At 33.0% G+C, this 55,147-nt stretch overlaps 4 protein-coding genes, 1 long non-coding RNA gene and 1 pseudogene across 6 annotated transcripts; 2 read left to right on the plus strand and 4 right to left on the minus strand.

Moving 5' to 3' along the window:
• Positions 1-4,719: 4,719 nt before the first annotated feature.
• LOC120191627 (patatin-like protein 7) lies at positions 4,720-6,125 on the minus strand. Its single transcript, XM_039194541.1, has 2 exons — positions 5,186-6,125; positions 4,720-5,091 (listed from the first exon to the last, which is right to left on the minus strand). The coding sequence occupies exons 1-2, from the start codon at positions 6,056-6,058 to the stop codon at positions 4,720-4,722; spliced, it is 1,245 nt and encodes a 414-aa protein (XP_039050472.1). The 5' UTR covers positions 6,059-6,125.
• A 7,967-nt stretch (positions 6,126-14,092) lies between these two features.
• On the plus strand, positions 14,093-35,881 carry LOC120191626 (probable pre-mRNA-splicing factor ATP-dependent RNA helicase DEAH5). 2 transcript variants are annotated; one of them, XM_039194540.1, is made up of 4 exons: positions 14,093-17,450; positions 18,029-18,429; positions 27,505-27,508; positions 35,870-35,881. In XM_039194540.1, exons 1-2 carry the CDS (start codon positions 14,263-14,265, stop codon positions 18,420-18,422), a joined length of 3,582 nt encoding a protein of 1,193 aa, XP_039050471.1. In that variant the 5' UTR covers positions 14,093-14,262; the 3' UTR covers positions 18,423-18,429; positions 27,505-27,508; positions 35,870-35,881. The 2 variants fall into 2 exon arrangements, with proteins under 2 accessions (XP_039050471.1, XP_039050470.1); XM_039194539.1 differs by lacking the exon at positions 35,870-35,881 and adding an exon at positions 29,251-29,261.
• LOC120191593 lies at positions 19,469-22,438 on the minus strand (annotated as a pseudogene).
• Positions 24,887-26,351, minus strand: LOC120191628. The gene is made up of 3 exons (XR_005522709.1): positions 26,177-26,351; positions 25,258-25,341; positions 24,887-24,925 (listed from the first exon to the last, which is right to left on the minus strand). It is a non-coding gene; the product is annotated as an uncharacterized LOC120191628 (long non-coding RNA).
• Positions 35,882-39,035: 3,154 nt separating the features above from the next.
• On the plus strand, positions 39,036-41,745 carry LOC120191508 (probable WRKY transcription factor 14). Its single transcript, XM_039194445.1, has 3 exons — positions 39,036-39,702; positions 40,213-40,353; positions 40,841-41,745. The coding sequence occupies exons 1-3, from the start codon at positions 39,074-39,076 to the stop codon at positions 41,403-41,405; spliced, it is 1,335 nt and encodes a 444-aa protein (XP_039050376.1). The 5' UTR covers positions 39,036-39,073; the 3' UTR covers positions 41,406-41,745.
• An 8,966-nt stretch (positions 41,746-50,711) lies between these two features.
• On the minus strand, positions 50,712-51,420 carry LOC120191465 (protein G1-like6). Its single transcript, XM_039194409.1, has one exon. The coding sequence runs from the start codon at positions 51,269-51,271 to the stop codon at positions 50,735-50,737; it is 537 nt and encodes a 178-aa protein (XP_039050340.1). The 5' UTR covers positions 51,272-51,420; the 3' UTR covers positions 50,712-50,734.
• Between the last annotated feature and the right edge of the window lie 3,727 nt (positions 51,421-55,147).

Raw genomic sequence — 55,147 nt, forward strand, 5'->3', positions numbered from 1 at the left:
AAAAACCACAGACAACTAAGAATCTCGACAATTAACATCGAAAAGAGGCAAAATCTTCCGCATTAACCGTAAAGAAAGAAGAGTCAAACGGCGGGTCAAACCTGTTGAGTCAGTTGGTTTAAAGTGCTACATTAACATTCCGTTACTTCAGTAACGACTGTTAACGACGAGTTACCGATTTATTATTAATCAATAATGTTAGTGACCAGTTTATTACTTTTAAAACTTTAATGAGAAAAAAACTTTTTAAAACATTATTGACTATTTTACGTAGTTTACTAAATATTTTACCCTCATGCATTTTGTCCACTTACGTCGTGAAATTTAACGTGATATTTCTTAGAAGTTCTTCATTTATCTAAGTATAACAATAAAACTAATCCTTAACGTTTTTCTACTTTTTTAATTTCATCATTAGTCTTTATATGTGTGTGTATATTAAATATTTATTTTAAAAAATTATGAAATATATGCACCAATTAATGATAGAACAAAAAACAATATTAATTTAAAAAATTAATTCTATTTAACCCTTAGTTTTAAACTTCAGAACAAAATTAGCCATAATTTTGTTTTATTTTTCAATTTCGCCATTTATTGATTATTTTAATGGAAATCTCAAAATTGCCATTTGTGTTTGTCATTGTCGGAACCACCACAGTCATCGACGTGGATTTGTCCCCCACCGCCTATCCCACTCTTCCTCGAATCCTTGTGAACCAGTCCTTCACTGGGTTAAAAATAATAATTCGTGAGTAATTTAAAATCAACTAAGTGACTATAATATCAAACCAATAAAACTTGTCATAGAGACCAAATAATCAATAGAAAGAACGAAAAAAAAAATAAAAACAGAAGAAGAAAATATAAGAAAATCAAAAGGAAAAAGAGCTCATCTTCTCAAATTTATAGATTAAAAACCAATAATTATTTTAAAAACAGCGAAATAGTTGAGAATCAAATTGCACCTAAAAGGCCAGCAGCTAAATTGTTGCTCAAATACAACGTCAGGGATTAAATTGCACAAGGACAAAGTCATGGGCCAATTTACAAAAGAAAAAAGTCAGGGTCAAATCGCATATCAGCAAAAGGATGGCTTCGCGTGTCGGAATGAGTTCTGTTGGCATTTCAGTGGAGCAGCTTCTTGCACGCGGCGAGGCCTCAACTAGGGAAATAAAACATTTTCAGCGTGAGTGATCTACATTTTCTATGTACATTGGTTACATGGTACATTGTTGGACGCATTCTTTAGTGCTTTGCTTTTTGGGAACTTGAGGCCAAAGTTCAAGGATTCAAGATTTAACTCCATGCTCCTAACGATAGCTATTAGCACCCCCATCATTGTTGATTCCATCTCAGATTCCTCTTCCCGCCAAAAGTATTTAAGCATCTATATTTTCTCTTTTTCCTTTTCTTTTCTAACATTTTGACATGAAATACCAGAAATGGAGAAACTTCGTCTGCTCATGATTGTTTCAACATATTATGATGAACAGAAGAATTTCAACGTTTGGAGTCTCATAAAATCTGTTTATTTATTCTTCTTCTTCTTCTTTTTTTGTTCTAGAGGGTTAACAGTGTAGACCGGCTACTACAAAAGTTCAAGTTCTGGGGAGATTCATATGTATAATGTCACTTTTTATCATTACAGGCAGTGCCATTGTCACTTTAATCTTTGAATATTGAACAGATAATCTGTTAACTAATATAGGGTATATCAGATACTTGACAGAGACATTTCGGTAGTCGGAATTCTTTTGTTTTCTCCTTTCAGATTACGGGTACGCGGTTAATTGTGTTTGCATACAGAATCTACGAATTAGGTTCAATGTTTTCTTTTTCATGCATAGTTTCGATAGCATTAAATGTTGTTCATCTAGATTCCGGATTGTTTATTGTTTAGTGATGAGGTAAAGTGGCATTATTTACTTAACTGTGCATGAATGTTCATGTAGAGAGAGGTACTGGTCTCAACTGAATCTGTGGAAGTGATGAAGAAGTTACTCCTCCTCTTCAATTCTAATGCTTCTCAACTGCCACTCAAAGCTCTTCATCAACCAGGTCAGCTTTGCGTCAAATCATCTTTTACAGTACCAATAGCAGATGTTGAGATTCGAGTTTCAGACACGTTCGATGCCACTTCATAGATATAATCGCATGAACTAACTGAGCCAAGTTCCCAGGTTTCGAATTTGTTCCTGTATGTTAGGACTCGAAGAAGAGATGAGGGCGTTCGAGATCGATAAGATTACATCGGGAAAGACTATCGAGCGGCTCATGGAAGAGTTTGGCGGCACTTCCACCGACACCAATCATCATTATGTATCTTCACGGCCTAAACATCATCATCAACATGAATGACAGGGAAGATTTGGATGTATGGTAGCTACAAACATGACCACAATCAAGTTCAAAAGTGCATGCCAACCCTGGGATTTGGATTTTGGTTTTGAAGCTGATCTTCTATGCTCAAAAGTAAGTTTTGCAGGTCATGATGTATAATAAATCTTTATATCCTTGATATATTCAAGATATATTATATGTTTTTTTTATATTTTTGGATCTATTATATACAATGAAATTTTATTTGATATAAAGTCTAGTATCACACAAATTCAGCTTGTAGGAGTGAGCAATAGAGAAACAGATCATTTCGAATCGAATCAATTTCTTAAACTATAATTGTATAATCACTTTCACCCTTATATTAAAAAGTCTTTAACGCATGTAACGAGAAATTAATTAACTGATTTTTTAATTGAAAAAATAGAAATCAATTAATTGGATTAATGGCAAAAACGGCCCCTATACACGACTATCTCACCTCCTCCTTCCTGCTACTGCCACTCCTCACCTCCTCCTTCCTGCTACTGCCACTCCTCATATCACCATCGTCAACCAACCAGGGCCAGTGAGAAGGGTGCATCCGTGCAAGCAAGCAATGGCTTCTCCCCAAGAAAATGGAAAATTTGTCATTGAATCCCTTAAGAAATACCCTTAAGAAATAATAAAATTGTATGTTAATTCAATGGTTAAATTATAATTTGACCCCTCCAAAATTGTAATTTTACATGATTAAATGATAATGCGACTTGAATTTCAATGAAACGCAATATCTAACCGAGAAAGTAATAAAATCTAAAAGAACATATAAAATTTGAATAATATAATTATTTAAAAATCGGATATCATTCGAAAACAGAATAAACTATATTCTTATATTGTTTTTCGGTCATAATTAGATACTCCTTAAATCAATCTTTTATTAAAATTTTATTTGTTCTTTTTTCTTGTATAACCATTGATTTTCGATCTATTGATCGATTAATCTCATGGTTTTTAGAACCGGACCGGTTAGCGAACCGGTCATGCTATCGGTTCACTGGTTCAACCGGTCGAACCGGCCCGACCGGTCGGAAGAACCGAACGATGTCATAATTATTTAAAAAATTAAATAAAAATACCAAAAATATTTAATAAAAAATAATTTTTTATATCACAAGTCATATCCAAAGCAAGTCATAACATATATAAGTTAAAAACCATAAAATCAAGTGAAACAAAATGATTCAAATTAACTAAACATAATATTTAAGGTAAAACATATTAAATAATAAATATAATTATATAGTTATAATTAAAAAATAAAATTGGGGTTAAAAAATCATAACAAAATGATATTGTTTGGTTTAATTTTTTTTAAAAAAACAATCTCACATGGCTAAGAAACATAGAAGAGCATCCAAAAGTTTAAAGAGTAAAAATATGAGAACAAAACAATCTCACATTGTTAAGAAACATAAAAGATCATCACAACTAACTTCTATAAATAATAGAGGTAATTTGACATTCAAAATCATGGAGCCTTTTGGTGAGCATTGAGTGAACTATTCTTTCACTTCAATCAAGCTCGAATTTTAGGATTCAATCGAGCTTCTAAAATTTTTTTTAGTTCAAGTTTCAATATTATATTTCGAGTTTAAGTTGAACTTGATAATTTTTAGCTTGTGAGTTTGAGTTGAGTTGAGCTTACTTTTAAAGTTTTCAAGTTCGAGTTGAGCTCAGCAATACTCGAGTTCGACTTGGCTCGTTTAACAAACGACTTTGTTTGGTTTAATTTTTTTTTAAAAAAAAACAAAATTTCCGGTTTTCAGCCGGTCTGGTTCGAACGGTTCAACGGTTCTGGCCGGTTCACTAGTAGCGGTTCAACCGGTTTAGATTGAACCGGACTAAACAACGGTTTCCGGTTGAACCGGCCGGTCCGATCCGATTTTCAAAACAGAGATTAATCTAAATTAAATACTGCAAAGACGATAAGATAATCTCAACTCAGTTTGCTACATTTATTTATATAGTATACTTATAATGTAAATTACATATATCTTCACGTGACACCCATATCATACAAAAACTAAATAAGATAAATATAGAGACAGGTGGAGAGAAGAATAAATGTAGTTCCATTCCATGTATTACACTCACCAATCATCTAAACTATACAAATAATATAATAGAAGCCTCTTCGGTCTTCCCATCATCTCAACCACTCACGCATACAAACAAGGCAATGAAAATAGTTAAGAACAGTTTACAGCTCGGCTCGGCCCGGCCACCAATTAATATATATATATTTAATTAATTAATTATATTCCGAGCGGCAGCATTGGCATGAAATGAACTAACGATCATGCCGTTGTAAAAACTGGAGGTGAATGTGAATTAACATGAAGACTGGCTTGAAATGGTAGTGGCGGACGCCGATGACGTTCTCGGCGTCGCTGCCGACAGTTTCTGCTTCAACACTACCGACGGCAGGATGCTGGTTTTCCTTCTTTCTTGCTCTTTTATTAACTCGCTTCCGATAATCTCTAATTTCTCTAAATTCGTCACCTCGCTCTTCTTCTTGCCTTTGAAAAGATGTGATTCAACGTTCCTTTGGGCCAACATCTCCTTTGTAAGGCTCATTACGGCGTCGATTTTACATTTTGGATGAGTATTGGAGGCCGTACTGTTCAATCTGTTCCCCTGAATTCTCACGTAGTTGTTTCCGTTTCCGCTTCCTCCGAACGCCATTGAAACTGCTTGATCAACCTATACATTAATAAATGATAGTGTTCGTTAATTTCGGCCACGGAAGATTTATTTTGCTTTGATTAGAATGCTTGGATATTATTTTGGGACTTACAATATCAGATGCACCCTCGCCGGCAATTCTAATAAACTTTGTCGGCGTCGGAGTAAGGGTAACGTCACCGGAATCGAAACCAGACTCTGCGTTTCCCAAAGACAACACCAAGAGATCCTCTACCCCATTACAAAACGGGAATTCCTGCTTATTATTAAGCACGTGTGTTATAGCCGCCGCCGTTGGATTGTTCATCGCCACCCCGCCTTCCACCGCCAGGATCTTTGTCCTCTCATCCACCGATCTCATTTCCACCGCCCCAACCACAGTCGGATCAGCCGATGTCGCGTAGCACACGTCCTTCATCTTGAAATCATAGCCGTCAATTTCCAATGCATCAGCGCGGGAAAATAAGAACGGCGCGTTGGAACAAAGATCGTAGCAGGGAATCAAAACCGGCTTCAGAGTATCCTTCAAAGTCAGCTCCCCGAAGGTTTTACCCATCAGTTTCTTCGCCCCGGATGGACGGAAAAATCGCCTGAACAACCCTCGAGGGGAGGAGGGAAACAGTTTCCGACGGTTTTTGACAAGGAACTGAAGAGCTTGGTCGGCAGTAAAAAGAGGGGAACCATTTTCAGCCCGAGTAAACAGCATTGCGGCAAGAATCGCACCGGCTCCGGAGCCTGCAACGACGTCGAAACATTGGGCAATGGCGGCATTGGGATTTCCCGATTTCTGACGGAGAATAGTTTGGAGGGTAAGGAGAGACTGAGCCGCCAATATACCATCGGAAAAGCTTCCACTGTCAATTGAAAGGATTCTTACTTTCCCAGATTTCATGGGATTTTCATGATCACCGAAAAGGAATTTGTTCTCGAGAATGGAAAAGATTTGGTTAGTGAGGGAGTCATCTTCGTTAACTAGGAGTGACATTAGATCAAACAAAAGCTTTCAAAGAATTAAAAATGAAAGAAACTGGAAATTGGAAGAAGTGGACAAGTTGATGGGACCTGGACTCCAGAGCTAGCTATATATACAGTAACAGGAACGGGGAAGAATAAAAATAAAGTAAAATTGTCCAGCGTTGGGGGAATTCGTGCGTCTATTTTTATTACTAAAAAAACGAACATTCTTTACGCTGAAGATTAATCGGCGAGGACTGGAAATGAATTGAATTTGGCGTTGTCCTTTCGGTACTAAAATATCCTATTCTTATTTTATTTCAAATTTTATCCTTTTGTATTTGGACTGCTCCTTCCCTCGTCTATGTTTCAAATTTAAACATCCTTCATGTAGCAGTAAAGTCAAAGTCCTGGATGGTATGTAATTGAATGTCACACGGAAAGTTTGTGAATAAATTGAATGTTGGATAAATAATTTATATTTAAAAACGTATTTATTTTATAGAATTTTAAAAACAAACAAGCAATTGTCCATTTATTTAAAATTTATTTATTTACGGGGGGAAATAGAAAATGAATTTTAAAGATTCAATTTTTCATAACCGATTCAACACAATATGAGAAAAGAAAAGATAATTGTATAGATTTCTCTACGTAGACATCATATTTAGTATATACAGAGACGATAAGAATTAGACTTACATTTACTGTTAATTAAAAATTTAATTTTTTATTATTATATCTATGGACTATAAGTGGATATTGACAAAAAAAGCAGAACTTGAAATATAGATTGTGATCGGAATTAATTATGTAAAATTAATTTTCTAATTGAATATAAAATAAATTAATTTTGGAAAAAAGAATATATATAAATTTAAAATGTCATAATCATCCGAAATATATTAAATGGAATATTAAATTCAATTTTTAGACGTTAAAAAATCTAACATATTATATATTATAACCATCCCTAATTACTGAGTATTGTTGAAATAGCTATTGCTTTAAAGTTGTATACCTAAAGTTATTTTTTATTAATCTGAAATAAAAACAGCATAATATTTTTTTTTTGACATTAAATACTCACCTGCCTAGAATTACTCCTTGAATGTTTGCTTCACTTTTTTTTGGGGGGACGAACTGTTTGGTTTGCGGTATATAAGATTACGTGTAATAAAATCCTCATTTTCCGGTTTGTTTGGTTAGTATTCTCAGCCTCTGGTAATTTTTTTATTACTAATAGAGTAATAGTAGATTTTTTGAAGTATATTACCGGGAATGTAATTATCCCTTTCCCTTAGGTATTATTGAATTACCGGCGTTTCGACTAAAATACCCTTAATTTTTTTAAAAAAATATTTTTCTTCTGTCGTTGAATAATAAAAATTCTACGAAGGTTAAATTACAAATTTATCCAAAAACTATTTTAGATTTACAAAAAATCAATAATTAAAATTTTATATGAAGTTTAATGGTTAAAATAAAATTTTACCTTTTCATTAAACCTATTTACATTTTCAATTTTGTAAAAAAAATTATATAAATTTATGAATTTAATTTTTTAAAGAAAATATATAAATTAATTATAGTAATATTATAGTAGAATTAAACTTGTTAAAAAAATAAATATATAATAAGGATAATTTAGTAAAATATACATTCCAATAATCTTTTATTCCTTTAACCAAACACTGTAATCTTACATTCCCGCTAAACCAACCAAACACAAAATACAACATTCACAGTAATCCTATTCTCTAATAATATGTTATTCCCACTTATAATCTTAATTTCGTGAACCAAACACATCCTACAAAGTAAAGGCAGTGGTGCTCAGATAAAAAAAGAATCCCACTAGGGCCATGTAAGATTTAGGAGCGGAGCCAACAAGGGATTATTTGATAAATGCATGTCTGGTTGGTTTGTACCGACAGTTTTATCACCACCGACTCTACCGCTTTCAAATATGAATCATATGACCTCTCTCTTATTTTATTTTTTTATCCTAATGAATTTGGTTTTGACTGAAAAAAAAAATTAGTAACTCCATAAAATTGACTACTCACGCCTAGGAAAAAGATATTGTGGATTTCATAGGTCAACGGGTCCGTACGACAGCGTAGGACTAGGGATACGTCATATGTCGTCTTCTTTTACATTCACTCTCGTTTCATGCGTTACACACCCCATGGCCCGTACATGTTCCAAGCATTAGATTCTTTCCTTCAGATTTATATTGTCGAATTCTTGATTATCTGGAGTTAAACTAAACTTGATAAACGATAAATATGATATTAATTCAAGTAATTATGAGTTAATTGCTTGTTTTAGAAGTAGTCATACCTCTCATGGGTCTGTCAATGTATTTTCTTGATAACGCATTGGCAATTACTACTTGAATGCAAGTTGGTCACGTAGTTATAATTAAACTATGCAATACATCTGCAAACATGTTTAATTCATAAATCTTATTAAGTTGATAATGACGATTATAAGTAAACTTACCGTAGCATATATAATTAAACTAGAAGTCAGGCGTGGAAGCCAATGATTAAGGAAGCATCATTTCCTTTATCAATTTTCATAACTATAAATAATTGGGTTTCGGTTTTGTCATACAAAAAATAAACATCTCATCCTGTCCTATTAGATGGATTAATAATTTATAAGATAATATATTTTTTTAACCGTATATTAAGACAGAACACCTAGACTTCGCTATCAAATGAAATGTTGAGTTATAATAAATAAAAATAGGAAAATGGCATGGGTCCTACTTTTCCTCTTACCTCACAGCATCAGTGTTGTTATGATATTATAATATCTTTCTCTACGCAAACAAAAGGACAAAGAAAAGTAAAAACTCGGCGATCTAAACTTTGTAACACACTTTCTCGACCGCTTCTTGGCAGATCCACCGACGCTTAGCTTCATGCATCTATCTCAACTCCAAAATAAGTCGTATCAAAACAAACACAATTTCTATATGCAAAAACTCGGGTATATTTTTTCTTTCATCCCTGGTATTTTTTCCCGATTATAATTTCAACCATTTCATACATTAACTTTTACATACTTCTATACGCACGTTAGAAATTTTAGAGCTCAATGGAGATCAGAATTATCGATGAAAGGATATGTTTCACATAAATTAAGAGTTTTGGGGTTTGAATGTGACATTTTAAGAATATTAAAGAGAAAGAGTAATTAAATAAAAGTTGGAGGCGTAGTCGAAAGAAATTGTAGGATAAAAGTAAGGAGAATCAAGAGGCTGGATATTTGTGTAGGGGCGAGTGGAGACACCGCCAAAAGAGGCGGTTGGTGAGTGAGAGAGAAAGAAGAACACAATACATAGTTATTTGTTGCCCACCAACTGTTGTCGGAGTCGGACAACTCTCTTGTACCATTACCATTTTCCCAACATAATAAACACTAGTTTAACTTGACAATAACAAGTTAATTAACATTATTATTATTATTATTATTATGTTTTATTGTTGGTTTAAGATTTTAGTTTCCACGCTAATGCGATATTGGCTCTGTCAGTAAAGATCGAAGTCTTGAGACCTTAAATATTCTAGTTCGAATATATCAATGGTAATTTTATGTATATGTATATTCAATTTAATTAGATAAATTACAACATATAACACTGAATTTTACATATTGGATAATTAATAATAGTAAACTTTCAGTTATTTAAATTATAGTATATAATTTTATTTTTTTCCTTCAATTATACCATTGTGTTATTAAAATTTAAACAACATGATTATGTAAAAGATATTTTTTTAGTATAGTTATCAATGTCTGAAACAATATCGTTTTATGTACTGAACTTTAAGGGTGTATAATTTTGCAACTAAGCTTTTAAGTGGTTCAATTTAGACACCGAACTTTTTTTTGCAGTTAATTGCTTTCATTCCGTATACATCATCTGTGATAAATTAATATCAAAGTATTTGTATTTCACTGTTATTTCTTCTTCTATGATTACTTTTTCATGGAACCCACTCATAATTAGTGAAATACACATGCACACACTATTTTTGGGGGTTTGGAAACTTTCTCGAATGTAAGGGTTTTGGTGTGTTTTTTTGAAAAATTTAATGGCAAGAAGCATTATTTCAAAAAATAAAATAAATAAATAAATAACATGCATCAAAATTTAGATTTATCGAACAACCATAGAATGATATCAAAGTATTATCGGATAAAGGCAAAACTTCATAGGTGCCAAGGGTCCCATAAATTATTTTTTCAAGTATTAATTTATATTAAAAATATATATATTTAAAAAATAAATAAAGAAAAATTTACTAGACCCCTATCAATTAAAAAAATTGTTTATGAAAAATAAAAAAATATTTCAACCCCGCTACAATAAGTTCCTAGTTCCACCTATGTTATCAGACCTTTATATAGATTTTCGTCAATTTTGAGTAGGTTTCATGAAAAGTCAATTCAATGAGAAGAAAGTGGAGTGAAATATAAATATTTTGTTATTGATCTTGCTACGAATGGTGATTAGTGGCCGGCAATGATACATACAGGTGACAAAGAAAAATCCTATCGGATATAAATTTTGTACGAGTCAAAATTAAATTATAAATTTTTTTATGATTTATAAATTATCTTAGGTAATTTAGCTTAATTATCCTAGACTGGGATTTTAGAGTGTTACAACTCTCCCCTTCGTCCTCAAATTCTTACCTGAATGAAATATATGAGGATATTGTTTTCTCATTGTATCCTCGAGTTTCCAGGTTGCTTCTTCCATCTTATTATTTATGATGTGATCCTATCTAACACCAACTTGCTTCATGACATGTTTACATCATTAAAGATCCACCAAATTCAATCTAAGGGAGTTCTATCTTACTTTATCATATATTTACTCATTTATGCTCTATATATATTTATGAGGATACATTTGCATATTAGACTATACTTAGGTTCGAAATACAAACATCTGTAAAATAAAGGGAATAATTCCTAAATATTCCATTATTCTTAGCTTAAAACAAACATTAAAAATAAAAAGGGAAATTACTAAATTGGTCCCTAGGCATTTAAAAAAATAAAAAACATCACTACACATGACCAAAATATAAAAACACGCGAAACATACATGGACTAAATAGAAAATAACCCTAAAAATAAATATCATGCATAAAATGAGTAAATTACAAAAATAGTCCCTACAAGTGACTAACATGCGAAAAATGTGTAAAGTAAGGGGACTAAAAGGAAATTAAACCAAAAATTGCAAAGCATAAACAAAAATGGGTAAATTATGAAAACAATCCCTACACGTGGATATTTTGCAAAAAGGCTCTAAAAGTCGGGGGACTAAATGACAATTTTCCTCGAAACTTCCTCTATAAATTTTGAGTAGGTTTGGTGAAAATCAATTGAATGAGAAGAGAGACGAGTGAAATATAAATGTGTTGATATTGATCTTGCTACGAATGGTGATTAGTGGCAGGCGATGATCGATTACCAGCAACAATAAAAAAATTAGTGCTAAAATTGAACATCTTAAAAATTTAGTGGTACAATCAATATACTCTTAAAGTTCAATGCTGAAAATGATGTCGTTTTAAACATCAATAACTACACTACAATGATATCATTTTGTTTATATTATCACAATGACATGAATATATATTTACATCTTCGTGTCATTAATATTTAATGATTCACTGTAATAATTAAAATTAAAACTAAAATTTAATATTATAATTAAATATTTGAAAGTTAATTGATATAAATTATACACTATCTAAAATTCATTAATATATATATTATAGTTTAAACTAAAATTTATTTCGAGATGATTTATAATTTTTTTTTCTAGAGGTATTGCTTTAGAGTTACAACTCCTTTATCCCAAGATACAACTCGATAGTATACATTCATAAAAAAAGGCATTGTCATGTCACACTCCTGATATGATCCTGGTTATTTTCGTGTCACATTTTTTAACTTAAAGAATGTGTTGTTTTTTTTAATCAGTTTGTTCCGAGATTATTAGTTCTACTGTAACTCATAACATTGATCATAATTAATATATTAGAAGAGATGAATTGAATCGTTTTCGTCAAAATATAAATATATGTTTATATTAGGAGAGATGAATCACAATTAATCGATCGATTTATCACTATCATCTATCCTTCAAATTACGAGTAACAACCACCTTATTAATTTTGGACATTAATATATATGTCTTTAGGTATGTGACCGTCTAGGACGTTCATTATGAAAAAAAATTAAATAACATTATTGTTTGTTCTAAACATGTTTATCATTTTAAATTATACCAATAATAGTTAGTTAATTGATTACTCAACAACTGTTTATAATATTTGGAACATAATATTTTTCTTAATAGTTTTAATATTTGCATAATATTATTCCTTTAATTGAGACAATACCAGATGAGTTTGAGTTGTCGGGTTTAGTGATTGTTGGATACGTGTTAGTAGGTCTTGCTCTTTTAACATTAATTAATCAACACTCCTAGATGTTACAATTTGGCTTAACAAGCGACTTCGTTGCATGAATGATGATTGTAATAGAAAATAATTTCTAACAATACAGTTTAAAATTTAACTGTTTAGTATTATTGTTAAAAAAATGAGTTTGAAAGTATAGCAAACAAAAAAAAGTTTGAAAAGATAAAATGTCTATTATAGACATTATGTTATAAATTTAGAATATATTTAAATTATATTTACACTTATTAATAATATGATATATAATATATATATATATATATAATTATAATTATAATAAAAATATATTTATAATAATTCACTATTAATATTTTAATATATAAATCATGAATTTTATTTAATTTTAAGTAATTAAAATAAATTATTTTTTAAGGATGTTAATATTAAATTATTAAAATAAAATATAAATACATAATTAAGTGAAGCTCATGGATTAATAAAGTTAAAATTATAATTTGATTCTAAAGGCAAAGCTGAAAATAAAAAAGTTACAAATCCTAATTTTTCGGTTGGTTTGAAACTACTGTTTCCCCCGCAATTTTTTTATTATTTACTTGTTTAACATTGATTTTATCGTCAAAATGGACTTTTTAACTAAAAGTACTTTTAGAAAACCACACCATATGAGACCTAAGTGATTAAAATTTATCAAATCACACTTTATTTCTCTTCTAAATTATGGGTTTAATATTGGTTTGGAGCAAAATTTCCTTCTCCCCCTCTTAGATGGAAGTTGTGCAATAATAATAATAATAATAACAACTTACACTTGTAAATAGGAGTATTCAAACGTTTAATTCGGTCACCAACCGAACCGAATTAACATAACTTTTTTCTTTAACCGTTAACCGAATCGAAATTTATTTGAAAATTATTAATCGAACCGAACAAATTTCAGTTAATTTTCGAATTAATCGGAAATTTTTAATTTTTTTAATTTATATAAAAATTGAATATTTTTAATTAAAAAAACAATTTACAATTTATTTAAATAATATATAATTATAAAATGAAAATTTTATATGGATTTTTTTAATTAATTAATATTGATTTATGTTTAAAAGTTATTGGATTTTAAATTATTAATTGGGTTTTAAATGGTTTGAGCTGAGTCCATATGTTATATATATAATATATTTAATGTTTAAAATTTAATTTCGGTTAATTCAGATAATTAATCGATTTCGAACCGAATTAACCGTTAAATGAATTCTAAAAAATTATTAATCGTTCCCCGATCAAACTAATTCGGTGTCTGACAGAATTAACAGAACTAATTCGATTCGATCAGTTAATTCGGTTAAAACGAAAATGAACACCCTACTAGTAAATAGGCTAATCTATGAGCTCGGCTGAGTTAAGTTGTGACCCAACTTTCAGAAAACCTGTTTGGTTCAAAACAGGCTTTAGCCCGGTCTAATGGCCCATTTATTTTTTTTGAAATTTGTTTTACATTATGGAAAATTCTTTCGTATGCAATTTGTGGAGTTCTTGAAAAAATAATCAAAATTAAACGGATGATAATATGATATATAAAATTCTCTCTCCTTTGAATAACTCCTCAATCTTTCGTTAAATCCAACTTGAAAAAGCCCCTGAAATTTCCCAATTTCGAAACCCTAAAAACCACGATCTGTCCTTCCCCTCCTTTTAAAACCTAACCGTACGAATCCTTCAGAGAGCTCCATTATTTGTCTCTCTCCAAACACCGATGGGTTCATCTCCTGCCCAAGGCGATGCTCTGGGGAGACTTGAATACCTCTCCCTCGTCTCCAAGGTAAGCTCCGAGCTCGAGAGCCATGTAGGGTTTTCCGACAAGGTTTTGGCGGAATTCATCACCGATATGGGTCGCCACTCCGAGACCGTTGATGAATTCGATGCCAAGCTGAAAGAAAACGGTGCCGAGTTACCCGATTACTTTGTCCGTACGCTTCTTACCATCATCCACGCTATTCTGCCACCAAAGCCCAAGGCTGAGAAGGAATCCAAGAAGGAGAACGCAGCTGATGGTAAGAAGTCTAAATTTAAAGCTTTAGCAATTGCAGATGATAAAGATAGAGCAAAAGAACTAGAGAAGGAAATTGTGATGGAGGCTCAAGACAGAAGAAAAGTAGAGGATAGAGATAGAGATAGAGATGGGGAAAGAGACAGAGGCAGGGATCGAAGGGATAAGGATAGAGATAGGGGTAGGGATAGAGATAGAGATAGGGGTAGGCATAGAGATAGAGATAGAGAGGCTGGTGATGATGATAGGAGGGATTATGGCAGTCGGGGAAGAAATAGGGATCGAACCCGAGACAATAGAGACAGTGATGATGATAACAGGGATTATAGGAGCAGGGGCAGGACCAGGGACCATGATAATATGGAAGGTGAGGAAGGAGGGGGTAGGAGAGGTAATGGTACGTATAAGGATAATGAGCCTGAGTTATATAAGGTATACAAGGGGAGAATTTCCAGGGTGATGGATTCAGGTTGTTTTGTGCAATTGAATGAGTTGAGGGGAAAGGAGGGTTTGGTTCATGTTTCCCAGATGGCTACTAGGAGGATTGCCAATGCTAAAGATGTTGTGAAACGGGATCAGGAGGTTTATGTGAAAGTAATTTCAGTTTCAGGTCAGAAGTTGAGTTTGTCTATGAGAGATGTTGATCAGAATACTGGTAAGGATTTGCTGCCATTGAAGAAGACTTCGGATGATGATGCTTTTAGGACAAATCCTTCAGGGGGAAAAGAGGGACGTGTGATGAGAACTGGCCTTTCAGGGATTAGGATTTTGGAGGACGAGGATGTTGCCCCATCGCGCAGGCCATTGAAGAGAATGAGTTCACCAGAGATATGGGAAGCCAAACAGTTGATGGCTTCTGGTGTTCTGAGAGTAGATGAGCATCCCATGTATGATGAGGACGGAGATGGAATGCTTTATGAAGAAGAGGGTGCTGAGGAGGAGCTTGAGATCGAAATAAATGAGGACGAACCTGCCTTTTTGCAAGGGCAGACTAGGTATTCTGTGGATCTCTCCCCAGTAAAAATATTCAAGAATCCAGAAGGTTCCCTTAGTCGTGCTGCTGCTCTTCAATCTGCACTTATTAAGGAACGGAGAGAAGTCCGGGAGCAGCAGCAGAGAACAATGCTTGATTCAATTCCCAAGGATCTGAATCGTCCCTGGGAAGACCCAATGCCAGAGACTGGTGAGAGGCATCTTGCACAGGAGCTGAGAGGTGTTGGATTGTCAGCATATGATATGCCTGAATGGAAGAAGGATGCTTATGGAAAAGCTTTGACTTTTGGGCAGAGATCTAAACTTTCCATCCAAGAGCAGAGGCAGAGCTTGCCAATTTATAAACTGAAAAAGGAGCTGGTTCAGGCTGTGCATGATAATCAGGCTCTGGTGGTCATTGGTGAGACTGGGTCTGGTAAGACTACCCAGGTAACCCAATATCTTGCCGAGGCTGGTTACACTACTAGGGGTAAGATTGGGTGTACACAACCTCGAAGAGTGGCTGCAATGTCTGTGGCGAAGAGGGTAGCTGAGGAATTTGGTTGTCGATTAGGGGAGGAAGTTGGCTATGCTATTAGATTTGAAGATTGTACTGGACCAGATACCGTCATAAAATATATGACTGATGGTATGCTTCTTAGGGAAATTCTGATTGATGAGGATCTTTCTCAATACTCGGTCATTATGCTTGATGAAGCTCATGAGCGTACGATTCACACTGATGTTCTGTTTGGGTTGCTGAAGCAACTTCTGAAGCGGAGAGCTGATCTTCGTCTGATTGTTACATCGGCTACATTGGACGCAGAGAAGTTTTCAGGGTATTTCTTTGACTGCAGTATTTTCAGTATTCCTGGGAGAACATTTCCTGTGGAGATACTCTATACAAAACAACCTGAGAGTGACTACCTTGATGCTGCCCTTATAACAGTCCTACAGATACATTTGACTGAACCTGAAGGTGACATTCTCGTTTTCTTGACTGGTCAGGAGGAAATTGATTTTGCATGCCAATCACTTTATGAGAGGATGAAAGGACTAGGTAAAAATGTTCCTGAATTGATCATTTTACCAGTTTATAGTGCCCTCCCTAGTGAGATGCAGTCTAGGATTTTTGATCCTGCCCCTCCTGGGAAAAGGAAGGTCGTAGTGGCGACCAATATTGCTGAGGCTTCCTTGACTATAGATGGAATATTTTATGTGGTCGATCCTGGTTTTGCTAAGCAAAACGTTTATAATCCAAAGCAAGGGCTTGATTCCCTTGTCATAACACCAATTTCACAAGCTTCAGCAAAGCAACGAGCTGGGCGTGCTGGGCGTACTGGACCTGGAAAATGCTACCGCTTGTACACGGAGAGTGCATATCGAAATGAGATGTCTCCTACATCAATTCCAGAGATACAAAGGATTAATCTTGGCATGACAACACTAACAATGAAGGCCATGGGCATAAATGATCTCCTTTCTTTTGATTTTATGGATCCACCTGCACCTCAAGCTCTCCTTTCTGCCATGGAGCAATTATACAGTCTTGGAGCTCTAGATGAGGAGGGGCTTTTAACTAAATTGGGTAGGAAAATGGCTGAATTTCCTCTTGATCCACCTCTATCAAAGATGTTACTGGCCAGTGTGGACCTTGGCTGTAGTGATGAGATATTGACAATTATTGCAATGATCCAAACTGGTAACATCTTCTACAGACCAAGGGAAAAGCAAGCTCAAGCTGATCAGAAGAGGGCCAAGTTTTTCCAGCCCGAGGGAGACCATTTGACTCTACTTGCTGTATATGAGGCTTGGAAAGCTAAGAACTTTTCAGGGCCTTGGTGTTTTGAAAATTTTGTTCAGTCTCGATCTTTACGGAGGGCACAAGATGTTAGAAAACAACTTCTCAGCATCATGGACAAGTAAGTTCTTGCTCTTGGTTTTATAGTATCTTTTGCTAATTGTCTCTGATTTTTTTATATCTTTCTTTATATCTAAGCTTTTATGATTTTAGATTTTAATTGTGTCCTACACTGTTAATTTTAAGATGTATTTGAGCTTACACTTTTTGGTTATCGCTAGTAGAATGCATCTTTATGATTATTACTACAGTGATGACCATTAACTGCTTCACAAGTTGAAAAATGCATAATTTTGCTTTAGCTTAATTGGCTGGGAAGTTCATCACCAACTTGCTTTCCAAGTTTCTTTCATTTTTGGTGACAGATTAGGGATTGTCGATGGTCATTTAGAGACTACAGAGCTTATGTTGAATCTCTCTTTTCTCTGGACACGCTTTATTTCTTTTGCGTTATTTTGACTAGTCTCTTGTTAGTAATATTTTCACATGTTCCAAAGCATCAACCAGCAGTCTTTCTCATTCTCAATTTGTTAGTTTTGAATCTGTTGTGTTCTCTACTAGTATCGAGAATTATTACCATTCTAAGTGGTTTATACTTGGCCTTTGAGGTTCTAACCTGAACGGGTGATGTTTTTTCAGGTACAAACTGGATGTAGTGAGTGCAGGAAAGAATTTTACAAAGATCAGGAAAGCAATCACAGCAGGGTTCTTCTTCCATGCAGCAAGGAAGGACCCACAGGAGGGATATAGAACTGTGGTGGAGAACCAGCCTGTTTATATTCACCCAAGTAGTGCCCTTTTCCAGAGACAACCGGACTGGGTGATCTACCATGAGCTGGTAATGACTACAAAGGAGTACATGCGAGAGGTGACAGTGATAGACCCGAAATGGCTGGTTGAACTTGCTCCTAGATTCTTCAAACAGGCAGATCCCACAAAAATGAGCAAGCGCAAGCGCCAAGAACGCATTGAGCCTCTTTATGATAGATATCACGAACCTAATTCTTGGCGTCTCAGTAAACGACGAGCCTGATCTGCGTGTAATTCTCCTTTAACTGAATTTTGTTGATTTATGCAATCCTTTGCTTTCTAATTTCTTACTTTTCTGTTAAAGTTTTACGAGAAATTAACCGACACTGACTAGCTTTAGACGAAGTAAAAAAACAACCTTGATGATTTTGGCGTATAAAGATAAATCATGAAGTGAGAATTATGATAAAACAAATTAAGTCCACGTATTTCATTCCATATAACATTTTCACTCCCATTGGGCTCTTGCTTCCTGTTGTCCCACTATTAACCAGTATGTTATAGCGTAAACATCATAATAAGAAATGGATTGTACAGTGTAGTGTAACTTTTATTTGCCAACCGGTATCTACCATCATCACCATTCCAAATCACATCATACGTGATACTGAAGGTTTCCCCCTCTATGTGGGAACGGAGTTTCGAATCCGAAATCCTCAATGAGGATTCCACAACTGATTCAATCATCTTACAATGGATTGTTTCACGTAATCTTATATGCTTTTTAAAAACGTTTGCCCATTCACGTAATCATCTTGGAACTTATGGCAACTTGTTACCACTGATATTTTGTTATGACCCTAGGAGATTAGAGAAGAAAATTAGACGAAGAATGGAGAGAATTGAGATTTAAGGAGAGAAAAGAAAAGATTCAAGAAGCTTAGAATTCATTCAATCAAAAGTATATTTTCTCCTCCTCTAGTACATGGTTTATATAATTACAGTGTTCCCATAGTTACCCTACAGCTGGCAGTCCTTGTTGTACTGATTATAACCACCTGCACAGCTAAGCAAGATGTTTATTATCCTTAGTGGCTGTAAAACGTGTTAGGTCCAGTCCCAATTCCAAATCTCTAACCCTTTTTTTGATTTCCCCAATTCTCTTGCTCCGATTCTTATCGCTTCTCCTCTGCTCGTGACAATACCCTCCCCACGAAATGATCCTTGTCCCCAAGGATCAAAATCTGAGAATTGTGCTGAAAGTACAATATAATTTACCACAGTGACAATTTCCAGTCCTAATTTTATCCACTGCATCTGATTGTGTTCCTACTCCCGACGTTTGTCGAGCATTATAGAACCATAGAACCTTGCTGCCAGCTTTAATCCCTTTCGAAGAGCAAGTGAGGTTTGATGGTAAGACCGAAACTTCAGGTAAATTCTGTCCTCTGTTTTTATACCTCTGCCTTTCCTGAGTAATGCCCTTGTCAGAAATACAGCAGAAGGGACAAATAATTGGGGACAATAACGAATGCATCTTGATGGCAGTAGAAAACAATCATCTGCGATGTCTGGTCTTGTAGTGAATTCCTTAATACTCGTTAGAAGGGACGATGTGTGCTTGAAGAGCACTTCAGTCATATTTTTAAGGTAACTTGCACAAGAAGGGTCAGAGCCAAATATCTTTATAACTTCACTAGAGAGATAAAGGAAGCACAGCTGGTGGTGGTGTTGATACATGCCTTGGATTTCTTCAAGCATTGCTCCAATTGTTGTTCTCATAAACCTTCCATAAGTTCTCACAACATATTTGCAAGCACGACAAAGAGAATCCATGGTTCTCATGTCCCAAGCGCGAAGATCAAATATGGCTTTGAATATTGGCCAAAGCCTGTGAACTAAATCAGCAACTGCTTCAGGATGATTTACATACCGGAAGATATAAGCAAATCAATCTATGTGAACTGTTAATTCACTAGCATGTTTCTTCTCTAAAACTTCTGGACCTTGGTTAATAACTGCCAGTAAAGGAGTAACAACTGATGCGCATAGTTCCTCCAAAGCAGCCTTAGCAGGCTCTGATGGAAGTTCAGTAATAACCATGCTTAAAGCTTCAACTAAGTGTAATGAATCTTCAGCAGAGCCCTTAAAACTACCTTCACCATTAATTGTTGTATAGTATATATGGAAAAGCTCTTTACAATATGTAGAAAGCTTTTTACTGTAATCATCACAGATGTGTCTAAATGCCAAAGCAGCAGCTGCAGCAGAATCTTCAGAGGTATGCATCCCACTCATGAGAATATTAATCACCAAAAACAACTTAGAGAAACCACTTGGTGCAGCATCAAGCCACTTAGAAAATGCTCCAATTATTAAGCAATCCATTTGGAGAAGTTGCGGCTGATGAAACAGTTTCGGAAGCAGATCCATAACATGAGGCATTACATTTGTTTCAATGACCGATACAAAACTTGATATAGCTCGAATGCAAAATAAAGCAGCCTCAGCTGGATGCCATTCACTTTGTTCATTTCCACAACAAGATATTGCCTCTAATAGCTTCACATAAAGAATTTGCACCGTTGCATTGCCGCCTAAAATTGATGCCGCATCCGTTAACACATCTGTAACATCATATCTTGTATCCGCAAGAGCGAGAATAGTCTCTCGGAACTTGTGGTCGGCTTCTTTAACCGCCTTGCTGTCTTCTAATCCAGCATCCTCAAAAGCTGAGAAAGCATCTGCAGACAAAACTTCTGCCCACTTGTAACTGTAGTATCCAGCAGCATATCCACCTGCAAATATATGGTTGAAAGCACAAAAAAATCTATCTTCCGGCAATGGAGGGATTACCTGTGTTTTTCTAGAAACTCTCTGATCAACATCATAAACAGATTCAGACCCATCTGGTATATATTTTGTATGCAACTCCAAATCCAGGCTAGAAAATTTAATCTGACGAAGACTTAGAGAACCAACACAGAAAGTCCTTGCAGCAAGGAGCTTCAAATATACCTCTTCAGGCAGGCTCTCCCCTGTTTGATAATGTTTTGCAATGCTCATCAGTGTATCCCTGTGATAACACCAATTTTCCATGAACTGGGACGGTAACTCAACAGCATCCTACTCAATCCCCCGAATGCCAGCTACTAGACCCTCATCTTGCTTAGTCAGCATATGCTGAAGTGCATGACCAAATTCATGGAAGACAGTTTCTACTTCACGGAATGTCATGAGGCTTGGCTTGTCCCCGAATGGTAGTGTTTGATTAAACACCATGTGGGCAATAGGTAATCTTGAGGTGGTACCATTACGTGACAGTACTCGACTTCAAGAAACGACCTCATCCATCCATGCACCTCCCCTTTTCTCTGATGGACGAGAGTATGGATCAAAATAAAAGTAGGCAATTGGACTACTTGAAGAGTCTTTGACACAGTAGAACCGCACATCATTATTCCAGACAGGAGCCAGACCATCAACTGGTTCAATATCAATCTCGAAAAGTACCTTGGAAAGGTTGAAAAGGCCATCCATAACCTTTGAAAATGAGAAATATGGTCGGAGTTCTTCCTTATTGATGTTGTATTTTGACTCACGAAGCTTCTCACTCCAGAAACTCATGTCCCAATGGCTCAAATTATCAGCTTCAGGATTACCTTGACTTTTGGAGAAACTTTTTAAGTCTTCAAAATACTGGACAGCAGCATTCCATGAAGCACTCCGAAGCTTTTCTAGTAGTTCCTCAGATTTATCAACAATTGCCATTTTTGTTGCTATGCTTACCTCAACATAATTATTGTAATTGAGAAGCTTAGCCTTCTCCAACCGAAGTTTCAATATATGATTGATGATTGGTGTATTATCCAAATCACCACTTGATGCCCGTTTTATATAAGTACAGTAAACTTCCTCACGCAAAGCACGATTACGAGCATGTTGCATAACTGAAATAAAACTCGGAGCATCAAGCGAAATCACCCATTCCAGTTTTTGTTCTTCAGTCCACTCACGGTCGGAACCACTTTCCAAGTGTTGGGTACAAGTGATGGATGGCATTTTATCAAACACTTGACACCCATCATTTGTGCCTTCAATTGCAGCAGGTAACGACCCCGTTTCAGTGCTGTTTTGGTCTTGCTCCACCGTCTTTCCTGTCAAGACCCTTAAAATCTGCTCGAAATAACCCTTATTCTTTGCAATCCTTGTCTCCAGGTATTGCTGATCTTGCTTCACCAACTTTGCTAAGTCATCAATCTGGTTTTGAATTACAGAAAGAGCAGAGGATTCAGCCATTGTTTTGCCAGGAGTTGTGGCTCTGATTACCAATTGTTATGACCCTAGGAGATTAGAGAAGAAAATTAGACGAAGAATGGAGAGAATTGAGATTTAAGGAGAGAAAAGTAAAGATTCAAGAAGCTTAGAATTCATTCAATCAAAAGTATATTTTCTCCTCCTCTAGTACATGGTTTATATAATTACAGTGTTCCCATAGTTACCCTACAGCTGGCAGTCCTTGTTGTACTGATTATAACCACCTGCACAGCTAAGCAAGATGTTTATTATCCTTAGTGGCTGTAAAACGTGATAGGTCCAGTCCCAATTCCAAATCTCTAACCCTTTTTCTGATTTCCCCAATTCTCTTGCTCCGATTCTTATCGCTTCTCCTCTAATCGTAACATATTTTCAGGGTTCATGCTACATTCAAAACTGTAACACTAGTAGGAACTGAAACCAGTTTGATCTTCCATGCAAGAATTACTCCGAGACTACCTCCACTGATGGATTCTCAGTCAATGATTGTACCATTGGCGTTGTCTAATCCAGCATCACCTATGCAAGGCCATATTTCCTCATCAGGTTTCCATACCCACCTCCGGAAAAGTGACCACCAACTCCAATAGTTGGATAAACCCCGACCAAAAAGCCATAAGAATCAGTTTTATCAGTTATCCTGTACTGAAGTTTGCCGATAGTTGTTCCAGCTTCAACTTGTTAGAAACATCTACAGTAACTATAAAGCTGGTCGAACATGTCACACGACAAAAGGAACCTCCAAAACATAAGAGAGGCCCTCATAATCATGGACACCACTTTGGATTCTGATCAAATAACAGTTGCCTGGACGTGGGATCCAAGCATGGCAGCTACAATAACTAGATGTTTTGACGGTGGCTTTTGTTGAAAATCCAAGGCCTTTAGCATACGCTTGAACAACAGCTAGAAATGGCGGCATTGAAGAAAGCTGCTTTGAATTGAGTCACGAGTGGCCCAACAAACTAAACCTAAAACAAATGAGATACGAGCAATATTGTGGAGCACAAAAAATCCTGAACTTCTTTTCTTGGCAAATGACTTGGATGGATCTCTTCCATCCACACATGCATACATCTCACTAGATTTGGGCTATTTTTCTAAGCAACATTAACATAATACAATGCAAAAGAAAAGTCAATTCCAGTAGCAACACTTCAATTTTAGGGATGGACCAAGAAAGTGTCGGAAGGTGCAATCAAGTTTTTGAAAATTTTAAATATATTATTTATATTTCTAATGATAATTTAATTTTGTATCGTCTGAAATTTTATAATTTTACATCTTAGATTTTTTTACACAAATTCCTAAATTATCATTTCTAACATAAAATCATACGCCGGTTTCTGGTGTTTCATCAAGAAAGAAGTCTCTCAACGCTTAATCCATAGTCATACAATTCAAAATTGGACCGACACCATGGCCTATCATCAAAAGTCATTATATACACCCGTCACCCTGCCAAAGTTCATTGAATCAGACCACCATGAAATACTAATAATAATATTATTACAAGGAAAACTAGAAATATACAAACATGGGGGAGTGTCACGTACCTTGTTTCGTACCTTCCGCACACAGACCTGCAAAAAGCATGTTTCAGCAACAGAAACCAGAGGATTGCTTATGGAGACAACCTTGTGACAATACTCACTTATACTACATCAACAGGCCGACCTTGGGATCCCGATTCCGATGAATAACAATTCCATTGTCACATTTGTTTATAAAGTGTGCCCTTCCACTGATGTCGTAGAGATTAGGAGGAGCCCCGATCCGATCGTGCAACTGATAAACAAGCATAAAATTAGTACAAAGTGATACCAGGCAACAAAAGATAACTTGGTGAGACCAACCTGTCTCGGATGTGCAACAAACCAGACATGACAAGAGTGGTGCTGAGCAAATTGTTTTATCTTTGTAAGCATCTGGCTTACGTACTCCGTTTCAGTCCTGTTGTGGATATAAGATGTTAATAACTGGGGCATTTAGGCAGCCAGCAAATGAGGAGAACTCGGAATGGGCAAAAGTAAAGACAGTTTTGAAACAATTATGAAGCTTTGCTTATACTTCTACCAAAAGTATAATTTTAAGCAAAATACACACTCAGGTAGTTCTAATTGTAGCAATAATAGTACCAAGGCTGCCCCTGACATTCCCAACTATCAAGCAGGTTAGCCATTGGCATAAAAACTAAATTATATACATGTATTTCATGGATAAATTCTTCAAGGCACCCAGAAAAGTGACAACTATACTATTGAAGAAAAAAAGGAGGAGATTGCTAATATAATAGCAAAACAAATAAGGTAAACGTGAGCATTGTGTAAAAAGAACTCACTGATTAGCATGGTGCCGTCAAATTCATTGTATGGATCAATTACAAGCCCCCTAACACCATGCCTTAGTACTACTGCCCTTGCAAGATAAAGAACCCACTCGATACTTGGAAGAGAATCATTCTCGCACCTATTCCAGAACCCATGAGATAAATCTAGAAAGCACGCACAACAACAACGGCATACAAGGGCCTCAATTTTTAAAAGTATTCAAGCTTATACCGAACTGTAAACCCCCCCAAACCACACACACACAAATGCGCACAATAAAAAACTTACAAGAAGAAGAAGATCGAAAGGAAGGCTTATAAAAAATTATCAACATTTCAGCAATCAAGCAACAATTTGGAAAAGTATAGAATCAAAGTCTCAATCAGCATGAGCCCCTATAATATCAATGAATAGTTGTCAAAATTTTAGTAAGAGAACATAAAGCACGTAACTTTGAAGTGCTCAACTTACCTTATGAGATAAAATGTGTCACTCAACCATTTCTTCCCTTCCTCTAGTTCCCGAACACTCGTTCTTTCTACATTGCTTCCATATCTATTGCCAGCAAACGAACCAATTGGTGATTATTATATTGAAACAAGGTAGTTCAAAGAAGCCACATTTGCAAACATATAAAAATTGGTTTAATTTCCATGTATTCATTAGTTTTACAAACCATCTCGTGGGGGATGATATACTAGTTAAAGATTCAAGTAAAAGAGAATTTAGGTATTTGGGTGGACTTGGATGATTAAATTATTGAGATTTCTGAATATCTCAATTGTAGGTTACCCTTGCAACATATGTTAGATTTGGTGTCTCGTTAATGTATATATGCATATTTAGGTTTTATGGTATTTGGAGGTAGACTTTGATTAATAACTTATTTAGGTTTCTGAATATCAAAGTTGAGGGCTACTTGACTGCATAAGTTATAGTTGGTGTTCCATGTTTTCCTTAAGATTTTGTGCTTAGTTATAAACATCTATGTTATTCCAGTTATGCATATATACATTATTTCTTGAGGGAATTATTTTCACAATGCTTGATCTAAATCATAACTTTGGCTACAATGAAACAGACAATCATCATTTTATTTTGAATATGCAACTCTAACATAGTCAAGAACAAGGATATCTTACAGTTCTCACATCAGACCAAACACATAAGTAAAACGATCAGTTCAAAATTCTTCGATATTTTTCTTACATATCCTGTAAATAGCCAATTATGAGGACCTAAATGAACTAAAATTATTAAGCACCCCCATACAACCAAAAAGCTTTTACAAATTGTGTTCGCAAATAATTTTAAGGTATAAAGAATTTTTTTTACTACATCTAACAATGCTACAAGAGTAATAATTGGAACTCAAACCAACTAAACTTACCCAAAGAACGGTCTCTGTACGTATTTCTCTATGAGTTTCCTTGCATGATCCCGAACCTTGGTCAACAAATAACAGGGAAATAGTGAGATTAATGCAAGTCAAAAGGATGTTAAATAGCATGATTAACAATAACAACAATATTATTATAGTGATTATCTTATGTTTATCTAGAAGGAAATGCACTCACATATATGTGTATGATCTAATATAGGCGGCTAGCGCAGATAAGTTCCACAGCTAAGGGTGGTGAAAAGAAAGAGAAAGGCATAAACACTGGTTGGCGGTGAGAAACAGGAACCCTCACCCGCATGACCAGCCAACCAAATTTCCAGCAAACTATGCGAAAGGCATTCCAACCCTATGAAATATCGCCTCAATATAATAATGTTTACTTTGATTGGTCGTCCCTCCACCAATCCTTCTCATCACGTCAGTTCTAAGTTATATGTGGAATGCCAATTCATCCGTTTCGCCCTGTTTGTTTGTACTTGTATATCTATAATATATATATATTTGGAGCAAGTATAATAGCTTGTTACGTAACTGTTAATATAATTATGTATAATTATGTCAACAATCTATAAACCATGTGGATAAAAGTTCTAAGTGGACACATCTTCTCTCTTTTTATGTTGTAGGTTCAAGAAGCGATATTTTTTCTATTTTCTCTCCTACATAAAAATGATGGTTGATAATACAAAGAATTTCACATTGGATAGGAACCTTTAGACTTAATTCGATTCGTTTCATGAGTGTTTCTTTATAAACAAGATCCTTCAAGAAAAGTATTATTAATCAGAGTTTATATTTTACCATTTATAGTTGTTACAAAATAATGTTTATGATCATTAAATGGTGTTTATTACAATTAATTATTTTGTAGCTTGTAGACACATTTTTTTACCGAAGCCTACATATACATGTATTATATATATATATATATATATTATATGTAGTATTATTATTTTATTAACAAATATTCCTTTTATTATTTACAGGCCCAATACATCAAATAAAACGGCCTAACAATGGTCCATTTTCAGCAAGCCCAAGACCCATGGCACCCCTAACCCAGATCAGTTAGGGTTTCTCAAACCCTAGCAGTTTCTCACCAACGCCGCATCTCCAAGACTCCATGGGTATCACGCCGCTTCAGCCCTCTTTTCACTCCTTCATCTCTGAGTTTCACGATCGTACGTCTTGTCTCCAACAACCCCAAAATATCCGACACAAGGAACACCAACAACGAACAACCCAAAACAACCACAGTAGAGTTCGATTAGGACTCAAATTAGGCTAAAAATAGCATGCACTTTGTATATAAATAGGCATGTAATCGACCATTGGTAACACACGATTTGATACTAAATACAAAGCAAAAATTACGAAGCAATACTCGGAGCACTATTTTCGTTTTCGAAGGGAACTACTAGGTAAAGAAAATCTTACCTTTTTTTCGTCGTTCTTCGTTTGCATGAGATCCGTTGTGTTAGTTTTTTTCTTTTTCCTTTCGAAGAGCAGATGACCAAAAGGGGGAGGGTTTCGAAGTTTCGAACCTAGATCTACTCCCCTTGAGGCTTTTTTCAAAAAAATATTTTGATATTTGAGGAGAGCATGCGAAGAGGTTTTCAAAAATGCAAAAAAAATAGTTTTGCCGCCGATGACCGGCGGCCGACGAGTCGGCGCCACCGATTTTCTGGAAACACGCGACGGCGTGTTCATCACTCGGATGAACAAATATGAGAAAAATAACGAGATGGGGGGAGAGCTTTTGCTTGAGAAGAGAAGAAATGAAGCTTAAAAAAAGGTTGGCGTATATATTAAGCCCGTTGGACCCGCGTGTTGACTCGACCCAGAGCCTCTGACCAGCGTGTTTTTTTAAAAAAAATGGGTTAATTCCATTTTGGTCCCCCTTATTTTAAAAAGCTTCTATTTTGACCCCAATTTCGCTTTAAATTGATCTCTAATTTTGATTTTCTTTTAATTTGGCCACCCAACTTGCTTTTTAATTCAATTTAATCCTTATATTATTACTTTTATTATTTTATATTATTTATTTTGTTATATATATGTATATTTTATTTACATACTTATTATTATTAATATATATTTTTATTTATTTTTATTTGATTATTTCTTTATTTAATTACTATATCTTATAATTGTATATATATATATATATTTCTATTCATTTTTGGCTTTTTACTATCATATTATATTATTTTTTTAGTTTTTTTACCTTTATATATATACATCACTTTTTTCTTTTATTCCTATACTATTTTTCCCTTGCTTTTATTTATTTATTTTATTGTGAATATTACTTTTACTATATTTGCCCATATTTTATTTATTTCATTTTTTCTCTTGTCTTTATTTTTATTTTTTTATTTTACTTTGTTTATTTATTTTCTTTGTTTATTTATTTTCTTTATTTTCATTTTGCTTATTTTATTTACTTTTTTCATTTTATTATTATTATTATTATCTTTTTTAGCTTTATTCACTCTTTTATTCACTCTTTTATTTCCTCTTTATTCATTTTTTTATTTTTGTTTTCGTTACCTTTTTTTATCTAACACGTTGCTTGATTTTTTAAGGATGATTTCAAATCAATCTAAGGTAAGCAATTTGGGATCGTTATTTTACCTTTAAATTTTAAATTTTAATTTTCTTAATTAAATACAGATGGAAATTACGTAGTACCGAAAGGGCAGTTCAAGAGTGTTAACCCTTCTTTGATTATAACCGACTCCCGAATCCGACACATCTTTAGAAAGACGCAGACCATGTAAGAAATAAGGTATCCGATCTACCCATTTGTTTTACAATAAAAGATCGGTGGTGACTCCAATCCATTTAATCCACGTCAAAGCCTAATTCTGGGCCCACCCGAAAGATGGTTCCGACATAGCTATTATTAAATCTTTTGTCATTTTACCCCTACTTTTAAACCAATAAATAAAGAACTCATTTTAACTTTTGAATATACAAAAAATATTATCTCTCTCTCAAATGTTCACTCTCTACAGCTCTGTAGCTTTTTTTAAGTTTTGTTTCTTATAAAGGAGTAGTACCATTTAAGTCCACTCAATTTTTCGGGTGAATATGTAACACCTCAAATTATGGACTAGTAATTTCGAGTTTACAGGAGAGATATGTGTGTTGGATTAAATTCCATAATTATGGGCAAATATTTATAATGTATATTGTTATCATAAAACATAACATAAATTAAGTGACAAATTATGTTATAAAGTCATAAGGTATTAGAAGTGTCATGCAAATAAAAGTGTAGATGCTATTAAAGTTGAATTTATAACTTGAAGAGAGCAGATTTATAAGTACAGACAATAATTAATTCTTAAATCAACTATATAAATGGGTTATGGTCCTTAAGAAATAGACAATTTCATATTTACTCTTATCTCGTCAGAGAGTTTATACTTAAGGAAACTTTAACTTCTTATAAAATCACAACCAAAGAAAGATTCAAGGATTTCAACCCATCAACTAATTTATGCATGCTTCTGCATCTAATATTTTTTGTTCTTGATAATTTGGCAAGATTTGATCCTGATTTATTATCATATTTATTATGATTTAGTTCTACCAAATAGTTTCAGAGCCTCGTCATGGTGGATCATTGAGAATTATTTGATTTTATATTATTTTTCGATTTATTCATACTCAAATTTCATGAGATTCCCATATTGATTTGGTATTTTTTAAATTAAAAAAAAAACTTTTGATTTACAATGTTTTAAATTATAAGTTATTTTTATGATTATTATATTTATTAAAAGTAGAATATCCAATTTGCAATCATATTTCGTTTCTAAGGTTTTTGCGTCAACCATGTTTATTTTCTTAACACGATACGGGTTAGTATATAGAATTGTATACTAAACCCAATTATGATAGTATATGGATAATGTTGAGTTTCGTGTGAATATTATGAGTGAATACTTTAACTTTAATTTTGGATTTATTCTGGGCATGTTGTTATTGTTACAATTTGTGAATATTTGGTTTTAGTTTATTGTATGTGTTTTGATTAATTTGGTGAATCCAAGATTAAGAAATTTTTTTAGGAATAGTCAAACGTTTAGGTTTTCGGTTTCTAATAACATCGCTTAGAACACCTTATTATGGGTTATTTCGAAAATCATGACGTGATTAGAAAATTCAATTTTGATGTTTTGAATGTTATGGATTATAAAATATATACTTGGTATTGATATATTCGATTCAGTTTGATTAAAAATTTAATTCATTAGTATGTACATTTTTTTTTACTTTTAATTACATATTTTTTTAAGAAATATTTTTTAATGATTTATAGATTAAATGCATGTTTAAAGGATTTTTTTTCAGAAATAATCAAAGACTTGAGTTTTTTGATTTTTTGATAGCACCATTTATGTAACCTTATCTTGGGTTATTTTAGATACTGTAGTGCAATAAAAAAATTAGTATTGACTTTTGATTGTTATAGAAATATTAAATTTGAATACTAATATTTATTTTTGAGATTATTTTATTAAAATAATAAGTCATTAAAGTGGCCTCAATTATCGAAAATATTTTATACAAGTTTTGCACATATAACTTAGGATATGTTAGTATTGATCAACCCAAAGGAAGATTAATAGTTGACATAATTGCATGTATAACTTTGGTAATAAGCATGTAATAATTATTCGATTTGATGTGTGAGTACTAAATCAAACCAAAGAAAGATTTTTGCTTGACATGTTCTTATTATCGGTGTTTGGTTACCGCATCAGATATCACTTAAGGTGAATATCTTGTCTAAAGATGAAATATTAATGAAACATTTGATATCTTGAGATAAGGTTTAAGTGTATTCAAATTTATTATTATTTTAGCTATCTTTTAATTTAATTAAAAGATAAATTAAGAGAAATTGATTGAATATTTCTATGATTTTAATTATATTGTTAATGCAATTTATGTATATATTCAATTCAGTTTATTCAGTTTTGATTGTTGGTTAATAGAATATATATATTTTGAAACAAATTAATTCATATTATGGTTATGTCTGATATTTTGATAGATTAGTTGAAACATAATGCCGCCAAAGTGATATCTTTTGTGTAGACTAATTAATTTGAAATATTAAGATGATTATGTATTTATTGTGATTCATGCGTTTATTAATTGGTCCAAAGGAAAGTTAATATTTTGTCGGATTTCAAGCGACACATTTGGTAATAATATGTGAAAATTATAAGGTATTTTATGTGAGCATTACATTAGTTCAAAGATTAGTCTATTGTTCGACGTAGCTTATTGTCAATGTTGATTACTACAACAAGATTACCGTTTACTGTAATATTATTGTCCAAAGACTTGATATTGATGTAGTGTTTGGTATCTTATGATGTGAATTAGCCATAATTTTGAATTTATTTGTTTACTTAAGATGTGAGCTTCAGTTTTATTTATATTTTGTTTTATATTTAAATTATTTATCTATTTATTACTACCATGATATCTACTCTATGAAAAAATGGATTATATATACTATATGAAAAAATGCACTTAGGAAAGCAAATATGAAGGAATGGAAAAATGCACTTACATAAGGTTTTGGTTGTATGAACATAGACTTTGCGCCAAGTAAAGAACAATTTCACCTCTCATTGGGGATAACAATGTTTATTGGTATAAGGGAGTTTGAGAGGTGAAATTTAATTAAATCGCATAAGTCTAGTGGTAATGAAACAGAATATTTTAGAAGCTTTTAGGGGCACATAATCTGAAAAAGATTACTAAGGCTAATGATTTCTTTGACGAAATTAAGAAATATTTTTTCAAAAATACTACGATTTAAATGACATCACTTTTGACTTCTTTGATGTCTATAAAGTATAAGGGTCAAGGAAATATGAGGGAGTACATTTGGATGTGTTTCATATTGCTTCAAGACTTAAGCACTTAAGATCGAGTTTTTCTGAAGAATTACTTGTTCTTATGATTTCAGTATCGCTTCTTATAAAGTTTAATCAACTCAAACTGTGAAATGAACTCTAAATGAGATCATTTTTCATTGCGTACAAAAGAAAGAAAGGTTGAAGCATAATAAGCCTAAAAGTACTCACTTGAAAAATGCATATAAAGATAAGAGCAAAAAAATAAAAAAAAACAAAATGTAATTGTTAAGGGTCCAACTTAAAAGATACATCAATATGTTACAAAGAATTGCTTTTAAGTTAAGTTGAGACATATTAGGAGAAATTAAATTCTAAAATAATAAGCAACTGCTTTGGTTATTTTGAGCTGTCCAAGGGTTATAATTTTTATGATCTCATAATTAAAATTATTTTTAAGGTGAAATCTATAACACTATCTTTTAGAATGTTGAGTTTGGAGGGGGAAGCAAAGTTTAAGGAATTAATTTTGAGGAGGAATTAGATTATAACCCAATTTCTATTATCACTTTTGATGATATCCATGTGTTCATACATGTCGTTAATCAAGAAATGAGTTTAGAATCTCAATAAAATTATTTTAGATTATGATGTTTCTACAAGAAATAAGCATGGTAGTAGAATGATGAAAGATGATCTAATCAACTTTCGTCATGTCATAAAAGTTATGACTCTCAAAAGTGGATTAATTTCAATTAAGAAGAGTATAAGTTTTATACAATATAATAAAGTTTGAGGACTTATCCCATTACCTGAAGGTTCAAAGTTAATTGGCTATAAATGAGTATTTATAATCAAGATGGATACAAATGGTGATGTTAATAAGTATAAGACATGTCTTGTATATAAATGATATACTCAGAAAGGAGACATTAATTTTGTAGAGACATTCTATTTGGTTTAATTGAAAGACTCTTTCAGGATAATTATGATACTTGTTGCTTGTATTTGATTTTGAGTTACATAAGTTGTATTGCAAAATTGTGTTTCTTAACGGTAACATCGATGAATTATTTTATACGGCGCAATTAGAAAATTGTATCTAATGATACAAAATTAATAACATGCAAATTAAGGAAATCTATTTATAAGTTCAAGTATTACTCTCTTCAATTGAATAACAAACTTCACCAAGTGATTATCTCATTTGGTTAATAATTGTATATATTATAATTTCAGTGGGAGTAAACCAAATAGTACCTCTTATTGCTAAAGGAACCAAGTTTAGCCTTGATTAGTGCCCTAAGGATGATTTTGAAACAAAGGAAATGTAAAAAGTTCATTATGATTCAAAATAAATAAAGAATTTAATGTATACTCAGGTTTATACGCATTTAGACATAGCGTATGATTTTAGGATATTAAGCATATATTTAAGCAATTTGGGTATGATCGTTGGATGGCAGCCAAATCAATTCATACAATATATTTAAGAACAAAAATATTACATGCTCACATATCAGAGGTCTATTAAGTAAGAGATCATTAGGTTTATGGACTCTGGCTTATTAGAATATGGATGCAAAATTTTGTCACATGAACTGTTAATTATGGATTAATAAGAAAGATCACTTGAGTTTTTTTGTGACAATTAAGTTGTAGTCCTTTATTCCATATATAAATAGAAACATCTTGAGTTTAAGCAAATAGACATTATGTTTCTATTTGTTAAAGAAAATTCAGAGTGATTATGTATTTATCGAGCATGCTAGTACAAACTCATAACTGCGCGATTACTAAAGAACTGTCACCCAAGGTCTTTGATGAGCACACTACTCATGTGGGTATAATATCATTTAAGGATATTCAATTTTAGTGGGAGTTTGTAATATTAATGCTCGTTTGTTATAGACACAATTTTAGTTATTTCAATTTAAGGATATATATGCTAAAGTTATTTTTTGCAAAAATAAAATTTATTTTGGTTTATCCACACTCTTGTTTTGGTAAAATTTGATCTCACTAATGTTTAAAGAGGATCAGTTGGTAGACATATACGGTTCACATTGCATGTAATTTCCATGCTACGCTCCATGATTAATATATATCATTTAACTATGTTCGTATATGTGACCATTGATCTGGTTATGATAAATATGGAAAAGGTCGCTTTGATCCTATATGGATATAGTTGATGGATGAGAATGTTATAGAATACCTATTGAATGATAACAAGTTTTGAGCTCAGGTTATACATTTATTAGGAAACATATGTTGCTTAAGTGGAAGATTGTTGGATTAAAATCCATAATTATGGGCACATATTTATAATGTATATTGTTATCATAAAATATATGACATAAATTAAGTGATCAATTATGTTATAAAGTCATAAGGTATTATGAGTGTCATGAAAATAAAAGTGTAGGTACTATAAGTTGTATTTATAGCTTGATGAGGGGTAGAATTATAAGTATAAAAAATAATTGATTCTTAAATCAACTATATAAAGGGGTTATGATCCCCAAAAAATAGACAATCTCGTATTTACTCTTATACCTGTCAAATAGTTTATAAGGGAACTGTATCTTCTTGGAAGATCACAACCAAAGAAAGATTCAAGAATTTCAACCCATCAATTAATTCATGTACGTTTTTTCATCTAGTATTTTTTATTCTTAATAATTTGGCATGATTTGATCTTGGTTTATTATCATATTTATTATGATTTAGTTCTAACAATGTGGACCTCATGAAATTCATAATTAAAGTCGTTGACCTGAATTCTGGGCTAATAATTTCAAGTTTACCAGAGAGGTTTTTAAAAAGTAGAAAGATGCGAAATGACCAAATGCACAATTCACCTTTTTAAAAATATTAGGGTTTTTATATCTCATCTCATCTTGTTCTTTCCTTCATTTCTCTTCATCCTCATTTGTTCATTCTTCATTCTTCATCTCCAAGTTCAATAGCTCAAAGGTAAGTTCTTGGACATCTTTCATACTTTAATTTTGTTCCCAATCCCTTCAGCAACATCGTTTTAATGATTCAAAGTATTAGTTCTTTGTTTGCAAGAAAAGTGGTGGTTTTAATCATCCAAGTCTTGGTGGAGAATAATTTCTAGCTAAAGGAGTTTCATTTTGGGATTCTTAAACCAATGTAGTGTATTTCTGATCCTTTGGAGTGTTCAGATTTTCATAAATATGAAGAATTACTAAGATTTGTGTATTTGTGCATTTTAGGGTTATATTTAATTTCATGATTAAATGATGTTTTAGAAATAAAGAATGTGTTTTTATACCACTTTAAAACCCTAGGTAACTTTCTAAAGCTTTAGCCCATGGTTAGGAACCAAACTAAGACCTCTAGGGTGATTTTTGGGTGTTATTCGAGTTTAAATTTAACATTTCTAGGTTCAAGTATAGATATTGAATGAATTGCGATGAAATTTGGGGATTTCCAACTGGGAGTATCGATACTGCCCCTACAATATTGATACTCAAGGTATACAATATCGTTAGCATGCTTAATTTTCATAACATAAACAATGTTTGGTACTAATACTCATAAAAGTATCAATACTTGATCCTAAGGTATCAATATTATAAGTAGAGTATCGATATTACCCACTTTGGATAGTTAAATATGACCTCTATAAGGCCCGTAAGAGCTAAGGATGATTTGTATTGGTAGAACTTAGTCAGTGAGGGAGGTAAATGGCCAAAGGGGCCCAAAAATACTCGTAGGAGTAGGGTACAACCGAAGTAACCATAGTAGGTGTAATACGTTCAAGTACCTTTAGCCGAGCACATAGCGAGTATCTAAGAATGAAGGATTATTGCAGAGGATATACCGACAAGTGATATGACGAATTAATCAGAATATGTAATAGAAAAGTTGCATACTACAAAAAAATCAGCGAATGGTGAATGTACAATTGTTCCTTTAATTCAAAGATGAATTGAGTGAAAGCATAGTAAGAATGACTATAGTATCGCTACTCAGTATAGAACCCGAGTCAAGTAACGGGCTAGTAAATAATATAGTAAATGAATAGCAGAATCAGTATCGTCGTAAAATCATGAAACACATAGAGATCTCTTCAAAGATAAAAATAACTAAAATACCCTTATGTGATAATAACCAGAATAGAGCGACTTAATAAATTATCAAAAATAATAGACTAATAAACTCTTGCAAAACGTTCTAGGTAAGAGAATGAGTGAGATAGATGCTACTGAGAGGATGACCTCACTTTAGTTTGTCTAGCTATGCTAGAGTGTAGTCAAGCTTCCTTAGTTGTCGTAATGGCGCATTGTCAGTTTTGTGTGGCCTTTGGGCCTCAGATATGTATGTGTAGTTGCATCAGTCCAGTACAGTAAAGATTCTAAAAGCTTTACTTGACGGATATGTTAGATCGAGCCAATGCTTCAGTTGAGCATGATGATATGTGACATCGGGCTCCCCCTCCATAGTCTACCTGATGGTTATGTGAGACTAGGAGATCATTTAACAACTTTGTAGGAATTTCACTGATGCTATGTGACACCGGGTTCCTTAGTTAACTAGTGTCTGATGGCTATGTGAGACCAGATACTAGTAGTGTTACATTCAGATAATACACATGAGTGTTAGTGTTGCATTCAGATAATACGTAGTAGTTACAATCATTAGCGTTAGAGACTCTTTAGAGGTGTACTCATGGCGAGGCCGTTAGCAAAGGATTAAGGGAAGCATGAGACTCCTACTTCAGTGATAAAACAGTTGAACCTTAAGTAGGTTGCACTTGATTAAGATCACACATATACCTACTTCTTAGTACTATGTCTTTTGCATGCTTATGTTTATGAATCTCATAATGTTGCTTTAGATTAGTGATTATACCGTTGGGCTTTGTAGGCTTGGCGTATGGAGTTTTCCGTTCATTGGTCAGTAGCTTGAGTCGATCTTGGAGCACCATCATAGCATGACTTCCCAAATACTTTCATATTATTGTATTGTAGCTTTAACGGGCATATGTATTCGTAGAACCTTACTCATATAATTGATTTATCGAACTCTCAGTTGTGCTAATCATCATGTTTTAATATTTTATTTGATATTTTTCAGTTAATATTAACGCCTTGTTTTGCAACAGTCTATTTTATCAACAATGTTTAAAAATGATGTAAAATTATAGATAAAAGTATTAAATAAGTAGCCCTTTTAATATAGTTTGATAGTTGATATATATGTGCATTGTTTGAAAGGGAAAGGAATTATTAATCAAGATATAAATACAGAGATGGCTAGTAAAGTAAAAAGTCTAACATGGGAGTGGAGTGATGGATGCAACCGGTGAGTTTGCGGGTAGACGGTGACGTCAAGCGGTGTAAGAGGGGTTGGGCAAGTGTCTGGCTTGCACCTAACTCAACACCCTCATCTGAATCATCCCATTATTTTATCGCAGCAAGCATTCGTCAGCGTCCCACAAGGGTTTCCCCCCGTTTTAATTAATTAATCACAATTATAATTGTATTATATAATATCTTGTTTTTTCTTATCTTAATTAAATTAAAAAAAAGGTGCTTAAATTGTGGGGGGTTGCTTCACATGCCAAGGATGGTGGGGAAGACAAAAGAACTGAATGGTAATGGTCAGAGAATCCCAGATGAATTTGTTCTCTTATAGGGATCATGCAGGAACGTGGGGCAACTGTTGTCTCAATTCCATTTTCAATCATTCAATTACAAATTAAACTAAACTACAAATTTGTTTGTTAGGCTTCTGTTGTTGCAAGAAAATCTTACTTATTAACGAGTCATCGATTGAAATTATATGGACAGCCAGCTTCTCAGGGTAGCCGACAGAAACATTAAAAACTTCGTTTACCACCCTGAATGTTTAAATAATTTCCGATACAATGGGTGTGATTCGGACAGTGGTTTGGACTTTGGAGCTGTTGCAGGTCATGCTGGTTAAAACCGGGGGGGGGGAGTTTGGCTTCCTAATTTTTTCGTTGGATTTGGAATTGAAAAAAGTTTTTAAATAGTAATAATAACATTTTAAAAAATGAGTATAAAATTTTTTATCTTGACAATCTAGACCACTATAAAACCCGGATCAGTTTGATATTGTTTAAACAATGTCTCAAGTTTAAGTTTTTGTGTATGTAGAAAATCATCGCTAGGTACTCACACACAAAAATCAAATATATGATCCGGATCAGTTTAGATTAATTAAGACGAAACCTTATAACTAAAGGGGGAATTAAAGTGGAATTGGAAAATAGGTTCCTCACAGCCATAACATAACCAGGCCAATCCTACATCCTCAAAGTCAACCCCTTTTGACTTTGAAAGGAATATTTCTAACACGATAACATTTTTGTAACATAAATTTGTCCTTGTTTATATGAAAAATATACATATTCTTAAATCACTAAATTTTATTGTCTTTTTGTTTAACAGAGAGATGTTATATTCTAAGATAATTATCAACATTTGAATTTATAAAAAATAAAGTTGTATAAATTGAACCCATTTGGCCTTAACTGCTGTAAGACTGTTGTAATTAATATTACCAATTAATTCTTAATTAAGTGACGCTGTATAAATTGGAGCCATTTGGCCTTAATTGCTGTAAGACTGTTGTAATGAATTACTGTATACTAATCATTCTGCAGTTAAAAAAAGAAAAAGAAACCTCTCTGACTAGCTATTAATCAATTAAATAATTATTTTTGTTATCTCCTTCAACTTGTTGCACATATAAAATACAGTCTTGAATTCGTTTTGTTTGCTTTTGGTGTGAAGAGACAGGGTTATATCGACCCATCGGTTTTATTCTCAAACCTTGAAAGAAAGAAACCCATTTTTCCTTGCTTCTTCAGAAAAATCAAAGCATTTGCATGTTTTATTTCACGTCCGGAATTAGTTTTGGTGCAAATTAAAGCTCGCAGCAGTGTTCGTTCTTATGAGAGAATCAGCTTGTTTATTTCCTATATGTTTCTTTACAGATGGAGAACTACAGAGGAGAAGGTGATTTAAACGACATAGTTCGGGCAAGTGGTGGTGATCCGTTGAGCTGCACCACTGGTCAAGGCTCCGACACGTTTCCTACTTCAAGCTGGCAGCAATTCCCCTCCGAATCCGATCCATTGAACTTTCAATCTTCAGCCACGGAAGGTCATGTTTTAAACGCTTTCGGTGACCCTTTCTCCAGTATCAGAGATCCACTTCTTCATGAGCTTAGTTCGACATACTTTAAGAGCCCTAATTCGGCTTATCATCATAATCGTAAAATCAATACCAGCTGCTCCCCCATCGTTGAAGATACGTCGAGCTTTCCCGGTTCAGCGACAATCGTGGGTCAAAGTAAGATGTTTGAAGAAGATACGCGGAGTCCTTGCAACATATTTCCTCGGATTCAGATCTCCCCGATAAGCTTAAGTAAGCTACCTGTATCGCCCTGTGATTCGCCGATTATGGCTGCTACTGGTGTTTCCCCGAGGGGAATTAAGGTGCCTGCTGTGCTCCCAAGCGACATGATTAGTGCAAAAACCACCTCGAAAAGTTGCTTAATTGATAATACTGGCCCAGTGCAGATCTCTTCTCCGCGGAATCTGGGTATCAAGAGAAGGTTAGGGTAATATTTAATTCACTAAGCTCAAACTTCGTTATTAAACTCTGAACCCCCCCAGCTGGCTACTATATTTTTTATTCTTCTTCTTTGTCTCATTAATTGACCACCCATGATGCATGAATTAATAACATTTAGGGTATTAATGAAAATTTTGGAACTTTGGGGTTTTTCCTTTTCTTTCATAAGATCATATTGTAAATATAAGAAATTAGGGTTTATTGTTACTAACTAATGTATCTGAATTTTATGCATTGGTGTGTATGATTTGTTGGCAAGTTTTGCTCACTCCAAGGTTTATATTAACGCTAAAAATGTTGCAATCCGGACAAGCTTTAAATCAGACCGGGAAAAGTACATAGATAGCTTAACTGGTAAACGTAGCTTCTGAATAGTTATTGTGAAAGCACTTACATGGATGATGATGTTTACTGCTATTTTTTCTTAAAAACATTTGTAGGCAAGTTTTATCTTTTATAAAAGATCAAGTTTCAAAATAACTAATGTAAATTACAGAAAGAGCCAGGCCAAAAAGGTGGTTTGTATTCCAGCACCAGCATCTGCGAACAGCAGGTCTAGTGGAGAAGTAGTTCCTTCGGATCTGTGGGCATGGAGAAAATATGGGCAGAAACCCATCAAAGGTTCCCCTTATCCAAGGTACGTAGATATACACATTATTTTAGTGAAACATTATATTACTAGCTAGTTAGTTATGTTATTATCATTGACAAGACGACGAGCCAAAAAGTACTGATAAGTTTGAGAAACTAAAGCTGCAGTTGCAGTAGCTATTTTGCTGTCTTCCGAGATGACAATTTGCAGAAATCATATTCTTGGCTTCTTTGTTGTATGTATTTCTTAAAAATAACAATGAAAAAGATATTTACTATTCTACACTCGGCATGCCGAGTTTCCCCTCTCGGTGTATAGCACAGTTCTTCATCGTACATGCTCATCGATCGCTAATGCTTTTCCTAATAAATGCAAACATAAATAACCAATGTTTTCTTCTTCTTCTTTGATCGAAGTGCTTCATTTACATTTTGTATATATATGTTTATAAGGAAAGATATTATATTTCAGATTGTGCGTTCTATCCGACCTTTTGCAATAATTGATCCTTTAGTAAACTGTATATTTCCAGGGGCTACTACAGATGCAGCAGTTCCAAAGGCTGTTCTGCAAGGAAGCAAGTGGAGCGAAGCCGAACTAATCCCAACATGCTTGTTATCACCTATACATCAGAGCACAATCATCCATGGCCAATTCAAAGGAATGCTCTAGCGGGATCAACAAGATCTCAGCCATCCAAAACCTCTTCTGCTTCCAAGATAAACCCCAATGAAGAAGAGCTTAAAGAGAGCAGCAACGATGAACTGTCTCCCACTAATGCAGCGGCTGTCAGCTCAACCGCAAGTGCATCAGCTAAAGAAGAGAGCGATGACATGGAGAAGCATCCGGAACCAGACGATGCTGAATTTGGCGATCAAGGAATTCCTCAAACCTATATACCACCAGTATCAATGCCAACAGACTCACAGCAAGCCGAGGATTTCTTAGCTGAATTGGATGAGATAGAGACAGACCCTCTTAACCTATTGTTTCCACAAGGATTCAGTGGTGCTGATCAAGACGAGCAGAAAGAAACGAAAACAATGGATCCTTTTGGTCTGTTCGATTGGCCAGGGAACAACAATGCTTCTTTCTAAAACAAAACCCCAAAAGGGTTTATAGCAATACCTTGAGTTTGAAGCTAACACAGATACATATAAAAGTGTTTCAGAGTTGGCTTAATTCAGATTCAAGGTCATGCTATAAAACCTGGTTTTACCATGGAGTGTTATTTACCTTCTGATTCAAGGTCATGCTATAAAACCTGGTTTTACCATGGAGTGTTATTTACCTTCTGATCTTAGCTCCATGGTTCTTTTTTTGGGGGGGTCATATTTTTGTTGCTATTTACTAGAATAGTACGGAGACTTGGGGGGGCGGGGGAAGAGATGTGGAGTCCCACATTCCTTTTGGATGGGACAGAAAGCAGAAGAACAGAAGGTTTCAATAGTGCAAACAAGTACGTGCCATGACTGGAAAACTCGGGCAGCAGTGGTGAAAAAATCATTTGAAAAAGCTTGAATTTTCTTGTCAAACCTGATTGCCTAGGGATATGTGCAAAGAGTAAGTGAGATATAAAACAAAGCTTTGGCCTTGGGTTTCTCTGCTTTCTGTTTCTTTTATTATCCATCCAACTACAATTTTTTTTTTTAGAGTATGTTTGGTTAGGAAATATGAGATTCTTATGAGAATGAAATTTATGTTCTCATGTTTAGTTAATCGGAAATATTATTTTCGATAATCTTATATTATTAATAGTGGATTTTTTAGAATATATTATCGGGAATGTCATTACCTTCATTTTCTTAAGTATTGTTGGATTACCGATATTTTAGACTAAAATGCCCTTAAAATTATTTTTTTTCAAAATTATCTTTATATTGTCATTTAATAATAAAATTCTACGAATGTTAAATTATAAATTTATCTTTAAACTATTTTAGATTCATAAAAAATATATATAATTAAAATTTTATATAAAATTCAAGAGTTAAAATAAAATTTTATTCTTTCATTAAACCTTTTTATATTTTTAATTTTGAAAAAAAATTATATAAATTTTATGATTTTAAATTTTTTAAAGAAAATATATAAATATTTTCTAACTTGTTAAAAAGATAAATATATAATAAGGACAATTTGATTAAATATACATTTCAATAATATTTTATTCTTTTAACCAAATACAGTAATATTATATTCCTGCTAAACCAACCAAACACAAAATATAATATTCTCAGTAATCCTATTCTCTGGTAATCTTTTATTCCCACTGGTAAACTTTTATTCTCACTGATAATCTTGTATTTCATGAACTAAATACACCCTTAGGGAGTGTTTGGTTCAAGGATTGTGGGATTCTCATGGGATGGTAATCCCACATTCCCATGTTTGGTTGGCCGGGAATCTCATTTCCGGTAATATTTTTTTACTAATAGTAGATTTTTTGGGGTATATTACCGGGAATGTAATTACCTCCCTTCCCTTATGTATTGTAATATTACCGGCATTTTGGACTAAAATGCCCTTAATTTTTTTTTTTTTTCAAAAATATCATTCTTCTGTCATTGAATAATAAAAATTTTACGAAGGTTAAATTACAAATTTATCCTTAAATTATTTTAGATTTACAAAAAAAATATCTATAATTAAAATTTTATATGAAGTTCAGGAGTTAAAATTTTTTTACCCTTTCATTAAATATTTTTATATTTTTTATTTTGTAAAAAATTATATAAATATTATGAATTTAATTTTTTTAAAGAAAATATATAAATATTTTTTAACTTTTTAAAAACCAAATATATAATAAGGACAATTTGGTCAAATATACATTCCAAAAATCTTTTATTCCTTTAACAAAACACGGTAATCTTACATTCCTGCTAAACCAACCAAACACAAAATACAACATTCCCAGTAATCATATTCCTTGGTAATCTTTTATTCTCACTGGTAATCTTACATTCCGTGAACCAAACGCACCATTAGGGTGTGTTTGGTTCAAGGATTGTGGGATTCCCATGGGATGAGAATCCCACATTCCCATGTTTGGTTGGTCGGGAATCTCATTCCCGGTAATGTTTTATTACCAATAGTAGATTTTTTGAGGTATATCACCAGGAATGTCATTACATCCATTCCTTTATGTATTGTAACATTACCGGCGTTTTGGACTAAAATTCCCTTAAATTTTTATTTTTTTTAAAAAATATCATTCTTCTGTCATTGAATAATAAAAATTCTACGAAGGTTAAATTACAAATTTATCCTTAAATTATTTTAGATTTATAAAAAAAATCTATAATTAAAATTTTATATGAAGTTCAGGGGTTAAATTTTTTTTACCCTTTCATTAAACATTTTTTATATTTTTAATTTGTAAAAAATTATATAAATATTATGAATTTAATTTTTTAAAGAAAATATATAAATATTTTACAATTTGTAATATTATACAAATATATAATAAGGATAATTTGGTCAAATATACATTTCAATAATTTTTTATCCCTTTAACCAAACACGGTAATCTTACATTCCTGCTAAACCAACCAAACACAAAATACAACATTCACAGTAATTATATTCCCTAGTAATCTTTTATTCCCACTAATAATCTTACATTCCGTGAACCAAACGCAACTTTAATATTTGGAAATTTGAATGGCTTGGGGTTGGGGGAGTCTCTCTATATTTTGCCTCATACTATTTACTTATCATTCTCATTGTCGTATATGTATCAGATATGAATGAATTCAGCTTGTTCTTTTTTTATGCTCGCTGCAGATAAAAAACAATCTTTAAAACAAGTAATTGTTTAATTTGTACAGAATAAAGAAGTCGATGAATCATGTGATGTGCATTTAATGAGATGTTTGTTTATCTGAATCCACACGCAGCGTAACTTATGACAACAACTCAGCAAGTCTTCCAAGTTTTCAAATAAAAGGGGGGAAAATGAGTCTAGAGGGTAAGAATCCAGAAAGCAACTTTGTATGATATTAAATATGAAATTACCATCAACGAAGTTTAGCCTGAGTGGAGGAGGCTCTGGTTGTTTAAACAAGTGGTTTCTAGTTCGAGTTCTTGTGGATGCAGTAAATTTTTTTGGGAGAGATCCTCACCTTTAGTGTCCGACAGTACCTCGGAGAATTAGTCCAAACGAAGCCTGGGGATACCTTGAGATACCCAAAAAAAAAATTAAATATGAAATTACCCTAAGCCACTAGTAGTGCTGGAATATAATTAAAAGAACTTAGCCACGTAATTAATTTCTTATGTAATGCTTCCATTTCTATGCACGTCTAACAATTGTTTTATTTATTTATTTAATGTATTTTTAGTTATAAAATGGTCCCTCAATTTTTCATACATTCTAAACTCATTTTTTTCGTTAAAAAATTGACGACATATTGAATTAGACGTTAACTTGCTGATTAGGATATGATAGTCATTTAAGATTTTGGGATCAAATTTTATCATATCACGATTAATAATTTAACATCCAACTCAGACTACCGTCAAATTTTTAATAGAAAATAATGAGTTTTGAACATATGAATAATCAGGTGATCATCTGTAACTCTCAATAGACGATGGACTCAATAAAGCAATGCTCAATAGTTATGAGAACAGTTTGTATTTTCTAATAGTAATGTGATCCAATGAAACAATATTATGTAGTCAGAGATCCTTTGTGCACTTAACCCTAGTTTTTATTATACATTGAGTAAGCAAGATATATGTTTTTAGTAATTTATTGAATTATTTATTATGTTAATTGTTAGCAACATATTTTTTTTAGTAAATATTGCGATTTCGAAAATTCTAATGTTCAAATCTTGTCAAAGCAATCCTTGATTCAGTTTGTATCATATATCTTTTTATTCAAATTGAAACCTGCAAAGTATACACGCATGTTTTTTTTAATTAATCACTGATATTTGATCTATTGACCGATTAATCCAGACGGGTATTGCAAAGGCGAGGGCCACCCTCTCAACCTAGTTTGCTCCATTCACAAACGCCAAGATTCAAACCACTGACCTTACTTAAGAGATCTAATACCTCATCTCACCAGAATAGCTGATTGTTGGTATACACATGCTTTTTGAAGCCCCAATAACATTCACTTGGTAAAAGCAGTCTCATTTTAAACAGACAAGAGAGGTTTCAACTCTGGCCCAGAGAAACAAACAACACACGCTTACTAGGCCCTCAATCATCAACTGTGGAAAATGTGTGGGTTTCATTGTTACATAATTTTACTCTATAATCTTTCATTATCTATATGAAATGAACTCCGTAACAAAAAAGTATTATTTTTTAAAACATCAATCTCAACAGTTATATATAGAATTCATATTGTCATTAATGATTAGAAAAGATTGTAATATTAACTTAATATTGCACCTCAACAAAGTGATGTATAACTACATACATGACCTATACGTCAAAATGGAAAAATTATTCTATGATATCGACTCGTCACGTCATCTATAGTCCTAGAAAATCACGTCTATTAATTTTAAAATGATTTTTTAATAACTACTCACTTTTTATTTACACGTAGTAAAGAGGTGAGGATTCACCTTAGAAAAAATGATATGAAAAATATTATTGAATGAGACCAAAAATAATGTGGTGAGCCGAGTCCATATAATAATTTTTCGTCAAGATGATGTATACGCGACCCTCACTTGCAATAAATTATTTGATAGATTCGACTCACCACATCATATGTGATCCTAGTGAATGAGAGCCACAAATTTTCAAATAACTATTCACTTCTTGTTTACATATAGAAAAGAGGTAAAGATTCAACTAGAAAAAAATGATATGAATAAATATTATTAGTTTAAATCATGGATGACGTGATGAGCTGATATCATCCAATAATTTATCCTCACATGCAGGGACGAAATTAATTAGGGAGTGGGAGGGGCTGTCCCCAACCCATAAAAAAGTCATTTTTTTAAAATTTAATATATATATATATATATAATTTAAATATTTATAAGATAATTATGAAATCATTAATTTCTTTGAAAATTTGAATATTTCATTAATATATATGTGTAAAATATGAGATTGAAATCGTTTTTTAAAAAGTGAAAAAATTTTATTTTTAAATAAACATTAAAGTCATCAATATTTTTTTCTAAATTAAACATTTTAAAAATTGATTTTTAAATAAACCTAACAATTAAATTAAGTAATTAAAACCATTTTCAAAATATACTGAAGTCATCAACACCTATAAAGTCTTTTAAGGTGCATGTATTCTGTTTCCTTTCTTGTCTAATTATACAAGCATGTGAATATGCTATTCTACAATAATTAAAGCATCACCTTTGCATTTATCTATCTAATTAAAATCCTTTTTTCCCTTTTTTCTTTCTCTAATTATACAAGCATATTCATATGCTATTCTACAATAATTCAAGCGTCAGCCTTGTAATGTCTTAAACCATTATTCATTTATTCTTTATATATATATATATTACATAAATACTTTACATTTAAATTCTGTTCATTATATTAAGAAGTTAGTCCATCAAACTTGTGATAAATTAGTAACATCTTTTTAATTTAAATTGATAATAATTTTTTATTCAACCTAAATAATTATCTTTAGGGTAAACTATATTATTCCTCATTGAACTTTACTCTCTCTCCTATTTTTCTCACTCAACTTTTAATTTGCTCATTGAACTTTATATATTGAATCATTTTGCTCACTTTGTTGTTAAATAATTAACGACGTTATGACATGGCACATGCATTAAAACGACGTCGTTTTGAAAAACTCAAATATACACAAAAATGATGTCGTTTTGAATCCTATATTGAAAGTATAGGGAGTAAAATATGAGAGAGAGTAAAGTTTAGTGAGGAATTGTGTAATTTACCTTTTTTTTCTTCTCTTCTTCATTTTCTCTCCTCCGGCCACCACGTCATTTTCATTCCATCCACCGTCCACTGTCGTTGAGGTTGGTTGTTCGATCTAAAATTTCATCTATCGGTTTATCTCGACCCCTTAGTATAAATCTGGTGATTGTTTAATTGAAAATGTCTAAAAACCCATGAATTTGGACTGAAATGTTTCGACTTCCTCACTTTCAATCTCAAATTCATGGACTTCGGAGCAACTTCTGACAAAATGAAGATCGGAATCAGACTCAATGTGTCAATGCGAAGCGACCCATGGTTGCTATCTACGACGATCGACGGTGGTTGGCGGTGGCTCCGACCACCTTTTGTTTTTATTTAATATTTTTATTATTTTATATTAAAAATATTTTTTTAAAATGCCACATCATCCAAACGTTAAAGAGAAAACAGGAGAATGAGCAAAATGATTCAATTTGTAAGTTCAATAAAAAAAGTGAACAAATTAAGCAAATTGAAAGTTGGGCGAGAAAAATAGGAGGGATAATCTAATTTATTGAGGAACGGTGTAATTTACCCTTATTTTTAATATGATAAATTTTGAAGATTTTTAGATTTTATACAACTATTTATAGTAATGGATTTAATTTTAAAGAACGGTGATTATACTTAAGAATGATTGATTTCGTGGCTAGTTGAAGAAATTATTGCATGGAAATGTGAATATGTAGAGGTGAGCACTAATAATATGAGTAACAATGATGGCAGTTGTTGATTAACTGTTGGGAAGATAATGTGTCCGACAAAAGCAAGGCAAAGCAGGATATAACCTAATCCGACCACTACCACCATTACTTTTTATTTAGGGGTAAAGTACACAAAAGATCCTTACTTTAATTATAGTATTTTGTAAAGATTTTAATATAATTAAATGATTATTTTTTAATATTTAAATAAAATTTACCAATCATTTTATAACAATTCTATAAATTTAATGATGATTTTGTATTAATTTAAACAAATCTAATAGTTATTTATAATTTTTTTAAAAAATTAACTATTAAAAAAATGTACTTTATCATTAAAAAATTAGGAAAAAGGGAAGTATCATCTGTCATCCTTTTCCTACCATTTTATACTTTTTATGTGGATGAACAATAAGAGACACGTCACTTGGAATTATATCTTCCAATTTTGAAAGCGACATAAATATAAATATAACTATAAAAATAGTGCATATGTATACAAACATATATTAAAATTTATATAAACATATAGGGTAAATGATACGTTTAGTACTTAAATTATCAATGTGGTCTGTTTTAGTACTTAATTTTTTTCTCAAAATCATGCATAATGTTTTGATGTTAAAAATTTAATGGGTGATTTGCACTTGATACCTTTTTATGGGTAAATTGCATCATTCATCACTTAATTATCTTCTCACTCCTATTTTGATCACTAAAATTTAGATTTTTTAATTTAATTACGTAACTTTCAAATTACTTTTAATTTAATCACTCTAACTTTCAAATTTATTTATTTTTAATTATATATTAATAAAGTAATAATAAAAATATCATGTCACAAAAATTAATAATAATATAAATTAGAATGATTAAAATAGGAACAATTTGAAATAATAATGGCATGTAATAAAAAAGAATAGTAATATAATAAAAAAATGAGCAATTTGAAAGAGTAGTTAAATTGAAAATTTTCAAACTTTAGTACCAAAATATGAGTGATAATATAGTTGAGTGATGAATGATGTCATTTACCCATAAAATTGCAGTGTATTACATTTTAATGGTCATGTACTTAAATGAAACAAAAACTAAACGTTAGGCATGATTTTAAAAAGAATCAAAAGTTTAAGTACTAAAACTGATAGTTTAGACACTAAATACCTAATTTATCAAAATATATAATGATTACGTCATTAAGAAAGTACATCAACACAAGGCAAATACATGCATAACGGAATCTACTTGGAAAAAAAGGGAAATAAACATAGTATGTATCATTTGATAAAATAAAGGGCATTTATTTCATTCACGTACTCTTTAAGATAAAAAGTGAAATAGCATCTTATTCTCTATCAAGAATGTCTGCTATACAAATAGATACATGAACATTATAGCACAGTGAAAACTACAAGTGACAATTAGGTACAAAAAAATTAAGATTGAGTTAGCATTCGCCGGCGGAATCTTATATATCTATACATTCAAACATCAAGCATTGTATAAGAAATGAATTACCAACAACCAGTTGGTCTAGTAGGATGAGGTACTAGGTCCATTAAGCAAGGTCAGAAGTTTGAATCCTGACGTTTACGAATAGAGCAAACTGAGTTGGTAGGGTCGCCCTCGCCTCTACAATACTCAATTTAGATTAGTTGGTCAATAGATCAGATATCATTGATTAATTAAAAAAAGAAATGAATTAACATGTCCTTTTGTTGTTATTGGTGTAAATAATAATTTTGGCAAAGGGTCATTGAATTATGTTAAAAACATAGTTTTAGTCGATATTTTAAAAAAATATTATAAAGTAGTCATTAAACTTTAAGATGGTTACGAAATGATCATTAAATTTATAGAAATGTCATGTAATTATCATTAAACTTATTGATATGTTACGAACTAGTCATTAGATTTATCGAGATTTATTATTATTTATGGCATCACATGAAATATTTTTGAAATAATTCGATAAGTTTAATGATACGTTACGAACCAGTCGTTAAATTTATCAAGATTTATTACTATTTATAACATCACATGAAATATTTTTGTAATAATTCGATAAGTTCAGTAATATTGTTTAACATTCAAGAGTTTAAAGACAGACAAATATTTTGACATAAATTCAATGACTAGGAACAAACACATAATTAATTTATGTTAAAGACGAACTTATAAAATTTTCGATGGAAAAACATATAGATTATAAATATAGAATATATAAAAGTTTAAAATTTGTATGAGATCGACTACCTCCGTATGTTCTTCCCTCAATCCATTTCTATTAATGATTTCTTTTATATATATATATATATATATATATATATATATATATATATATTACAAATTAACCTTTAATTTAACTATATAATAGTGATATGTACAACACCTTAAATTAAATTCCAAATTACTTTAACATAATGAGATCTCAAAATATTTAGATAAGTAAAGGTAGAATACGAAGCTCAGCCATTACGCATCAATATTGTCTATCACTAAAAAGACTGTAATTAAAACTTGAAAGTACATAAGATTGAGTTTAAGATCAAATCAAAATTCAAGAGACGAAAGTAAAACAATCTTTTAATTTTCCTTCCATTAATCAAATTAATTAAGAAAAGGAAAAAGCTGCAAATCACAGGCGCATTAGTAGTGCAGTGGCAGTGAGGACCTATATCGAGTCCATCACAGATAATGTATTCATCAGGAATGGACCACCCAACTCGCAGTAAATGTGGATTTCAATACATATAATTATCACCAGTTGATGAGTTGTTATTTGTTCATGAGCTACGACCTGTTCCTCTAGCCCTAGCTTGAGCCTCCTTCACTCCCCTTAGGTACAACCGCACAACAGGAGCACCGAAAGGGTTCAACTCCGGTCGGCCGCCGTTCTCTTCAAAAGCCACAAGGAGCCGGCCTACCACACCATCCAAGCTGCTCCATGTTTCCGCCAGAGGGCAAGAGCACGAGCATGGCGGTGGCGGTCCAGGCCGGTTTAGGGGGCAGTTTTGGATGTGGATTTTGGTTACCCCGAACCGATCTTCCAAGAATTCGAGCACATGTACACCGCTGCACTGGGAGAGACGCAGGTCGGGACGATGGTTCTTCAGGTATTGCTCGAAAGTGTTCCAGTCGCGCCGCTTCAGAGATTCGTAGCGACCAACAACCGGGACGAGCAGTGCGGGTTGTGGCGACGGTGGGTAAAAGGGTAGTCGACGATGGTTCACTGCCTGATTACTTCCCCGATGAGAAGTACGGTTAGACGAGACTCTAGAGGCGTTGGCGGCGGCGGCGGCAGCGGCTACGGCGGCTGACATATTCGGCAGCGTTTGAGGTTGCTGGCTAACTAGGATTGTGAAGATACAACAAGAGACGAATATACAGAAACGGCAATCGGATTAAGGAGAATTCCTTTACCTTTTTGTTCTTTGTTCTCTGCATATAATTATAAATTTGATATGATGAGCAGGAAGCGCAATGGGTTTTGAAGACTCGTGTATATAGATATATATACTGATGGGAACAACAGTGAATTTATTAATAGTTGTCATCAGGATTTTAACCAGAGTTCGCGGTTACATTTTTTTGTAGTATTATGTTTATTACGGTTGCGGATACAATAGATACTATTATGGATATTGCGATCGTGAATTTTTCAAAGGAGCTGATTTTTTTAATAAAAAAATAAGTTTTTTAAAAAAATTGAAAATAATGGAATAATAGCGGATTAGCGGTTCACTATTGTCGTAATTGGTCGCGATCTGCTAAATTGCGGCCGCGATCTGCTACTATTAGTGTGATCCCGCTTTACACCGTTATTTTTTAAGATAGTGGTTTTGGACACCGCTGCGACTGCGATATAACGACTGCGACACTGATATTCGATCGCTATTTGAAACCCTGATTGTCATCCAATCATTATTAGACACGTGTTTAGAATATAATTTTGATGTTTTTACCCCAAATTCATCTTAACAACGAAATATTACTTGTCAGATAACTTTTCTCCAAATATTACCGAATTTGCAAATTTTCTGACAAAGCGTAGATCAAGAAATGCGCCTTCGCGGGGTTCTGTCTGAGCTGGCACCACACTGTAAAGGCGCGGATCATGAGGCACGCCTTCTCAGGATTCTGTCCGAGCTAGCGTCACGTTGGAAAGCGTGGATCATGAAGTGCTCCTTCGCAGGGAAATATAATACGTACATGAAGGCTCGTATCATGAGGCTAGCCTTCCATTAACCTGAATTATTGCGCACTCCATTATTACTTGAGCCTTAAATCTCAGCTATTCATCCATCTCTCTCTTCTTTAAATACCCCAAAATACGAACATCAAATCACACCAAAATTACTTTCACATTCATCCTTCTACCAATTACTTCTATCAAGCTAAGTAGATTTTATTATAACTTTTCGAATGTAAAATTATTTTTTATTATATTATATTTATTTTATATTTAATGATCAAATTTTATTGTACTAATTATTTTCTCGATACATTTTGTCGATACAATAACAATATTAAATTGTGTTATTTAAATTATTTTGAATTAATTTTTTATATTATTTTATATTTTAATTTGTATACTAGTTATTTAATTAGATGTATTTTTCCTATTGTTTTTGCAGATATAGGACTTTCAATCTTTCAAACTCTCAAAATGAGACGTATTTAAGCTATTGTTTACTATGATAGAGAAATTCAGGAAGATGAAACCGACGTTGTCTTCACATCAAATCATTCTGTCAGAATATCCTTCAAGAGAAATATCACTTTTGAGGAGCCGATCTGTTACACCCTCAACCCATACTCGACCCAGATACGAGTCCAGGATGTCACATTGACTATACAAAACAATACTCTTAAAAAAAACGATAAAACATTTGAACTTATATTATTAAAATATAATAATATACATATGTTAATACAAGTTTATCAAAATACTCAGAGCATACACAACTTGACCCTTTGATTACATTCCAACATTCATATACATAACAAAAGGACCTACTGATTAAGTTGCCTCTGATCTGATAGTTGCAGGAGTAGTATTGTCCAGCTGCTTAACATGCCTCGTCTATTTTCTTGGATCCTACGTGTGAAACACTCACACGCTAAGTCATCGACTTAGTGAGACAATATAATAATAATAACAACAAGGAAATGTAATGAAAATGCCATAATAAGATGGAATGAGATGAAATCAAATACTTAACCATGCAGTTTATATCACCATGTTCCTTACCTATAAGCATAGTACATTAACATTCATGAATTCGTATTAATAAGTTTATTGACTCATGATACCATACTGAGAACCTAAGGTATGTAAATACTGTGAGGTTGTGTATGATGTCACCATAGCTCGTATAAATGCACCGAAGTGCCACGTAGAATTGCACTGAAGTACCGCGTAAAATTGCACTGTAGTGCCATATAAGATTGTCCCTAAAGACCACGTAGAAAATTCCTTAAGAATCATATATATATATGCCAAGGATCAAGTATGTGTCTCAAAAGGCCTCACACATGTTCCAAAGAATACATTTATGTCCCGAAGAACCACCGCGTAGACCCTCTACTCTTGGCATGCCAACCATACCTCTAGTTCTTATCTACATAACATAGGCTTTTCCCAAATTACATAGTATATCACATAGACATATCATTTCCTTACCTTAATCACATGGCTCATATAACTTTGCATACATATTCATTTAAAACATGTTACACAATGCCCATAATATAAATTCATATCATGCTTCACAATATGAAATGAATCATGCATCAATGTATTGAATCTAGACTTCTCACAAGTCTATAAATGAATATATCACTATAATCATATTATGCATATGCACTCACCTATATTTCTTTGTTTTTTCCTCGATCGATCTTATTGCGCAATCGCACTGGAACATATGTAGGCTCTGAATCTATATAGTAATTCATTGATACTTATCAGTATACTAATTAATATATTCTAAACTATAATTCCTTAGGCTAAAAGAAAAGCCATTTTCATCTTTTAATGAAGGTATGCATCGATGCACTACACAATGTATCAATGCATCCCTTGACGGGTGCATCGATGCACTATCTATGCATCGATACATAAATATCATTCGATGTTTGTATTTAAGGGGGTGCATCGATGCACTACTTGTGCATCGATACATTGATGGCATTCGATGTTTTTATTTTAAAGGAGTGCATCGATACACCTTGAATAATTTCTGGGATTTTATCCTTGATGCATCGGTACACATTGAATTTGCATCGATACACAGAGCCCAGAAATGTCATTTTTAGCACGAAATCCCTTTATAATCCCCTCAACACTACATAATTGTAACATCCCAAAATACGGGTTAGTGACTAAATTATAAAACTTCAAAATGTGTTGATTAAAGTAAGATATTTGAATAGTGTAATGATTTGTTCGGAAATATTTCCTGAAAATAATTAGTAATTATCAAAGGAATTAAGGGGCAAAATAGTCATTTAACATGAAAGATATTTTGTTATCTCTTTATGAAGAGATAAACGTTGGGGGAGAGTATTTAGAAAACTCTTCTTCTTCTTACCTTCTTCTTCCCCAACGTGCAGAGCATAAGGTGAGTTTTCTATTTGTTGGTTATTTGTTAAATTGAAGATTAGGTTTTGATCATTAGATGATAACTAAGCTTAAGGAAAGCTTAAGTTATCTTATAATCAAAACATGAAAAAGTTATATGAGATTTAAGAAAATGAGTTTTATATGAAATCATGGAATAGAGTTGATAAGTTGAATTTTATGTTGAATTTGACTTGTCATCTATGAGAATAAGAAGATAGAAGTGTTAGAATTGTATTTAGAACATATTGAAATTTGAGTATGATTCTTGAATTATATATGAAGGATAAGATTTTGAAGTTATAGATGATTTTCATGGATATAAGTTGGTTTAAGTAATGGTAGTTGAGTTTAATGACATGATAGGGGTTTAAAATAGAAGAATTAAGTGAAGAATTGATGATTTTCGGGGTTAAAATAAAATTTCTGGGTAGAGGGAACCGATACCCTATGAAGGGAATCGATTCCTCCTCTTGGACGAAAATTCCAGTATGTGCAGGGGGAACAGATTCCCCCTAGGGGGTATCGATTCCCCGGGAACAGATTCCCCCTAGGGGGGTATCGATTCCCCCTA

The sequence above is a fragment of the Hibiscus syriacus genome, unplaced genomic scaffold (genome assembly GCF_006381635.1).
Source record: "Hibiscus syriacus cultivar Baekdansim isolate YM2019G1 unplaced genomic scaffold, ASM638163v2 tig00116970_pilon, whole genome shotgun sequence".
NCBI classification, from domain to species: Eukaryota; Viridiplantae; Streptophyta; class Magnoliopsida; order Malvales; family Malvaceae; genus Hibiscus; species Hibiscus syriacus.

Coding starts and splice junctions, on each gene's coding strand:
- LOC120191626 (XM_039194540.1), top strand. CDS start 14,263: ATGGGTTCATCTCCTGCCCAAGGCGATGCTCTGGGGAGACTTGAATAC. Junction 17,451..18,028: donor CTTCTCAGCATCATGGACAA/GTAAGTTCTTGC, acceptor ATGTTTTTTCAG/GTACAAACTGGATGTAGTGA.
- LOC120191508 (XM_039194445.1), top strand. CDS start 39,074: ATGGAGAACTACAGAGGAGAAGGTGATTTAAACGACATAGTTCGGGCA. Junction 39,703..40,212: donor GGTATCAAGAGAAGGTTAGG/GTAATATTTAAT, acceptor TGTAAATTACAG/AAAGAGCCAGGCCAAAAAGG. Junction 40,354..40,840: donor AAAGGTTCCCCTTATCCAAG/GTACGTAGATAT, acceptor GTATATTTCCAG/GGGCTACTACAGATGCAGCA.
- LOC120191627 (XM_039194541.1), bottom strand. CDS start 6,058: ATGTCACTCCTAGTTAACGAAGATGACTCCCTCACTAACCAAATCTTT. Junction 5,092..5,185: donor GCGAGGGTGCATCTGATATT/GTAAGTCCCAAA, acceptor ATTAATGTATAG/GTTGATCAAGCAGTTTCAAT.
- LOC120191465 (XM_039194409.1), bottom strand. CDS start 51,271: ATGTCAGCCGCCGTAGCCGCTGCCGCCGCCGCCGCCAACGCCTCTAGA.